The 72,089-nt window shown below is 34.2% G+C and overlaps 4 protein-coding genes across 10 annotated transcripts; all 4 read right to left on the reverse strand.

Annotated features, from left to right (window-relative positions):
* Positions 1 to 5,931: 5,931 nt before the first annotated feature.
* Positions 5,932 to 6,675, reverse strand: LOC126672695 (uncharacterized). The gene has a single exon (XM_050366652.1). The coding sequence runs from the start codon at positions 6,673 to 6,675 to the stop codon at positions 5,932 to 5,934; it is 744 nt and encodes a 247-aa protein (XP_050222609.1).
* Positions 6,676 to 10,590: 3,915 nt separating this feature from the next.
* Positions 10,591 to 11,307, reverse strand: LOC126672696 (uncharacterized). Its single transcript, XM_050366653.1, has one exon. The coding sequence runs from the start codon at positions 11,305 to 11,307 to the stop codon at positions 10,591 to 10,593; it is 717 nt and encodes a 238-aa protein (XP_050222610.1).
* Positions 11,308 to 16,555: 5,248 nt separating this feature from the next.
* On the reverse strand, positions 16,556 to 22,850 carry LOC126675341 (CSC1-like protein RXW8). 2 transcript variants are annotated; one of them, XM_050369971.2, is made up of 12 exons: positions 22,627 to 22,850; positions 21,729 to 22,110; positions 21,498 to 21,644; positions 21,073 to 21,136; positions 20,723 to 20,959; positions 20,108 to 20,278; positions 19,297 to 19,595; positions 18,821 to 19,097; positions 17,838 to 18,116; positions 17,187 to 17,420; positions 16,926 to 17,103; positions 16,556 to 16,827 (listed from the first exon to the last, which is right to left on the reverse strand). In XM_050369971.2, exons 2-12 carry the CDS (start codon positions 22,007 to 22,009, stop codon positions 16,766 to 16,768), a joined length of 2,229 nt encoding a protein of 742 aa, XP_050225928.1. In that variant the 5' UTR covers positions 22,010 to 22,110; positions 22,627 to 22,850; the 3' UTR covers positions 16,556 to 16,765. The 2 variants fall into 2 exon arrangements, with proteins under 2 accessions (XP_050225928.1, XP_050225929.1); XM_050369972.2 differs by having other exon boundaries at positions 20,750 to 20,959; positions 22,627 to 22,849.
* Positions 22,851 to 24,680: 1,830 nt separating this feature from the next.
* LOC126671089 (putative germin-like protein 2-1) lies at positions 24,681 to 37,955 on the reverse strand. 6 transcript variants are annotated; one of them, XM_050364797.2, is made up of 5 exons: positions 37,125 to 37,955; positions 36,804 to 36,857; positions 36,331 to 36,426; positions 35,318 to 35,498; positions 24,681 to 25,277 (listed from the first exon to the last, which is right to left on the reverse strand). In XM_050364797.2, exons 4-5 carry the CDS (start codon positions 35,373 to 35,375, stop codon positions 24,742 to 24,744), a joined length of 594 nt encoding a protein of 197 aa, XP_050220754.1. In that variant the 5' UTR covers positions 35,376 to 35,498; positions 36,331 to 36,426; positions 36,804 to 36,857; positions 37,125 to 37,955; the 3' UTR covers positions 24,681 to 24,741. The 6 variants fall into 6 exon arrangements, 5 of the variants coding, with proteins under 5 accessions (XP_050220754.1, XP_050220753.1, XP_050220755.1 ...); XM_050364796.2 differs by having other exon boundaries at positions 36,331 to 36,595; positions 37,125 to 37,951; XM_050364798.2 differs by lacking the exon at positions 36,804 to 36,857.
* Positions 37,956 to 72,089: the final 34,134 nt, after the last annotated feature.

Consider the following 72,089-nt stretch of genomic DNA (forward strand, 5'->3'; position numbering starts at 1 on the left):
AGCCTCGTTGGTTTCTTCTTCCAGATAGTTCACCCTGACGCTGGGTATGCCAATTTCTACTGGGATTACCGCTTCGGTGCCATAGGCGAGTCTGAAGGGTGTCTCGCCCGTTCCTTTCCTAGGAGTTGTCCTGTATGCCCACAGAACGCTGTAAAGTTCTTCAGCCCAATTCTCCTTATATTGAGAGAGCCTCTTTTTTATTCCTTGTGCTATGGTTCGGTTGGTGACTTCCGTCATTCCATTTGTTTGAGGGTGCGCCATCGAAGTAAATTTCAAGTTGATCATTAGCCCTTTGCAAAATTCCTTGAATCGCTTGCAGTCGAATTGTTTTCCGTTGTCTGCTATTACGGTGTGAGGTATGCCGAATCGGCATATCACTTCATTTTTGAAGAATTCTTCTACTCTGGCTGCAGTGATGGTTGCGACTGGCGCCACCTCAACCCATTTTGTGAAGTGTTCGATTGCGACGATTAGGAATTTCAATTGATGTTTTCCCATTTCGAACGGTCCGACTATATCGATCCCCCATGTGGCGAATGGCCAAGGGCTCTCTATTGATCCTTGAGGTACTGCTGGTTTGCGGCTGACATTGTCATGTCTTTGGCATTTGTCACATTTCTTCACTAACGTTTTTGCATCTTCTTTGATGGTTGGCCAGTAGTACCCTTGGAGCATTGTTTTTCTTGCTATGGTGATTGCTCCTTCATGTGCTCCGCATATTCCTTCGTGAATTTCTTTTAGGATGGAGCCTCCTGTTTGGGGCGAGACGCATCTTGACCACGGATGAGTTAAGGAGGTTCGGTAGAGAACTCTGTTGTGATATGAGTAGTTGGCGGATTTTCGGATGATTCGGATGGCTTCGGTATTGTCAGTTGGCAGCTCGCCGTGGTCTAAGTATTTGATTAATGGGGTCATTCAGGAATCAGCTTCCTCGAATGCCATGACTTCTATTTCTCTGGTGCTTGGCGATTCAAGGGTTTCTTTTAGTTGCATTTTTGTGAATAGGTCTCCGAGTTATGATGCAGATTTGGCGATGGCGTCGGCCTCGATGTTTTTCTCACTTGGAATTTGAATGATTTCCCACTGTCCTCCTTGCGTTTCCAGTTGTCGAAGTTGTGTCATGACTTTTTCCAGATATTCGATCATTCCTGTTTCCTTGGCTTGATATTCTCCCTTGACTTGATTTACTACCAGCTGGGAGTCGCCATAGATCTTTAGGATTTCCGTTTTTATTTCTAACGCTAGACCGAGGCCTGCGATCAGGGTTTTGTATTCAGCTACATTGTTGCTGGCGGCGAACTGGATGTTTACTCCATATTTGATTTTGACTTTCCCGGGTCCTTTGAGTATGGCTCCTGCTCCGGCTCCTTTTTCATTTGATGCTCCATCTACGTGGAGTTCCCATATTAAGTCTGGTTTAGGCTGACTGGTCTCGCCCGGAGTTATTTCTGCTACGAAGTCCGTAAAAGCTTGCGCTTTGAGAGTTGGGCGAGGTTCGTATCTTATGTCATGCTCGCTGAGCTGAATGGACCAATGGACCAATCTCCCGGATGTCTCTGGTCTTTGGATCGCCTTTCGCAATGGTTGATTCGTTCTTACTACTACGTTGTGGCTCTGGAAATAGTATTTCAGCTTTTTAGCCGTGGTTACTACTGCCAGTGCCATTTTTTCGATCTCGGGATATCTCGTTTCCGCGCCTTTCAGGACTCGGCTGATGTAGTAGATTGGCTTCATTTCACTATCTTCTTCCCTTACTAGCATTGTTCCGATAGTCTCTTTCGTAGTGCTGATGTATAAGTATAACGTCTCCCCCTTCAGCGGTCTGCTAAGCAATGGAGGGGTGACAAGGAACTTTTTTAATTCTTCAAACGCTTTTTCGCAGTCTTTGTTCCATTAAAACTTTTGCGTTCTTTTGAGGGCTTTGAAGAAAGGCAAGCATCTTTTTGCTGAGCAGGACATAAATCTACCGAGTGATGTGATTCGCTCGTTGAGTTTTTGAACTTCGTTTATGTTTCTTGGTGCTTTCATGTCCATGATCGCTTTGATCTTCTTTGGATTCGCCTCTATTCCTCTTTGGGATATCATGAATCCCACGAATTTTCCACCTTGGACGCCAAACGTGCATTTGTCCGGGTTCAGCTTCATTCCGAATTTGTTTAGTGTGTTGAATGTCTCTTCCAAATCCTTTGCATGGGTTTCTTCGTTCTCGCTTTTGATAATTAAATCGTCTACATACACCTAGACTCGCTTCCCTATTTCGTCTTTGAACATGAAGTTCATAAGCCTTAAATAAGTTGCTCCTGCGTTTTTCAACCCGAAGGGCATCGCCGAATAGCAGTAGGTTCCTCCCTCCGTGATAAATGATGTTTTTTCCTGGTCTTGTTCCTTCATTTGGATTTGATGATAGCCTTGAGCCGCATCTGCTAGGCTATACATTGCGTGTCCTGCAGTAGAGTCCACGAGTTGATCGATGTCAGGCAGTGGGTAGCTATCTTTGGGACATGCCTTGTTTAGATCGGTGTAATCTACGCACATTCTGTTTTTTCTGTTAGCTTTCTTCACGATAACTACGTTTGCTACCCACTCGGGGTAATGGACTTCTCGGATGAATCTGGCTTTCTCCAGTTTTTCTACTTCTTCTGCTATTATCTTCTGTTTTTCTTCAGAGAACTTCCTCTTCTTTTGTTTGACGGGATTCGCCGCTTCTGCTACATTTAGATCATGTGCGATGACTTGGGGGTCTATTCCGATAATCTTCGACGCCTTGGCAGCGAAGGTTCCGATGTTATTTTTTAATATCGCCGTAATGTCTTCTTCGATTTTAGGGTCCATGTTTGCCCCAAGGTTTACTCTTTTTTCCTTGCCGAGTTCTAATTTCTTTATTTCGCCTTCGGGTGCTGTTTTTTTCTCTTCAATGTCGTGGTTAAGGATTTCTTCGATCGCCATTGCTTCGCATGATTCTTCTATTGACCGATCATAGCACTTCTTTGCCTCGGCTCGGTTCCCTTGTATTGTGATAATTCCTTGCTTTGTTGGTATCTTCATAGTTAGCGCTTTTATACTGGTTACAGCTGCTGAATCATGGAGGAAAGGTCTCCCTAATATCGCGTTGTACGGCAAGTCGATTTCTACGACACTAAATCGTGTAGGTAATTCCTCGCTTTTCCTCGTCCTTCCTAGCTTGACATCAAGTGTGATTGTTCCGTTGGGCTTAATTGGTGAGCCGCCAAATCCTACCACTGGCGTGGCATTTCTTTTCAATTCTGCTAGCTCTCTTCCTAGGCTTTCGTAGGCCTTTCTTATTATTAGGTTTATTGCGCTTCCTTCATCGACCAGGATTCTTTCGACGTTCCAGTGTTCGATGACCATGGCCACCACCAGAGCTTCGTTATGCTCTTCAGCTATTCTCCCGAAATTTTCCCCGTCGAAGGTTATCGGCGGAGGAATGGAGGGTTCTATTGTTTTCTGTTTTCTTTGCGATGTTTGGTTTTTCAGGTTCACTCTTTCAGAAGTCATCTTCTTCAATGAAATTTGTTTTTGAGTTCAGAAGAGCTCCTTCGAATTGAAGTTTAGTTAAGCTTTTCCCACAGACGGCGCCAATTGATGGAGTCTGCCTTCTCAACCGATGAATGAGACCTGCAAAACAGGGTAGAAGCAAACCGGACGGTGGTTGTCCGATTAACTCTCCGATGCTAAAGTCAGTTTAGAGCTTTGAGCAGCGTTTAGAGTATATGAATATAATTGTGATTCTAGGCATACCTCATGCTCCTTTTATAGTAGCCGAATATACCTTGTAGAGTCGTAATAGGTAAGTGAATCCTACTTTATAGGGATCGAGCTACGTTGTAGGGATTCATCCTGATTTGTCGCGATCTACCTTATTCAGACATGAGTCCTATTTAGGAACGTCTTCCTAAATAGTCTCGTCTTCCTAAGATAGAGCTTATCTTTCCATGTTTGGAGTTTGTGTCCAAATGTGAATATACTTCCAGATATGGCGATCTATCCGAATCCCGGATTAACGCGCTTTGGGCGGATCCTATGGGATTCGGTCTCTGTCGGTATATTACCAAATCTCAAGGGATTCGGTGCCTTCTTCATATATTCAGGTCTTCGTGGGGAGTCCGGTATCACCCGAGAATGGATCTCATGTGACTCGGCTCCACTGTATTTATTGTAGGATTCGGTATCCATCATTAACCATTAATTACCCAACACCCAAATATATCACTTAATTCTCATAAGCATTTCTTCAATCACCTAGAGTGCAACATGCTGTGTAATACAAAAAAATCGAACCAGAAACATAAAATTCAGCACCGGTGTTTACTAACGATTTTATTAATGATATATCAAAAACAAAAATTACAGGTTACCTAACGGTTTACCCAATATTAACCATTGATTACCCAACACCCAAAAATATTACAAATTCTCACAAGCATTTGTTCAAACACCTAGAGTGCAACATGCTGTGCAATACAAAAAAATCGAATCACCATTACATCAACACCATCTTTCACAAAAAAAAAAAACAAGAAATGGATTAAAGAACACACAAAACATTAATTCGATTTTAGATCTGAAAAAGACTTGATTGAAACGATAGTGTGCAAGGGCTTGTGCACGACGGCAGCGGGCTTAGGACTACAGCATCTAGCGTAAATGGCATCAGCAGCAGTGAGATTTGACGAATGGCGGCAGTGAGATTTGACGAATGGCGGCGATATTGAGATCTGAAGAACGGCGAGATTGAATGGAGAAAAGGAAGACGAGATTCTCGCAACAATCACGTACAACGGCGGCAGCGGTAGGCTTGGAATTTTCTGTAAACGGCGGTCATCTCTTCTGAACGGCGGTGGCAAGTAACAATGATAGGGGTTTTGAATTGGAGTTGGAATTGATAAAGAAAAAAGGGAGATGGAGAGAATATCTCTAAGATCGTACTTTTCAAGTTTAGAAAGCATAATAATCAAAAAAGAAGAAGAGAAAAGTTAAATCTCTAAACTGAAACTTACACCCGTATTTGTCTAAACAATTTGGCTAAATCCCGTGTTTTGTCTAATTAATCCTTGATTTAATGTATATGTTTTACTTTCCGAAAAGTTAAAAGTTTAACTTTTCTTTAATTAAAAAAGTAACTTCCCTATCCAAATTCAAGTAAGTAGAATTTTCTTAGTTAACTTGATATAAAATATAATTATATCTCTTTTTATTTAGTTTAATTAGTTATGAACAATAATATTATTTTTAAATTCAAATTAATTTAAATTAAAATATAATTTTCCGGAAAATTAATAAATAAATCAAGGAAAAAAATATCTATTTTGCAAAACAAGTTAGACAATACATTAACTTAAAAATTTCAATTCTGGAACTCTTCAGGCAAAACTTTTTATTTCATGTTGACTTACGAGCAGTTATCTGCTACAAGAGAGAATTACACCACTAAAGCCACACTATACAATTCTAAAAAATTTGGCAAAAAAAATATACAATTCTAAAATTAAAATTAATTAAATTTAAGAATTACAAACACATATTTAACCTAATATTAATTTCCGGTACTTTTTTAGACATAAATTTCTTGTAACTTAGAAGAAGCTATATATTAAGTTGACATGAGAGTTCATTCCATAAAAAGTAACATTAATTTTGAAAATTTTGCTAAAAAAGAAGAAGATATATATTGAAATATCTCTCAAGTATATTTTTATTACAGTAAAAGATATTCTGTTATGATTATTGAATGATGAGATAATTATTGTAAATTTCTGGCTAAATTACCCATGGCCTTGGCTTTTTCTCCGAACACGAAATTCTCTAATCTATACTATATATAAAAGCACGGATGGGGGGACAGGCAAATTTACCAAATAATCCTTACTAATTGATTAGTTTTTTTTTGAGAGGAAACAAACTCTTTATTGATTAAGAAGGAATAACAATGAGTTCATTTACTGGAAACGGAACTTCACCGTCAAACAAACGATTTCTACCAATAAACATACCCCATTTTGCCATAGCATGGGCAACAATGTTATAAGATCGTCTGGCATGTTGAAAACGAACCGAGCAACTCAGCGGAATAGCAATGCAATCTTCGATTATGAGCTGAATATGATCAATGGCACCATCATGCTTGTGAAATCTTTGAATAACATTGAGTGAATCAGACTCCACAATCAGTTCCTCACACAGAATATATGCTGCCATCTTCACGCCAAACTCGACCGCCATAGCTTCAGCCAATTCTACGTCATAAATCCCCTGCATAACACAAACTCCACTCTTCAACACCACGCCTTCACTGTTCCTACAAACAGCACCTGCAACAGACATCTTCTTATCAATAGAGACTGCTGCATCAGTATTCAGTTTGACAGCATGGGGTGGAGGAGGATTCCACGTCTGGTTTTGCGATCTGACCTCCGAAATAACTACCTGATGACCTGAGCTACCACCAGAATGCATAGACAGAATGTTACTAAACAACATATCAGGGGCCAGCCTCCTGTTACCAAAAACAATATTATTTCTATCATTCCAAATTGACCACAAGGAGAGAACAAATAATTGCAATTCATCAGCCTTAAGCGTAGTAAGCATGGAATTCACCCAATCAACCAAACTTGTGCTTTGGAATCTGTCAACCCTTAAGCTTAAAGGCGACATCAACCAGAGGCCACGAACTTCCTCGCAAATTTTAGGGCATGGATATCAGATTCGTCCTGTAACCCACATCTGGGGCATAGATTAGACATCATGGGAAGCCTCTTAGATAAATTGGCGTTACACGCCAAAGAGTTGTGCCCAATACGCCATAAAAAATGCTTCACTTTCGGTTGGACTTGACATCGCCAAATTTGCCTCCAATAACACCTCATCGATGAACTCTCCGACGAGGAAGCCATATTTCTCTCCACCATATTACGGGCTTGGTAATATCCCGACTTAACTGAATAAATACCATTTTTATTTGGAACCCAGAAAAGCTTATCCGGCGGCAGCCTGTTACTAATTGGGATTTGAAGGATGCAGTCAACGTCACTTGGGAGAAAGGCCAACTGAAGTTTTGCAGTATCCCATTTAGCCAAGTTCTCGTCTATGAAGTAGCTAACTCGGCATCCATCTTGGACGTTCGAACAAGCCAACGGTTTCATATAGTTCGACGAGGTAATCCATTTATCATTTTTAACGTCAATGTTATGCCCATTCCCAACTCTCCATGCGATACCACAGTCCATAACTTTTCTCCCCTCAATAATGCTCCGCCATAAAAAGCTAGATCCTGGACGACAGCTTGCCTGCATAAAATTAGAATTGTTATAGTATTTAGCACGGAACACCTGGGCACACAGAGAATTAGGATGACGAATAAGCTTCCAAGCTTGTTTTCCTAGCATGGCTAGATTAAAAGCCCGCAAGTTTCAAAATCCGAGACCGCCATCCTTCTTAGCTTGACATATAGATCGCCAACTAACCCACGGTATTTTCCTTTTATCATCAGTACCACTCCACCAAAATTTGGATATAATGCTCTGCATTTCATCACAGAATGAAATAGGCAAAGCAAAACAGCTCATTATGTATGTAGGAATGGACTGGGCAATGGATTTTATCAACACTTCCCGCCCCGCCTTCGATAGAAAATTCTCCTTCCAACCCAGAACCCGTTTATGCAGCCTGTCTCGCAAGAAGCCAAATATTTGCTTCTTCGATCGACCTATCATAGTCGGCATACCCAAATACTTCTTAAAGTGACCCACTACTGTATAGCCCAATATATCCTGAACTGTTTGTCTATTAGAATCCGGGGTTGTTGAACTAAACAGCATCTCAGATTTGTCGCCGTTAACAACTTGGCCCGACGCATCCTCAAAAACAGCAATAATTCGCTTTAACGCACTGCATTCTTTCTCATTCGCCTTAGCAAACAACACGCTATCATCGGCAAAGAAGAGATGGCTAATTTTTGGATCACCCCTACATACTCTCCCTCCTGTGATATCTCTCATACTCTCCGCACGTCTCAACAAGGCTGAGAATGTCTCTGCACAGAATAAAAACAAATAAGGGGAAAGAGGATCACCCTGACGCAGCCCTCTCTGTGGACGAATAAAACCGCATGGCGAGCCATTAACTAAGACCGAGTAAGAAACCGTCGTGATGCATCCCATTATGAGCTTGGTAAAGTGCGATGGAAACTTCATTTTTGCAAGAATCATCTCAATAAAGTTCCATTCAACACGATCATACGCCTTGCTCATATCTAGTTTAAGCGCAATTGAACCACACTTCCCTTGTGATCTTTTTGCCATTGATTGAAACATCTCAAAAGAAATCATGGCGTTATCCGTAATCAACCTGCCGGGAACAAACGCACTCTGCGCTTCGTCAATGACCGTCGGTAACACTCTCTTAAGCCTATTAGCGAGGACTTTAGAAATCAACTTGTAAATAACATTACATAGGCTAATCGGTCGCAAATCCTTCATAGCTTCAGGGGAAGCAATCTTTGGGATAAGCGCAATGAACGTGTGGTTCATTTTATCGGGCATAATTCCTGTTTGCATAAACTTGAGGACGCACTCAACCACGTCACGACCAATGATATGCCAATAAAAGCTATAAAACAACGCATGCATTCCATCAGGACCTGGAGCTTTTGTTGCACCCATTTGCTTCAGAGCCCATCTGATTTCATCTTCGCTAAACGGCCTCTCTATATCAGCTCCCTGCTCTTCCGTCAATGCTGAAGTAATGCAATTGACAACCGACTCCTGATTAGTGGGGTTAGACGTTGTAAACAATTTGCTGAAATAAGCCACGGCCACCTTAGGGACATCATCCCCAAATTTCCATACCCAAAATCATCTTGAATTCGATAAATACTGTTATTTTTCTTACGGCTCGAGGCTTTATGGTGAAAAAACTTAGTATTGCGGTCCCCTTCACGGAGCCAATCCGCTCTAGACCGTTGGCGCCACATTATCTCTTCTCTATGTAATAGCTCATCCACTTCAGCAGCGAGCACAATGAGATCTTGAGCATAAACATGGTCCCCATCTCTTTCTTGTAGCTGTTTAAGTTTCTCCATTTTCTTCTTAAGTTGCTTCTTCAAGTTACCAAAACTGTCAACAGCCCACGACTTAAGTTGAAAACCACATTCAATTAATTTCCCCATAAAATCAGAATCAGCCCCACTGCCCATTAACCAAGCATTCTTAACAACATCATCAAATTGGTTATGGGTCATCCACATTTGTTCAAACCGAAACGGTTTCGGCGCTTTCAGCAACAACACCGAGCTCGTGCCCATCACGATAGGACAATGATCTGATCTATAACGAACCAAGTGAGACACTCGCCCATCCGGATACAAATCTCGCCATTGACCGTTTCCTGTAAATCTATCCAACCGGATTTGAATGTTATGATTAGCCTCCCTTCTATTGGACCACGTATAAGTGTTCCCAGAAAACCCCATATCATCGAGGCCACAATCCAGCAATGCCTCCCTAAAACACTCCATATCTCGCTGATCTCCTACTCTACCACCTCTCTTCTCATTGTGGTTTAAGAATAGATTAAAGTCACCAAACAGTAACAAAGGACCCCTCACGTTCAATCCCACCTGTTTAATCAAATCACAGGTAAGGCTTTTATTACCCGTCTCTGGCCAACCATACAATCCCACTCCTCGCCATCTACAATTAATACTAATATCCAGCAAATCAAACTCAACGTGGTTACTAGAAAAACCATCAATCTGGACATCAATATCATTCTTCCAAAAGAGGGCTAACCCTCCTTTTCTACCAGTAGGATCAACAATAAAAGACTTATACGAACGTAAACTCTTACAAATATTATTAAACTCACTTTTAAATAATTTTGTTTCCATTAAAAAGAAAACAACCGGGGAATGATTACGAATAAGGAAATTTAGAGCACGTACCGTCCAAGGATTCCCCAAACCTTGGAGGTTCCAACTTAGGAGTTTCATTGCGTCCGGCGAGACTGCTCAGCAGTCTCCGCCGATATCTCAAAATTGTTAAACTGATCCAGCAACCCATCCCTAACTCTCTTTGAGAAAAGGTTATCTGGAGAAAACTCTGTCTGCAAGTCGTTCACCCCTCTCTTCATACTTCCCATAGTAGTCACTTGCTTCTGCACTTTGCCTGTACTTCGCTGATTTTTACTTCTGGTCCAAGTACTTTTCTTTCCCTGTCGACCACTGGAAGTCTGTTTCTCCCTCCCTCCTGTACCATCAGAGGGAAGTTGAGTCGTGTCTTCTATCTGCACAACCTGAATCTCGACAAAATTGTTACAATCTCCCGCTTTTTGTTTTATCGCCCTAGTTGTAGCATCAGATGCTTCAATACCCTTCTTAATAACCTCAGCTGATTGTATCTCCCCCTCTTCACCTCCTTGTTCCTCCATAATCAGCTCACGTCGGGCTAAGGGCTCCCTAACAATGGATTCATTCGAGTTATTACCCGTCGTGCTTGCTCCACTTTTTCGTCCTCCCTCACCTTGCCCGCTGCTATGTCTCTCACCCATCAATATACGTTTTCGCGGTGTAGCTCATAGTACTGGACCATATGGCCACTCCTCCACCTCCATCTCTTCAGGCTTGGTTTCACAATCAGCAACTGTATGATCAAGATGACCACACCAGTAACAGAAATTTTGAATTTTTTCATACTTAATGGCAACCCAACAACTTTCTCCAAGAGGGTTTATAATCTTTGTGCCTCTAACTATGGGCTTTGTCACATCAACCATAACCCGTACTCTACTGAATCTTTCCCATGTACCCATCTCATCATCACTGCATTCAATGATTCTTCCCACTTTTCCAGCAATTTTCGTGACTGCAGCTTTACCTCTGCAGTTAAGGGGAAGATTATAGATACGCATCCAAAAAGGACTTACTTCCAAACCAACAACACCAGGCTGCAAATTACCTGACAAAGGTTCAAAGATAATAACTTGTTTATCAAAATGCCATGGAGCTTCGTTTAGGATGCGAATCCTATCTGATTTAGAATTGAATTCACATGCGAAGAGATTATCACCTATCTCCTTCATATTGAATCCCTTCGCTAACCTCCATGCACTTGTAAGTGCGTTCTTCATATGATTCAAATTATATGGTTTTTTCGTTAAAAGTTTGCCTACTAAACTCAGGCTAGCTTTTAGTTCAATGTCCTCATCCACCACATCCTCCAGATTAATAGCCTCACTTTCATTCTCTGTAAGGTTAAGTTTAGCGTATAATTCAGCGATATCACCATCCATATCGAACAGCAGCGGAAACCAATCAGACCAGATAACAAAGAAACCCTAGTCCTACAACAACTATAGGGCAGGGATACTGAAATTCCACAGAGGAAACAAGCCGCTACCGGTATACACCGACCAAATCTTCAAGGAGAAGAAAAAAAACCTAACCCTAGGAAACCCTAGCGTAGGAAAGAGCTCCACAAAAGTAGGGAGATTGTTTTTATACCTCTTTACATAATGAAATTGATTAATTAATTAAAGGTTTTATAGTAATTGATTAATTAATTTAAAAATTAAAATATCTATTTAAGTATTTGAGTTAGAATATAATTGTAAATTAATTTGAATAAGAAGCAACGAAAACCTGTTCATTAATAAGTGATGAAGAATACTAACTAAGGTAAAATTCTTGGAATGAATTATAATTTGATAAAAACTATAACATAAATATACAAGTAAACTCCTTTGTCACGAATGCTTGGCATAATAAAGTCAACAACTTTGTTTTATTCTTAATTTCGTAAGAAAAAAATAGTCCAGTTTCTAATATTTGTCAGTTTGTATAAATTGTTATATTCATTCATTAATAATCTATGTTATAAACTATCTTTATTTTGTTGTTGAAAATACAAACAAAAAATTAATCTTTTCTTTTTATTTTACTGAAATTTTATAGATACCAAATAAAAGTACAAATAATTCTTTTAAATTAAATATCAATTTCTTTTCAATTATATACCATGTAGGGTATTTTAAATATTATTTGAATTTTACACTTACGTAGTATAATTTTAATTATAAAAATAATTATTAATTAAATATAAATATAATTATGATGATTCGACGAGTCACACTACGAGCCACGTGTGAAACACGTAAAGCGACACTAGTATGTAAAAACGACACTAATCCTCTAATTTCTATGCCGGCGCTCGCTAAACCCCATAAGAATAAAAATATCCATAGCGCGTCTTTTTTGGTCAACTGACATTCTAAAAAAAATAAAAATAAAAATTGGCGGCGCCACTTCAACTGCCACGTCATCAAATTACCCTAAAAGTTTTACACACCCAAAATACCGCTAATCAAAAATAAAAGAATTCACCCAACCCTACCTAACCCAAACCACCCGGTCAACTCGCCCCCCGCCACCTTACTACCGCCGCCACCCAACTGTCGCTGGAATCTGGTCATCTTTTTCGAAGAACAAACCTTGTTCTTCATGAACAAATCCGCTACGTATATCAGGTTAGATTGGGTTGAGTTGGGTTAATTTTTTTTATTTTTTAAATTAAATATAGGAATACTTTAGGTGTTTGAATTTTTTAGGGCATTTTGTTGATGTGGCGCCGTTAATTTTTTATTTTTCTTTTAGAATGTCAGCTGTCACAAAAAGACGGCGACATGGAAATTTTCATCCTCAGGAATTTAGTGAGCGTCTCCATAAAAATTAAGGGATTTAGTGATCGTTTTTAAATATTAGGAAGTTTAGTGGTCGAAGACCTAAAAATCTGGAATCATGGGTGATTATTAGCCTAAATTTCTTGAAGTTGACTGTATTACACTAATTAATTCCTAAGATTTTAAAAATGAGTGATGTTATTTAGATAAAATCTATCTGGATAGAGAGCATTTTTTAAGAAAATTAATTATTTAATTACAATTTAATTACAATTTTAACCTTTGTAACTTTTTAACACAAATAATTTTTAGTTAAAATACAATTTTAATAATTTATATTTCTCTAACCAATTTTTATCTACCATCTAACTATTTTTATAGATAAAATTTTGATTATATTTGTATAAACTTATACTCTCTCCATCCCAATAGAGTTGTCCACTTTGAAAATTTTTTTTGTCCTAAAATTCTTATCCATTTGAAATAATTAACTTTTACACTCAATGTTCCCATATTATCCCTATTTAAAATCCACTAATGAGTATATTGAAAGTAAATTGCAAGTGGATCCCATATTAAATAGGGGTATAACAAAAAAAATAAGGAAAATTTTATAAAATCCATAAACAATAATTGATTTTCTTAAATTATGTGATAAATACAAAGTGGACAACTCTATTGGGACGGAGGGAGTATAACAATTTAATACTTATTAATTTATTACATAATCATGCATTTTTTATTTTAATCACGAGACACCATCTCTGCAACGCTTTGATAACATTAATTAGAGAAAAAAATTGCAAAATACCATTGATTTAGATAGAGGCTAGTAATATCATAAAAGCCTTAAAATCCTAAAATAATACAAGGAGAGATTATATAGGCTAGATTAAACTAGAAAAGAAAAAGACTATAATACCCTCTATCTTAACATCCCCTCTCAAACTCATCATGTGACAGCAATAAGCATTGAGAGTTTGTCGGTCAAAAGATAAAAGCATGAGGAGGACAATGACTTAGTAAACAAATCTACAAGCTGTAAGGAAGAAGAGACAAGGACAATATCAATGTGCTATTTTGAAGATGATGGCGGATAATGTGACAGTCAATCTCAATATTCTTGGTCCTTTCGTGAAAAACCGCAAGTTATGAGCAACATAAATAGCACTCTTACTATCACCGTGTAAAGGAGTTAATGGTCACAAAGAAACACCCATATCAGCAAGAACTATCGCAGCCAAACTATTTCACAGGTAGTAGAAGCCATAGCACGATATTCTGCCTCTGTTGAGAATCGAGATATAACATCTTGCTTCTTACTTTTCCAAGAGAAAAGGGAATCACCCAGAAAAATACAAAAGCCAGTAGTTAATTTGCGGTCAGTAGAATCACCAGCCTAATTAGCATCAGACTAAGCACATAACTATAAAGATAAAGTAGAGGAAAGCAAAAGAGTATGGAACTGAGTGTCATGGAGATACCTCAAAATACGAATAACAGCAGCCCAATAAACTGTAGTAGAAGAAGTAACAAACTGACTCACTATATGAACAACATATGCAATATCAGGCCGAGTAATAATGAGATAAACCAAACTTCCAACAACCGTTCTATAAAAGACTCAGATCTGGCAGAGGAGACCCGTCAAAATTAGAGTACCAAGCATTGAGCTTAATAGGAGTATCAACAGTCTTATTATCTGAGAGGCGAGCACACTCAAAAATATCAAAAATATACTTAGACTGAGAAAGAAGATATTCTTTTGGAGAATTTTTTTTTCTTTTTAAATTCATATAAAAAATGTTTTTATTTATTTCAAAAAATATACATATATTATTTTATAATTATTATTTATAATAAATTAAATATTTTTATTTTTATATTATGTAAAATTCAAATAAAAAAATATAATTTTAATATTTTAATATTTAAAAACTCTATCAAATAGTACTTGAATCGTAAAATAAGAGTTAATAAGTAAAAATTAAATTATTTATTGCTCGATTTTAAAAAAAAAATATTTGTTTAATAATATAAAAATTATCACAGGACATTTTTGTCTTTTAATTAAAAATTAATTTCGTACTTCCCGGAAAGTAAAAATCAAAATAAGCAATATTTATCTACTCGCTGAGAAGTTAACTTCCCAGGAACTATACTTCCCGGGAAGTTAAATTCACAGGAATTGCAATAAAACGAATCAAGCGAGGCTTTAATAGAGTTCAATCTCTACCTGTATCACAATGGTAGAGTTTAATCTTTGTCCGTTCCATAATTTTGTTAAATGTAGCATATTTATTATTTTTGAAGTTGCTTCGCTCCTAGTTTATTATCAGTATTCAAAATGAAAAAAAATTAAAATTCAGTCACTAAAATAAAATATGACAATAATTTGTATACATTCAGTCTATTACCTCGAGATCGATGGTCTATTTTCACACTGTTTGTTTTCCAAGTTCCGTTCCGGATATATTTTCTATTTCTAGAAATCAAGAGATGTTGTTCCAATTGGTCTTCTTGAAAGAGACATTGCTGGAACTTCTTTTAGCCCCGGAGCCAGAGGTAAATTGCATTCATGTATCTCTGCGTATTTGAGATATTTCATCTGATGTATTTATGTTACTCATCGGACGATTGGATTTGACATTTATGATCGTCACTTGGTTATTCGTTGTCACGTTTATATTTTTGTAGCACGGCCACAAGCGCTACTTTTGCACCTTGCTAATGGCGGGTTGCTGCAAGTTTCTCAATTTCTTGGGGTGTGGAGATGCATGTCCAGAACAACTGAATATTTTTTTTCTTGGTTGTTTTTAAACAGAAGCAAATATCTAATTAATAAGCAAATTGTTTGATTTATAATACAAATCAAGGTTTCTACTGTTCTATGATGTAGGGGTGAGCATGGTTCGGTTCGGTTCGATTTGATTTAGTAAATTCCAAAACCAAACCATATTTTAAGGGAAAATATAAAAACAAACCACGCCAAATATTTATGTAAAATTTCGGTTCGGTTAACCAAACTTTAGCATCGGTTTCGGTGGTTTGGTTTGGTTTGGTTAATATAGATTTAGATAAAAATTATATATAATTATACGTAATAATTAAAATTATGCATAATAATTTTTACTTATATGTGTGTATTAGTTTATATGTTTTATTTTCATATATGTATCTATAAACACACATTATATTTTTATATAAATATTTTAATAAATAAATTTTATATTTATTTAAACATATATAAATATTAATAAAAATAATATTATTGTAAACTTCGGTTTTTCGGTCGGTTCGGTTAACCACTAGTTGAAACCAAACCAAAACCAAAAACCATATTTTTTTATAATTTGAAATCAAACCAATCCATTTTAACCATTTTAACCAAACCAAAATTAATTTCGGGTTGGTTTGGATCAGATTAATGGTTTGATTCGGTTTTTGCTCACCCCAACTATGATGTGTAGAATCTCTGTTTCACTTCCTTCACGCCCTTACAGTCTCCATGCCCATTTTTCTCATTAGCTTCTTCAACGAACACAATCCAAAGTGAGTTAATTACTATGGATTCGATTAATAATCAAGTTCAAGGTTTTTTACCTTCAGTTCTAGCATTAATGCCAAAGCTCTCTACGTTATCGCTCGAAAATAAAAAATTTACTGGGATGATAGCGTCCCAGTTCGCCATCGAAGCTACTCTTGGATCATCGGGTTTAGTGCTACCGTTTGAAAGATTGTTGTTGGGTGGAAATCACTTAAAGCAGGTTCTGTTGATGTTAGATTGAATGATAATTACTTGTTTAGATGTCCAAGAAAGTAGAGTAGGATGAACTGAACAAAAACCGTAAAGTATAGGGACTTGAGAATGGATTTTGCCTTATAATTTCCCATCATGAAGGAAGAAAACAAATTCCTACAAATGACAACCTCAATCATATATACATACATATGTTACACTTAATTTTTCTATCATGCACTGCTACGAGTTCATCAGAACTACTATCGCTTGTAATAAACTGCTAAAACAGTGTTGAGTGTATTTTTCTATTTTATATACAGACAGAATGAGTCAACTTTCTTTTTCAAAATTGACAACAGCCCATGTTTCACTTCCTTCACTTCTTTCCCTTTCTGAAAAATGAGACGCATACGATACGATATAGAGAACCAATCAATTTGATGCCAAAAAGAGTAAATTATCTATGATCAATAGAATGCTCAAATCAAACCTGATGTAGCTTCCTCTGGATCCTTGGCGCTTTTAAGTTGATGTGTTTCAGAAGATAATACAGATTCACAAAAGTGATGAGCTGTTATAGGGAATTGACAATATGCGGAACGCAGTTTTGTGTAGATCTCCTCTATTCTGCCCGACTGTTCATCGTCTCTATCCATCTCTATGAGAATCTAATCACCTCAACCAAACTTCAGAACGGAAACAATATGCAAATAGACACAGAAAGAGAAAAAAAGTCCATATCCATGCTTACCTGTATAGGGTCCTTGACGAAAATTGGATAAAACCGCTGCCTGCAATACTCGTTAAATAGCAGAGTGAAAAAGACCAGCGGAAAGATGAAACCTGCTGCAATTGGTGATTCTTTAATCCCAAAGACGCCGAGAGCTATAATTTGTGTCAACACCAATGAAAAGATTGTCGTGTTGTGAAAAATAGGCCAAAAATGCCCACCACCTTCGTATTCTAAAATATAAACATTGAGTATCTGCAAAATCAAGAGGAAAAAACCAGCATAAAGGATCCCTCCAATGACGAAATAAGATTATTAAAAAAAGACATCCAGCAATAGGCTATAAGCACTTTTAAAGCATGCATTTCTTCTCGTATAGGCAGCTCTATCCTCGTCCTAGTGTACATTAGCAACCATAAGTAATAAAGCACACTTATGCAGCCTGAGGTATATTCTATATAAAGGAAATCTGACAGTAGCTAGAAGGCTATTAACTCGAATAAAATAAAAGCTTGCAGTTGAAGAAAAACATGCATATACAAATTGTCATACTGCAGGGAAGGATTAATTACTGCTTAAAACAGAATTTGCTATTTCAGATGTTGAACATTTGAATTTAAAATTCAATCCATCCATGAATGAGAACAGAAAGCAGAGACAGGAGATTTTTACCTGGTTACGGTATACAAGGTAAGCTAAGACAAAGTAAACCAGTAAAATAGGTATTATTAAGGGGGCCATGACTGAACATGTGAACCCAATAAGACCGAACAGTAGGACCCTTGGAACTTCTGTATGGTATGGGAAAGTCATAAGGTCATCAGATGAATCTTCATTATTTCTCAGAATAAATTTTTTAAACATGTTCCAGCACAGAGGAAAAAGTTGCATCACTTCACAGGCCAAACCAGCCCAACCAGATGTTAAAGCATAAGTCATGAAGAAGCCAGCCTGCAAATGCAAAAAGCAGTTATTTGCCACAATCATAAAGTGGAATTTCGACTAATCTTTTATTTGTTTAATTACCAAGCAAATTTTATGTTGATTAAAGAATTTTAATTTTATATATGTTTTAACTAGTTCATATAGGCAGTATGACATTGACTACTACGCAAAACAATAGATGTGACCAAGTTCAAATCTTACCAACTGTATGTAATTTATCGTTTTCATATTTTGTTACAGTTTGTCCAGATATATGCTTTACTATATGACACGAGGAACAATAAAAATTCCTTTCAGATTCTAGATGTAGACATAATTACAAGAGTTTTTTTTTTTCAACTATATCAACAACTATGAACCATAAGGTTACCCTTTGAGCGACAAAGCATGTAAATTATGTCTGAAGACAAGTTAGATTTTAACTAAAGAAAGTTGTTGTAAGAACAGTTCCACCAAAACAGAAAAATTGTCATAATATTCCATGTACAACACAGATTTATTCTTCTTTATAGCAGTAACACTACTTTTACAAACTTAAACTAGTAAATAAGACAAGAAGAGCAATGTAGTAACTAAACAAAATTGTTACTATTAAGCATACAGTTGCATAAAAGAAAGAAAGCAGCGGGACAAAGAGTAATAAACAGCTAGCATAATAGGAACTAAATGAATTATTGGATCAGTAAATTCAAGTTCACAAAAAACATTACCTGAGTAGGTATTGCTTTTGCAAGTTGCATAGGTATCTCTTTCACGCTAGTGAAGACAGCCAATTGATTAATAACCGAGCCTGAGAGAATATTAACAAAGAAAACATTCCATATTGTGAAATACAAGATTTTCACGGCTGCACTCTTTTTCCTTCCACTACGCGAGAAAGGCCCCTCCACTGATGAAAAAACCATCATCACAGGCGGAACAGAATATAGAAAAAGCATCAAAATGACACTAGGCAAGTACCCTGTGACCACACGGCTCATTAATTTCCTGCAAAAAAAAAAATTGTCATTTATCTGAAACTATGCCGACCAGTTGCTATTGACATTCCTGAGGATGTCCAAAAACAATGTCAAAACTTATCTCTTAACCATGTAAAGAATCAATAAAGAAGCGATATCTTGAGTATATGCCACAAACTAGTACAAGTAACTAAGAGTAGTATTCACCACAGAAACAGATTACTCACTTTTTTAAGATTCCTCTCAGAAATGGGAACATTTTTGACAGCTTATCTAATTGAGTCAAGCCTTGAACAAACGTCACAGGAATAAGGAACACAAACATGAATACTATGGAAGCCAACAGTGTTCCTATCTTCCGAAGCCAAAGCTGTTTATATGGAATAGAAATGTTTGACCATAAAACATCACGTGGTTCAGGGGCCAACTCTGTCACCCATAACATGGGATTTAATGATTGAAGCATCTGTGTGGCAACTACAGCAGAAAAACGAGTCTTAAAAAATACAAAAGCAGCAGCACACTCCTGTATTAAACCAATAAAACTTTAGCAAAAACACTACCATTTTATGCAGATTAACAGAGATTAAGAACAAGTAATGGCTGTCAAAGGCAGTGTAAAACGATAAACCGAAAAACATATAAGAGATTCAACTAAAGGTTAATAAGCATTAAATATCTAGATGTACTCCCTATCAATACACATGTGGATCGATTGTCAAGTACAATAAATTTACCTAACACCCCAATTAGTTCTGAATTTAAGTTTCAATTACATGCTACATTTATAAGTGCCTTTAAAAAGGTACAACTAGAATATATATTCTAGTCATGTAATTTCTTTACATCTTAGTTCAAAACTACAAAGGGACTCAGAGCTCTAACAAAATTTCGCTTAAATGGTAAAACCAGCAAGAGGTGCAGCAAGAAAATTACATATAGATTATAGGGGTCCAGACCAAATGAAAAACCACAAAAGAGTAAGAATCACAAATATCTCCTGTATCTTTATCGAATTAAATTGCTCAAGATTCTTACATTTTCTCTTGTGGCTACATCAAAATCAGCGAAGCTGATGCAATCCTTAACAGTCTCTGCTTCGCTTGCAAGAATCTTAAAAGAAGCAGTAGTTCTTCCACAAAGACAACATGGCCTTAGACTCGGTCGATCAACTGGAACAATCAAGCTGCACATCTTCTCTGCATCCAACTTCATATAAGGCAAGGCACAATAAATTGTACATAAGTAACAAGGAGAGAGATTAGCATAAACTGCGCATACTAATATACTTAAGTACCAAGGAGATATATTATAAAAGAAAAAAGTAACAAGGAGAGAGATGAAGAAAACACTGTTTGATGTTCAATCAAAACCGCTCATCAGCAGAAAGAAGGAAATGGACCAAATACCAAACTAAATAAATAAGTATATCACAGAAACTACTTAACACTTTTTGAAAGGTTACGCTTTTAACTTATTTCAAATCCTTAAGGAATTTTGTGAAGAGAAAAAAGTTCCCACCCAAGTGTTACCTTATCATCTCTTTTTAAGAGAATATAGAAATAAATCTCGATGATTACTATTTAAAAAAAATAATAACTTAAATGTAGAGGACATAAATTAACTAAAAATAGCATTGCATTGAAAGTAGACCTTGTTGATAAAAGGAAATAACCGCACCATCAATTTCTGAATAATGCTGCGTCTATACACCATTTGGTGTGACAAGTAGCTTGATGGATAATAATTTGTAAAGAATTTTTTCACTGTATCATTGAACGATTCTTCCGGACACCATGGAACTGAACGGACAAGAATGGTAAAAGGACCTAGATTCAGTGAGGATTTAGTTATATGTGCCAACCTCATTTCAGTGATGCTTTTATACTCCTAAAGAAAATGGCAGAAGGTTAAGCAACAATATAGCATACAAATGCGCATACAGTTAGAAAGCTAACAATGAAAAAAGAAACGAAAAGCTGAACATAGTTTTATATCCTTACAAAATAAAGGAGAAAACAGGCTGCAAAGGATATGATATACAAAGCAAGACAGTGCGCCCAAAGCCTGACAAGGATAAAACCAAAAGAAACCGGTTAACAATTAACCATAACTTGTAGTGCACCGCATCAGCAATATCAATCCCAAGAGAAAAGTTTGCTTTTCTTAAACCATTTACAAGTCCTTTAAATAATTTGCCCCTCTAAAACATATAAAAAATGTTGCACGCTTTTCACTTCCCCCACTAAATCTTAATAATGAAAATGAAAGTTCTCCTTAGAATCATATTAAGCCAACTAAGCAAGCAGAATCGGATAAATGCAACAAAGCTACAGGTCTAAATTTTCATCTTCGAGTCAAGGAAAATGATGACGGTTCAGTAAATGAGATGACCATTAAAGAATAAATAAATAAATAAAACTCATACCATCTAGAACCTTCTTTGACATTCCCTATAGTGAATACATGCAGCGACTCTGATGGAATCCACTTATGTTCCATGTCTTTGCCATAGTAATTCATGGGAAGCACTAGAAGAAGACAAATGATGGCAGCAATAGAAAACACACGGATACTGCAAATAACATTTACAGATATATGTATTAGTTAGACATAAAATTGTGTTTGTTTAACCATCAAGATAGAGTTGTATTGTAACCTGAAAATAAGCATGCGTTGGAAAACTAATCCATCAAGACCACCAATAGATAAAATTTCTTCTTCAGTTGCTTCCCAAGCCTTAACTATCCAACTAGGAGAAGGCACGAATCTCTCGATAGAGAAAAAATCAGAGCTTCGCTCGCGTACTGAAGCAAGTCTGCGGCCAAAATAAACAACCCGATTGCTGGGTTGTTTTCGCAATACTGAATACAAACACAAAAGCACAACACATATGCCTACATTGATCCCAGCTGATGTTAAAAATGCAGCAATGTCCATCCCACTCTTCCAATCAAAACCCTTTCATTCACCAAACAACACTCAAATAATTCAAGTCCGAGCCGTCCAAAATGTGATTGATTTCGAAACTTATGTGGAATCTGGATTTTATTTTTCAAAGAGAATATTGATCAATACATTGTTCAATAGTATATGATAAAATAATAACCAATACAAAACTAAGACATAGATAATAAACAGAATGAAAGTGCGGTGAATGTATTTATTAAATTGCAAAATTATATGAAGAGCTAGGTAGCACGGACACAAGTGTCCTATTTCGAAAACGTTTTATACACTTGACATTTCGGACACAAAACTTGATGAAACTTAAATAACACCATTTCGCCATATCCGTGTCTTAAGAGCTAGGTAGTACAGACACTTTATTCATTCAATCAATCAACATGTTCTGTTCAGGAAACTTTTCAGACACTTGATGTTTCCGACACGAAATTCATTTTTTTTACGCAGAAACCTTAAAATAATACTGTTTTTCCGTGCAAGTGTTCCTTTTTTCTGTGTCCGTGTTCGTGCATAAAAATGCCAAACAAACATAGAACAAACAGGAAAACAAAATCAATAATTGAAAATTTTGCAAAAATTAAAGGAAGTACCTTGATTGTGAAATTAAATTTTATTTGTAAACCAAAATAGAATTCTTTTAATTTCGTGAATATTCTTTTCTCCGATCTCCACCGCTCCGGCAGCGTCGACCACCTAAAGGAAACTTCACAGATATCTTTTTTTTTTCCGATTCAAAGTTACCAACAAAAATATGAATTTTATTTTCTTTCGACAACAAAACCTTGGGTTGGTTACTACACGCAATTTTTTTTTTAAATGAAAATAAAAAAAATAGTTTTTTAATCTTTTGGCGGTTGAATTAAGTTTGTGATATGTGTTAGGGTGTGGTGCGGTGCACGCTGAGTTGAGTGGAGTGAAGGTGTTGATGAGAGTGTAAGGCCGGATACAATGAGTGGACTAGTTGGGCCTAGACTGAATATGATGGGCCTCAAGTATTTTATTCAGATAATTTTTGGAAAAATTTCCATATTTAACCTAAAATTAAAAAACGGATACTTCCAGAACTACCCTAAAACATCACTTAATTAACAAAAATATGTACTTAATAGAAGAAATTCAACTATACCTAAAAATTAAAATAAGTTACATAATTTGCGTACTTTTTTTACTACTAGTTTCGCATTACGTGCTATGCACGTGGCTCGTAACGTAAGTCGTCAATGAACATATTAGTAAATTTATTATAATTATATCAATTTTTTTATTTATAATTAATATTAAATTAGTTTAGAATTTTTGTTAAAGTAAATATAATATATTCGGTTATTAATTTTTTTTTTCATGCTGAATTTATTCTCCTTTTGATTTTATAATATCCATAATCAAATAATTAACTTAATTTTATTAATAATATCTTTAAAAATAATAAGATAGAAATTTAAATAATATTATATTGACCAAATACAATATTTTAATTTTATAATTCAATCAAACTAAAAGATAGGTATTCCTACTAATTTGTAGACAATTTAGTTATTTTTTACATTAATAAAAACTAAATTGGAGATAATTTAGCTACCTATTCTAATTAGGACTTTAATTACAATAGTGATTAATTAAATAACTAATTAGTTAATGACTATAAAACCTTTATTTAGTAGTAAACTGAAAAGGATTATACAGTAAATTTGCTTGTCCCCCCCCCCCCCCCATCCGTGCTTTTATATATAGTATAGATAAGAAAATACATTTTTGATACATATTTAATATATTCTCAATACATCTCTAATACATCTTTGATACAGTGCGTAAAAAGTGAATATATTTCATATTTTTATAAATGTTTTAGATATAAAATGTAAAGTTTTTGGGAAGTATGTATTTTTGTAATTTTTTGTTTTTATTTTTTATTTTTTCCATTAAAAAATATTAGTAAATCTTATTTCAACTCATAAAATTTTAAAAAAAATACATCACCTTTTTTGAATATATATATTTTGACTTTCCATATTTTATAATTTGTAATTTTACTTTAACTATAAAAATAATGTATTTTTTTTAATGAGATCCTATTTGTTCTTTTTTCAATTATTTAGATTAATTAAAAACAATATTGAAAACAATACTCTCTATTTGTAGGTCAATTAAGGACTTTATAGTTTATATTAAAATGTTGATATCTGCTAAGAGCTCAAAATTTAACATTCTTAGGAATATAATTAAATTAAGAGAAAATTACCGAGGTCCCGTATATGCCATAATTCACAATTTGATACCTTTTTTCTAAAAAAAATCGAACGATTTGATACCTCATTTTCATTTCCGTTAACAGATAGAGGTTTCTGTTAATTACATTAACATTTTGGTATTCACTTCCAAACGATTTATTATCTCACTTTCAATTATGTTAACGATTTAATATTTTATTTTTAATTCTCTTAATGATTTGGTACCCAGATTTAATAGAAAGTTATAATTGTTTGCATAATTAAAAGTGAGATAAATCGTTTGATTTTCAAATAAAAGGTATAAAACTGTGAATTATGATATATGTAGAGGTCTCACACTAATTTTCTCTTAAACAAATCCATATGCAAATACATGAAGTTAAAGAAACAAACAATTACATCAAATTCAATCCCAAATAAAAACACAAAGTGAAACTACAGAATTAGACATCTCTAAGAAGTTATAGCCAAATAAAACTAGAACAAATTTTGAAGGTAATCAACAACTTTAGCATCCAACTGAAAAGCCTTAGCAAGAATGTCACCAGGAATTGCAGGATTAGATCCAAACACTGCATTGCCAACAGTAATAACACCCGGATTTTGACTGCTTAGAGCCGCAATAGCCACAGCTTTACTCTGCCCTACATTTCTTTGGAAATGAATCAGATTAACAGGGAACACAAACACATCTCCCTTGTTTAAAACCTTAGTGATGAGCTTGTTTTCAGGGTTAGATGTTACAAATCCAACTTCCAGGCTGCCTTCGACGACTGTCACGATTTCAGAGGCACGAGGGTGGGTGTGCGAGGGGTTGATACCCCATGGAGCATAGTCGACACGAGCTAGAGAGATGCCAAGAGTGTTGAGACCTGGAATTTGGACTACGTTTACCGGACTTACTTTAGACCCAGTCGGATTTGATGTATTGCCTGATAAGTGAAGTCCGCTGAAGAAGAAGTCATCGGCTTGAACCATCTTTGCATCCTTACACGCTACACCATTTACCACCACTGCTGTAACACAAAATACAATTAATAATCTTTTATTTTACTAATAGATTAATACGATCATTTTGACCCAAACAGCTATCAGCTACTACTAACAGTTAAAATATTGTGAATCAAATACCTGGGGCACTAGTATCGGCCACGCAAAAATCTTGGAGAGGCTTGGGATCGGAAGCAAGAGCAAACGAGAAAGAAAGAAGAAGAAATCCTAATAAGATAAGAATTCGAGCTGCCATTTTGATATCTTATTGTATATAAGAAGAATCTAAAAGTGAAGTTTAATCCTTGTAAGTTGTTGTAATAAGCTGTGGAGAAATCTCGCACATATTGCTTCCTATATAGGATATTCAACTCCCTGGGTTACTCAAGTCTCAGGAAATCTCAAAAAGGTCACTAAAGTCAAATTTTTTACAAAATGGTCACTGAACTATATATTTTATTATAAAAGGGTTCGCCCATATAAAATAACGTAAAAACCTAACATTTTTGCTTACGTGGCAAGCCAAAATTAAAAAAAGGAACATAGTTCAGTGACCTTTTTGTAATAAAAGGAATCAACTAATGATTTTTTTGTAGTTCACAAAAAGATTAGTGTTCTTTTCGTAACAATAGAAATATTTTTGTAATAAAATGCATAGTTTAGTGACCACTTTGTAAGAAAATTGACATTAGTGACCTTTTTGAAATTTCCTGAGACTTGAGTGACCCAGAGAGTTTAATATCCTTCCTATATATAATGCCTAATTCAGCAGTTTTGGCCGTCTTTCCATTTGAAATTATTATCACTTCCCATGTTATTTATAGGGTTAATTACACGAAAAATTATGATCTTACATCTTTTCACGAAAATAATATGACCTTTAAAACGTGGAAAACAAAAGTATCACCTTTCATTTTGTAGCAAATTTAACATAAGGGCGTTTTTATTGACGTGGCAGACCCATCAAGTGTCCAAGTCAGCGAAATTCCACCGAAAAATATGACAATATTGAATTTGAACATAAACGAAAGGTTGCGACTTTGTTTGCTACGTTTGAAAGGTCATTATTATTTATTAAAATCATTTCTGGACACTATAGTAGTACTACTGAAAATTAATGTTTTCCACGAAGGTTTCCTCCAAAATAACATTAGTCTGCAATATTTCTTTTATAATTCTATCATAAATTTGTGATAGATTACATCTGCCATAATTTGACTGTTTTTTTACTAATGAACAAATTGAATCGAGTAGAATAAAAATATTATCAAGTTTCGAAAAAAAAAAAAATTACCACACCAAGTACATAAACTATATGAATTTATTATTGTTTCCTATATTTAATTTGCTGTCCTATATGTGGCCGGCTGGGACTTGACATTGTCCTGGATTTAGCTAAGAAGATCTGTGGGAGGACGGATGCCAATCGTATCGAACACAATTGAGGTGGAGTATTACTTATACATATACTTACAAATTAATGGATTTAGAATTCTCTATTTAAATCCAATTAAAAAAACATGGTTAGTTTATTTTATCGTACTAGAACTATTATTTTGACTTAAATTTATTTGGTCTATATTTTTGAATAAAAATTCCTTACAAGTTGATCCAGTCTTAGTTGTATGAATAAAAGCTTTCTACAATACTATTGTTTTAGCATGTCAAAAAAAAAATACTATTGTTTTACAATTTAATTTACTCGAACCGACCGGTTTATTTGAAAAAAAAAATCAGTTCTTAAAAAAAAAAAATCAGTTTTATTTTGAAAACTTAAATGGTTTAGTTCGGTTTGATTTTATTTTTAAAAATGAAATTTTTTAGTACCGTTAAATTTTAATTATAAAAATGGTTCCCAATTCGTTTTGGGTTTCGATATAATTATTTTTAGTTAAGTTCTAATATAAACGAACCAAAATAAACGAACCAAATATCCAATAAAACCGACCAAACTGATTAGTCCATTTTTGGTTTAAATAAGTTCTTTAAAATTTCAGATTAATTTGATTTTAAATTCAGTTCGATTTGATATGATAAAAAAATTTGAATTTTCTTTTTGGTGTTCATCTTAAAAAATTTAGTTAAGTTTAACTATAAATCCAACCGAAATAACCAAACAAAAAACCGATGAAACTGATAGGTTTGGTTTGATTAGATAAATTAATTCTTTAAAATTTTAGTTTATTTCTATTTCATTTTGAAAAAAATAAAAAATTATGTTTTTTTGGTTTTAATTTTTTCAAAAATTATATTTTAAAATCAATTTTCAAAAAATAAAATCAAATTTCTTACTTAAAAAGTATATTTCGAATTAATATTTTTTACTATTCAAACAAGAGATTTAAAATATGTAAATTTGAAAAATAGAACTTGAAATATAAATTTTGAAATTTTAATTAATTGATTTAACTAACCTTTTATGTGTGAGATAACTAAAACTAGTAAAATCATATAAATAAATTAAAAAAAATGTAAAACAGAATTGACAGAGTCTACCTTCTGATTCGACGAGTAAATCTGAAAGACAGGGTAGAAGGTCAATTAGACGGTGGTTGTCCGATTAACTTTTTGATACTAAAGTCAGTATTTGGCTTTGAGCAACGTTTTAGCATATGTGAGTATAATTTTGTTTTTAAACTCTTTATATAGTAGTTGACAGAATACCTAGTTTACTTCGAACATGAAAGTGATTCCTACTTAGTAGTACTGTATTTGAATAGAAAAATGATTTCTTATTTAAAGGAAGTCTTATTCAGGAATATCTTTCTAAATAAGCTTATTTTTCTATATAGGAGTTTGTATCCGAATAGGAAAGTGATCCCACATATTCGGTCTTCTGATACGTATATTTTATATAGGGTTTTTCCAAGTATTTGATATAGTATTATTGCATATTTTTTAGGATATTATGCTTGGAAAGGTGTTTATTTTGTAGGTAGCGTATGGAGTGAAGCGTAGCAATTTGGAGCAAATTGGAGAAAAGCTGGAAAAAATGCCTAGTTCCTCAAAAGTGTCTAGTTCCTAGGAACCAGACACTATTGAGGAACTGGCCCGGATTACTTTCTGCGAATCCTTTGTGGCCAATTCCTCAAAAGTGTCGAGTTCCTAGGAACCAGACACTATTGAGGAACTGGTCCGGATTACCTACGAACCTAAAACGTGAAAATTCTTTTTCTACGCGGATTTGGACCCGATTTCAACCACAACTCTTGCAACACATCAAGGACTCTTCCACTATATAAAGACATCTCAAGATCATGTATTCTATCAAGTTTTTTATTATTTTCTATCTACAAACAATTTGTCTTAGGTTAATTTCACTTTAGTTCTTAATTTTATTTCAAAACTTAAATCTTCGAAGCTTTGATTCGAAGATTTGTGTTCCGAATTATTCCAGGTTTTTTATTCAAGTATTTTTATTTTCAATCTATTGTTTTAATTATGTTCATTATTATTAATTGCTTAGTTAATTCAATTATGTCTAGCTAAATTTCTTGACTTGGAATATTGTGAGTAGTATGGATGCTAGATTTAAATTCTGAAAACTAATTTTTATATCTTTCTTTGTTAATGCAGCTACTAGAATTTCTGTTTTTAGCGACGGATTTTAGTGACGGATTCAAAATCCGTCGCTAAAATTACATTTAGCGACGGATTCAAAATCCGTCGCTAAAATTACATTTAGCGACGGATTATCCGTCGCTAGCGACGGATTTTGAATCCGTCGCTAATCTCATCAAATTATTGGGGGGAGTTATCCCGCCAACTTTAGCGACGGATTTTCCGTCGTTAAAATTGGCGGGAATTTTCCCGCCAATTTTAGTGACGGATTTAGTGACGGATTCAAAATCCGTCATTAAATTTAGCGACAGATTTTGAATCCTCTAAATTCGTCACTAAAATTGGCAAAATAATTCTCGGTAATTTTAGAGACGAGTTTAGCGACGGATTTCGTAATCCGTCGCTAAAATTTAATTAATTAAAAAATATTATTAAAATTTTTTGAAAACATAATTATTTTTTTAAAAAAAATTATTTATTATTTATTCACTAAAAAAGTATTTATTTATTTAAAAAATAATTATTAAGTATTTTTATGTAAAAAAATAATTAAAAAATAAATTAATTATTATGTTGCAATAATTTTTATATAAAAATAATTATTATGAAAAATAATCAATTTAGAATGCGGAAATAAAATGTGGGAGTAGATATTTTTTCTTTTTAGTTGTATTTAAATATAAAACACATAGATATATAACAAAAATATGAGTTGGGTAAAATGGAGCTACGCGCAAGGGAACTATATGGTTAAAGAAATATGTGTGGAGTAATGGAAGGATGGGTGACCTACTGGGAAGTTCGGAAGTCTAACAAAATTGCGGGTCGGTGATAGTGTGTGGTCTATCGTGGGTGGGTTACTAACGGTGGGCGACCGTTTAAATGATATTTCTTTTCACGATTTTAATTAATTTTTTTTAAATTAGTGACGGATTTAAATCCGTCGCTAAATTTTTTTTTCACGTCGCAAAATTTGTTTACGACCAAATATGTAGCGACGGACGTTGTCCATCGCTAATCCGTCGCTAAACGTATTTAGCGACGGAATTTGGCCATTTAGCGACGGAAAACTTCGTCGCTAAATGGCTGTTCTCTAGTAGTATCCTTAGTTATTAAGAGTAATGCTTGTGATTAATTGGCCAATAATTGCATGAACTTAGAGTAACCAAGGCATAATTACAAAACATGAGTCCGACCACCATGTTTGCGTTATGTGGTCTATGTGGATAACTAATCGATAATGCGTTGTTTATAAATTGCCGTTTATCTTCTATCGTTCTGTAAGCCGTGACAGTAAGGGTGATTCAGGATAACGGGTTATAACCAATAGGCTAGCAATAATATAGGAATATTGAGCTAGTATCTTCGACCTATCCTCCATTGCATGTAACAATTAAAATTGATTGATATAAGTTAGATTTGCAAGGCATCGATAATCCATACGAAAGCAATATTCTGAGTTATTTGTCGTTATTGTTTATTCCTTAAATTATTATTTTCTGTTTTTAGTAGTTTTAATTAAAATTAAACAAATTCTATTTTTGTTAGTTCAAATAATTCTTAATTAACTATTTTGGTACTAAATTCAATTCCTCGTGGGTTCGACTTTTACTTATCATTATATTACTTGATTTATCGACATCGTACACTTGCGATTTTGTGTATTATCTTCTAGATATTATTCTTCGTATATCAGATCTCTGGCAATGCGCTCGGGCGACGCACTTTAACCGAGTCCACTGGGAGTCAGTCTTTCCGGAGATTCGGACGAATCTCTCTTTAATCATCAAGCTCGGCGAGTCTAGTGAACTCGAGCACCGACGTCATTAGGCTTTCTCGCCTTGTGGGGATAAGGGCTTGTAGGTAAATGAGATAATTTTTGGTTAAAACTTGACTTGAAAACATTTTTTACACACAAATGATCTAGCTTGGAAAATATTTCTCACATAAACATTTTTTGATTTTTCAATGCCTTTATTCACTCTATGATTCTTTTTTCTATTTTTCTCTTTTTTTCTTTTTCTATTTTTCTTTTTTTTAAGCTAAGATTAAATTTTTTTCCTTCATAAGTTCATCAAGTCAAGCTAGGGTGTTTTTAGAGATAAATTTTAAAAATGCCTAATTGTGTGAATTTTTTGGATAAAAACAAGAAATTGATTTTAAAAACAAGAAATTGATTTAGGCTCAAATTGTGTTATCTAAGGGTAAAAGGGTAGACTTTTAAAGTGGGTTTAAGAAAAGGTTAATCCTAATTCCAAACTTGATTGTTTAAAACTAAATAATGTAATCTCGAACAGACACAGGATCAAGTTCTAGGACTAAGCATGTGAACACAACAAAAATTTAGGCTCAAAGTATTCAACAACAAATATGTGTGTTTTGCCAATGCTAAAGTCTTAAACAACTATGCCAAGTATGCCCAAATTTTACCTAGAATTCAATAAATCTATACATCATGTATCTGCATCAAGCTATGTCGATCATGCAATAAGGGTCAAATTAGCTCACGAGTGACTTCACCCTAATCCTATTAAAATATGTCATCTCACTAAGCAAGCATCACATAAAAATTGTAGGCCCGAGAGACATTAGACGAAACATAATGCTAATAAAATTAAGCTAGGGTGATGGGGATATGCTCAAAGGTTTGACCAAAATTTATCATTTTAAAACATCAAACAATAAACACACAAACTAAAAATAACATAAAAACAAACAACAATCCTAATACAGTAAATTTCTAACCCTCCTCACATATTTTGATGCAATGTCCTCAATGCTAAGAAATTAGACATATAAAAATTAAATAGGAGTTGAAATTAGACATATCAAATCTTTTTGTGTTCAATCAAACACCGGTGACTTGGGTGATGGAGTTGGCGATGGATAGCGCGCTCCGCCTTGAGCATTGAAGTAGTCGCACACTTTTTTTTCTTAGCATCTTTGTCTAACTCGGAGCCTCTTTTTCTCATATTCCATCCGCTTCCACACTTGTCTTTGTTCTTCCATAAAGCAGCATGGTTCCGCCTCAAAGTCATTGCCTTCAAAGACATTTGGAGCAACCCCTTCTGGTACTCCTTCTGTAATAACCCCATAAGAAAATGATGCCATGAAGTTTCGTAATTTGGACCAACTAGGTCGAGAAATGGACTCCGACATGAGAATTATTAAAGATAGGTTGAGAAATAATAATAGTTCGAAATGAGAATTATTATTATTCATAGTAAATAATAATTTATCGGAAGAGGAATTCCGAAAGTTAGGCATGGCGGTTAATTAGAAATTTGAATTTAAATGTAAATTAACTGTTTTCCTATCATTATATAAGAAAAAAAAAGAGAAGCTCTCTCATTTCTCCATGACGCCCGAACCCTCTCCATAGCTTTAAGGGTTTCTCACCAAAACTCACCAAATTTGAAACAAATCTTCATTATTCTTCAAGGTAATAAGGGTAAGGCTTCAATCTATGGATTCATTAATTGATTAGTGATGATTTTATGATAAGAAAGTTAAGGTGTTATGAACCTAATTTGAGGTTTCTATGACTTGATTGTTCTAGTGTGTTCATATGCTTGGATTAAAGGATTTTTAGAGTGTGAATTGATGATTGGAACCTTCGTCATGGAGAATTCATACAAGGTAACCTCTTAAGTTTCTGAAGTTGGATGAGAAATAAAGCTTAGATTAAAGTCTTGGTGTTTGATGATTGTCTATAAGGTGTTTGATGAAATACTTAAATGAAGTTATAAAATTATATTATAAGGTTAGGCTATGTGATGAAGGATTCGGCCATAACCCTAAGATTTTGATAAATGTGTGTTGACATGTTCTAGGCATTGATTTGGCAATAAAATAACTGAATTAGAGTCCATTGGAGTTAAGTTGAATGTATGAGAAGTTTGGTGAATTGGCAGATTATAGCACTGCAGGACAACCTCTTGCTAAGGCAATATACTTAAGGACGAATTTCTGACGCCTTTGGGTGCTAGAATTAGTCCGAGACCTAATCAAAAGTTGTAGAGCACATTCTGAACTTTAAGAATGTCAGTTTTGTTTACAGGTCGGACTACTTTATGTTTAGCAAACATAGTCCGACTACGGGGTCGATAACGCGACAAGTTATGAACTTGTTTATTCTCGACTCTAAGTATCTATTGGGTTAAAATCTCACTCGAGATCCATTTGGTAAATATTTTAGGTCCAATAAGACACCTACTAGCGGACAAGGAACTCAGGGAGCTTACGCTAAAATAAATGGAAGTTTTGGATAAGCAAGTCGTGAATATATTTTACTTATTCGCATTATCATATTAAATTATGTTATGTACAATTTAATTTAAATGCATCACATTAATTGTTTAGACTGAATTGGTTTGGATTGTATTGTTTTGGATTGAATTGACTAGGTTGGTTGGTGTCGTTTGAGTACGACTTAATTATTTTGAAATAGTTTGGCTTGGACTGTATTGTTTATATTACTTTATATCATGAATGTGCATATGGTGCATTAGAAATGTGATCACTAAGTCGAGTCAAGTATAGACGGAATGTGTGATGTGATTGGAGTCTGACGTTGTATGGAGTGACCTAGCATGAGATAACCCAATTGAATTACCTCGGGACTCATGGCTAGAAAGGGTATGGTGTGTTTATGGAATGAATCTATGAATGGAGTGTGGTGTGAACTCGGTGAATACCTCCGTAAGACTAGGTGAATACCTATAATAAGTCTACGATGCAGTTGTATGGTCTATGACACTACAGACTTCTACCTTAGATCCATAAGTCCTTATGTACGATAAAACTCTGATATGTGTAATGTTTTGACTTCCGCTTTAAAACCGTTTGTTTTAAAAGGCTTGCTACGGGTTTTGGAACTACCATTCTCATTCCCTACCGCCGGTCGCGGCTCGAGAATTCGGGTCGTGACACCTTCACCCACGACACTCGTTCTGGACGCTTCCTTTCCTTTCCGCCTTACTCTCTTTCCTTTGGCCTTCTCGATTCCTCTCTTGGTGAATTATCACCTGCTATAGGACAAGAAGGTTCTTTCCCAATGTTCCCGCACATATTTTCCTAGAATCTTTCCTTTTTTTCAAATAAGCGCCTGTGGTCAAATGATCCACATCGATCATCTCGCCACCTTGGAATACTCGTGGCGCCCACAATACGAATGCCCATACATCTTAAGTACCACCATGGCTATTTCCCGCACCTTATTCACCTTTGAAATCTTAGCATCAAAACAAGTCTTTCCCAACACCTCATACACCTCCCAAGCCGTATGTAATAGAAGTGTTGTTGGGTAAAATCTTGAGCGTTGTGAAAAACTCATAGGTGAGAGCCTCATAATGGGCGGTGATGCCGCCATCTTCTCCAACTTAACCAACCTAGGAACGGCAATACCTCTATCTTTGAGTTTCCGCAACCGAGCAGATTTCGAATTGAGCCTTAAATCGTCGAGTGAGAGCGGTTGTCTTGCGAGAGGAATAGATGGCTCTTGGTGGTTGTTCTTCTTGTTGATGTTATTGAGCATAGGGTGGATCTTTTGCTCGGGTGTTGTCGGTTTTGAATTTGGCCAAAATTTGGTGGTGGTTAAGGGTGGTGGAAGTTTTTTGGTTATGGAGTTCTTGCTAATTTTGGTAAAGAATGGTGGAGAAGATAAAAAAAGTGTTGGGTGGCTTTTCATGGATAAAAAAAATAAAGATTCAAACTTGAAGCTATCGGATGATGCTAACTCATCAATCCATGTGAAGTTATAGGTTTATTCTGGTCAACGCCGCCATCGACTTAGCTGATTTGCACGCGAGTTCCGACGGAGGAGGGTCCAACACAAGTTCAGCGAAAGCGTCGACAGGATTGGGAGCATTTTATGTGATTAATTTTATATAAAATAGTTTATTATTTTTACTATTATTGTTTTATTTGAGGAAGAATGTCTTTCTGAATTATATAACATCAAATAATATTTAAAATATTTTATAATATGAACGATGTTTTTTGAATATTATTCAAATGAAAAGAGTCTAATTTGATGCTTAAGATTTCTATTGAAAGGTAAAAATACAAAATAGGGTGATTGACGGTTTTATAGATGCTATGAAAAAAATAAAAGTAAAAGTAGGTGGTTTTTAAGCCTATAGAGAAAAAACTAAGTTAAAATATGAAGAGAAATCACGATAGCTTTTGAGTGGTAAGAATGATAGGTTGAGAACTAAGTGGTATAGAGTGTGATTAATTGAGCGAAAGACAAGAAAGTAATCAAAAGCCATTTTAACGTATGATTCATGTGGAAAACTAATCTAAAGGTCTATGTCAAAAAAAATTAAATAGTTGCAGAGCTACTATAACTGGTTTGGATAGCAGCAGATTTCTTCATTCTGCTGAGGGGTTCCACACGAAGAGGACCGGTGGTGCAAAAAATAAGTGTCCGGAAGCCTGAAGAGAAGCTCCAGATTTATAAGTTGTTCACCAATTGTATGATAATCATTGCTAATTTAACCTTTGGTGAAGAGCAAAGAGGGGAATTTGATGAGGTCCAGTCCTGATGATTGATTCATAAATTAATACTGATGGTTAGCTTGAAGCAGTATGATTGCTTCATTAATAACACTAATGGTTAACAATTTTCCAGCTAAAAATTCCTCATGTAGAATGATTGGATAGACACACCTCTATTAGTCCTACAACACAGGAAAAAGAATTTATAAATCTACCTTTAATTGGCAAATCTGATCACTCAAATCATTAACCGATTCCTCTGATATTTTATTTATCACACGGTTCATTCACATTCCTTAATTACTTAACTCTGTACAAATATGAGTGTCCTAAACGTCACGGTCAGAAGCTTACATCCACTCACATTCTCAGTATAATGGAAAATAATTCATCTTCAAACAAGGTTAAAAGAGTAAATTGATCGGGCCATCTATATTATGAAGCAATGATAAAATCAAGTGCACCCACAAACTCTTAAATAGCAAGTGATTCTTGCTGAAACTTCCAAAATGCAGGGATGAGCAATTTACTGGCATCGGTGAATGGAACTCTCAATATGGTAGAGTTCTATCAAATTATTTACAGCAGAAATGAACTAGTGAGTGTTATCACTACCTAAGGCTAATTTTGCTAATTTTTGAACTACTGAAGCTTTGCTAATTTTTGAACTACTGAAGCATTTTGATGAAGTGTTCCGTCACATGAGTTCATACGCAGGTCTTAGTACAGCCACCAAAAACACACATAATGACTAAAATTAATAAAGATGCAATACTATCTCAAAGTTAAGAGAAAACAAAACTAGCTCATCATCAAAGACTTGTGTGAAATCCAAAATTGCTCACCGAGATCCGACATCATATCATTACACATGGAGCCATTCAACATGCAAAGATCAAAAATATATGTGCAAAAAGATCAACAATCTATGTACTTGATCGGGGATAGCTCTAAGGACAGCGGCAACAAACAAAAACTTAAAATACGCATATGCTCAACAACATATAATGATACCTTTCACCAGGACTCAATGATGAAAGCACACATAACATGGGACCTTGAGCTCTTGGGATTTATGCTTGTTGCTCCAACTTTTCCACTTGACAGGCCCTGAAATTTAGATGCACAAATTTATCAAAATAAGTTAAAGTCTCCCAAACATTGGAACCCTGAAGTATATAAGAATGGTTAAAATGTGTGAAGATTGTTTGCTTCCCATCTTGATTAATATTTGAGTCAAATTCTGAGCATGCAGTCCATTTTTAGAGTCCTCCTTTATCTACAAAAAGAAAATAAATTAATCACAAACAAAGCTAATGAAGATATATCTCTATAATTACTTCAAGATTTCTCTACACGGGTTCGAGCAAATCTCCAATTTAATCATTATGTAAACTGTAACTTCTCATCACTACACATTGACATGCTTTTCAAGAACAAGGGCCTATCGGCTATTAAAAATTCCCAAAGAAAATGAAGTACAAAACCTCTAGAACTGAACATCTGCGCTGATAGTTTTTATCTCAATTGCCACTTCCAATCTAAAGACAAATTCAAAAAATGACATAAACATAAACTAAATCGTAATTTATTAAATTAAAACAAAGAACAAGAATTAAACATTGTTATGAGAAGCTAGGAGAAACAATTCCGAATTATATACTACTGTGACAAAACTATAAATTAGACCTGTAATGAATTTGAATTATAACAAAAACAAATGATATGATATCAGAAAACAAACCTCCTTTAAAAACGAATTCGTCACTAATTACAACAAAATCATAAGGAAATTAATAAATAACTACCTTTTGCTTGGAAGAAATGGATCGCCTTCCAGAGAAGAGATTAGAGAAGAGCGTTTCAAACGACGAGGCTTGAATATGACCGTTGATGATGGAAGAAGCACAGTGTTTTAATTGAGGATATGATATGACCGTTGGAGATGTTTTACGTTTGAATTTGAGGAAGAGAGAATGAGAGAGAGAGAAGAGAAGAGCGATGAGGCTTGAATATGACCGTTGGGGATTAGGAAGAAGAACAATGTTTTGTTTAGGCTTGAGGTGACCGTTGGAGAAATATTACCTTTGAATTCGAGGAAGAGAGAATTAGAAACAGAGAAGAGCGATGAGGCTTGAATATGACCGTTGGGGATGAAGAAATGTTCCGTTGCGTTGAGGTGAAAAATATGACCGTTGGGATTTCTTTTCAACGAAGAAAAGCTTTGGTTTGGTAAATGACATTGATGCCACTAATCAAACCGCTGACCACCAGTTAAGTTACTAGGTCAAGTAAAATAAAAAATTATAGTGAAGTAAAATAGATTTGTATATGATGAGGCTACTCGATAAATTTACTGCTTTTGAGTTATAATCTAAAACTGAATTAATCTGATATCTCCAGTTTGTTATACATAAAGTTTTCCGAAAAGAAGCTACAACAAGCACCCACCTATTTATTGTGAGAAGGGAACTCTTTTATCTTGGTTTTTTGAGACCAAATCTGTTGTATATTTTCTAGCCTGCTTAGTTGTTATTGCTTCCTTTTTCTTCTAAACTTGTAAAGTGGGATGTGTGCAAATTTTTTATAGGGGGAACAATTTAAACCTATTACCTACTTGAATTTTGTGTATAAGGCGATTGCAAAGACGTTTGTTCATAGATTGGAATAGTAGTCAAATGAATGGATATCTATATAACTAGTATAAAGATGAACCCAAAACACTGTTCATTTTGGGTTTATTTTACTGAAAAACCAAAGCCTTTGAAGTAATATCAAGATAACCACTATAGATAAAATAATTCATGTGTCTAATTTAGTCTATTCCTTATATTTTTCTATTAAATGACCATTATTTTCTTATCTTATTACAAGAATACCAAACATTGCTAAATATAAAAAGCCAACTTTGCTAAATTAATTACAATAAAACCATCCGAGTGGCGGATTTATGTACACAGATGGGGTCCACGGTCCCACTCTTTTATAATCTATTTTTCGAATAATGGTTTTACCTACATATGTGAAATATAACAAAAGCAAAATCCTTCAAATCCTAATTCATTACTATAGTTAACCACAATAAAAAAATTTAAGTTTAATATTAATTTTAAATGATAAGAGTAGTATATTTTAAACTTCAAATACAATCATTTTTAAAGTAAAAAATAAAAAAAATTCACTAAGATATATTATATATATTTTTATTGGTTAATTACTATTAAATTTTAAAATGTTTGTTTATTCTATTTTTAATAATTTTAAGATTTAAATTATTTAATTTAGATACAGAAAATTGATGTTTCTCGAGATTTTTTTTAATCTTGATTCATTTTTATTAACTTAAATCTATGAAATCTCTATATTTCACAGTTCAATTATATATAACACTGCAAATTATTACTAATTGAATTATTTAACCAATAATATTTAGTTATAATTTTTTTTATAAAAAGCCACCCAAAATTCTATAATTTTTTATTTTATATTTATATTAGCATTATATTTATTACAAAAGTTCTTATCTTCTCAATCAGCGGGGCGTCCAAAGACGTACCAAATAGTTTGTACTATATCCCCCCCTTCGGCTTCGGGAAAGCCTCCTCCCCTCAGGGTGGAGTCAGTCTCACTTACATTTACATAAAAAAAGCTATTTGAATTAATATATTTTCACATACTGTAAATCACAAAACTTAAAATCTTTTAGTTTACAAAAAATTGAAAATATTGGAAGGAATTACAAACTTGTTATCCAAGTTTAATTATAAACTTGGAGATCAAGTTTATCAATATCCAAATCTATCAAATAAAATTGGAAATCAAGTTTATCATTGAACGTGATAAATTTGGACAACAAGTTTTTTTATTCGTATATAGATAGCGTTTTAAAGATTTCTTTCTTAGTTTCTAATTTGCTTTCATATAACTAAGTCTATTTAAGACTTGGTTTTTAATTTTCTTACATTTTTTAATTAAGCATAATCATCGACATATTCGATTAACGAATATATACATGGAATGAACTATATACTTGATATTGATGTGTATTAAAGTATTATTTTGATTGTATTTTTCAGATCTTATTTTGTATGGTTCATTATTGATTTTATTTTTAAAAAATATTTTTTAATTTGTTTATGATAAATTTGAACTTCTTTGATACATATTATACAAAGATTCATGAGGATTGGCTATATTTTGAGGTAATCATCTACAGTTTTTATGAAAATATTTTTATTTTTCATGTTCTTTTGATTATAGGTGTTTTTTTTGTTTTTCATTTGATCACTTTGTATTTCTTTTAATTTATTTGCTTCCAATTTCAAATCTCACTTTAGCATATGTTTAATAAATGAAGATGCACCGAAAATATGAATTTTTGAACAAAATATATGGTAAGTTTATTATTAGTTAAGATCTGAATTTTTCAAAAAATATAAAAATTTAAAGACAAATTTTGTTGCTAATGCATGTATAATTATGTTTTTTTGAATTTTTTTAACTGACTTGAAAACTTTAATTTCGACCACAAAAACAATGTTTTGATGTTATTAAACTAGAAAATGATATTAAATTGATTTAAGTGTCATTTTCATAAAAAGTAATACATATTTAACTAAAAGTATTCTTAATTTTTAGAAAATTAATTGATTTCATTTGATTTTATTTATATTTATCTAATATACTATTATATAATACTTAATTAATATAGTACAGTATCTATTTTTTATTTAATTTTTTAACATCATACCAGTTTAAAATTAAATATAAATCATGTATGTATACCAGTTTTAATATTAAAATAACTTTTTTCTAATTATAAACATTTAGATAAAATAAATTATTAAATTCAAATTTATATTTTAATTGTAACCTGGTCAATTCCGAAGCGAAGCGAGGGTTTTACACTAGTTACTATTTAAAAGGAGAGTGAGATTTCCTAATTAAAAAATTTAATCCTAATAAATTGTAATTTAATACTAATTAAATTTAATTAACCATGGTTTACTCAAATTAATTTTAATTCTAAATAAATATAGAACTCTTAATTAAATTTAATTAATTAAAGTAAAAAAATATCTTCTATTTCATAATTTATACTCTCTCTATCTCAAAATAATAGTCTTTTTTTGTCCCAAATAGTTATCCATGTTTCTAATAAATCACAATTTGGAGTGTTGATTTTTTCATATTTTTCTTATTTAAAATTTACCATTTAATGCTATTAGCTTGAAAAGTAAATTAGCCATAATATTTAATAAGGGTGTGTAAGAAAAACAAAGATAAAATTATAAAAAGTTAAAATATTAACTGTTTTTTAAACTATCTAAAAAAAAAATAGATTATTATTTTGAAAAGGAGAAAGAAAATATTATTTAAAAGTCAATGCTGATCCAATTAAATAGTATAACAATATTTATTTTTCAAAATTTTATAAAAGCTTAGTTAGCTAAATTTAATTTTAAAAAAGTACATATTATTGCTACAAAAAATGCAATTTGAATATTATTGCAACAAAATAATGCAATTTGGATATTATTGTAAAAATTAAAAAGTTTGGATATAATTGCAACAAGTCGTAAAGGTTTGGGTTTTTTTTGCCATTAAACCTTTTTTTAATGTCCCACTTAACAAGTTTCGTTGTATCTTTTTAACATAATTTCTCATTTTTACCCTTTAGTTTATATTAATAGCAAAGCTCATTTACAAGACCATTAATAACATGCATAATTACAAAGCACAATAAATGAGGGCAAAATAAAAAAAATATACCTTTTTTTATCGTCTTAATATGTGTAAAAAAACAACAATAAGACTTCCTAAATGAGATAGAGTGACTATAATTCTGAACTCCAAAAATACTTATCACACAGTTTTGACATGTGGATTCTGATATTTTGTAAACATATAAAAAGTATATTAATTGGTTCATTTTCACCATTTATTACATTATAACTTTTCATTTTCCCTAAAACCATCAAATCATCTCCTTTTATATACAGTATACTCTTGTCAATCAGCTGGTAAATTTCAGTTCAAAAAATACACAAATGTTTGCCATTTGGAGTCAGCCGATGCCAGTTTGCATTCTAAAATATTTTGACGCATCACGTGCAACTGTTATCTTCGGCTCTTTCGTAGGTCAGTGGGTTTATTTGAATGATTAGAACAACTGAAAGATCCTTCAGAGATGGAAGAATATTGGATTGATAAAATGGACAAACTTTTAATGATCAAAACTTTTTCTATAGTTATGCAAATCCTTCATATTGCATTCTTTTTCATTGCACATAGTTCATTAACATTTACTTAAGACATGCAATTACTTGCTTAATATTTACTTAATACATGCATGGAGTATTATGTTTATTTTATTTTTATCAGTTATTATTAGTTAATTATAGCTTTTCTTTTTCAGGTCTCATGTCATGAGGACACAATTCATAATAGATTGACACTTAACATTATTGATCATGAATATATAAAGAAAGCCAATGTTGTATCTTTTTCTTTTAAAAGTCCCTTTGATGGTTGAATTTGTGGATGAGGTAAATTTTTGACTCCGACCAAAAATCATATTTTTTCCACAATCCGTATATTTAAGATGTTTTTATTTTTGGTTTTCTTAAATAATTATGTCTTTTGGTTCGTTTAATGTTGACGAGTGTGTGTTTGTAGTTCAAGTTTTAATATTTTTGATGATTGAAGTATATTTTAGTTATATGGAATTAGGGTTTACAGAGATTTGGGGGTTTTCATAATTGATCAAGGTATGTTTAGAATTGAGTGGTTCAAGAGCTGTTGTTGGCTTTTCAAGTTTCTTGCTTTAGAATAACACAAGGGTTTTATGAATTTACTGAGATGTGGTAAGTAATTTTCTGTTTGGTGCTCCTTTTCAGTTCATGGTTTTTCTGGATTGGAATTAGAATTTGGTGATGATAATTTTTGCTCTATTCATGCTGCATCGGTGTTGTGTGTTATTTATTATTGATTTTGGTGATGACACTTGCTGCTGAATATGCTTTGCCTGGTCTTGTTGCTAATATTTTTTCCAAGACTCTGCTTTCTGTTCTTAACACTGCTCCTTTGATATCTACTGCAATTTTCAATAGAGGATGAAAGTGATATTTTGGAATTGTTAGGGTCTTGGGACAACATTAACACGAAAACAGTTGGTTTGGCTCGTCAAGTCCCATAATCCGAATGTGTTTTGTCTATCAGAAACTAAGTCTCATTCTGAAGCTACTATTAAGTATGTTGCTAAACTTGGGATTCCTAATCTGTTTAGAGTGGAACCTGTGGGTACTGTAGGAGGATTTTTGTTATTTTGGCATGACCGTATACAGCTACATATTCAGTACTACTCCTTCTTTATGGTTGTCTGTACAGTAACTGATTCTACTACTATCAAGTTTGATGTAATTTTTTTCCACGTGCATAGTTCCCCTAGGATTTAAGGCTCCCAACTTGAAACTTTGTTATCTATTAAAAAGCTGTTAATGCCTTCTTTTGTCATCATGGGGAATTTTAATGCAATTCTCCATCCTTCTGAAAAGAAGGGTGTAGTTCCTTACTTGTCTCGATCTTTTACTTTATTTTCTCAGTTTTTTCGCAAATGACATTACATGATCTGGGATATATTGGGTTTCCTTTCGCATGGAGTAATAAACGTGCCTTTCCAGTCTTAATTCGAGAAAGATTGGATAGAGTTCTAGTTACTTCAACATGGTCTGCTGATTACAATACGGCTTCTGTTCATCATTTACCATTAATTGGTTCAGATCATGCTCCCATTCTACTTAATACCACATCTACTTCAAATCCTACACATACTCAATTTTATTTTGACAAGCGATGGGGATCAGTGGATGAGGTTAGAGACATAATTACTGCACAATGGGATGGACAACTATCGGGTACATTGATGTTTCAGATTTTCAATAAACTAAAAGGTGTTCAACGAAGTTTAAAATCATGGAAATTGGGTTCTACTACAAATTCCCATAAACGTATCATTTATCTCCGTCGAGAATTAGAACTAGCTCAGCAACAAACCGCAGCGAATACTCAATGGCCTTACGTTAAAAGCTTAGAATCTGAATTAGTTAAGGCACAGATTCAAGAAGAAGCTTATTGGGCTAAAAAATCCCATATTTCATGGCTTACATGGGGTGATCAAAATACAACTTTTTTCCATGCAAAAACAAAGCAACGTCGTCGAAGGAATACTATTGCAGCTTTACAGGATTCAGCTGGGAATTGGCATACAAAGGAAGCGGAATTGGTCAAGCTTATGGCTTCTTATTTTAAGGAATTATATCAGACTTCCTTCCCTTCCAATATTGATCAGGTTCTTCATTCTTTTCCAGCTAAGGTTACTCCTAATATGAATAGTGTTTTAACTGCTACAGTTGATGCAATTGAAATTCGAAAAGCAATTTTTCCAATACATCCTTGTAAATCTCCTGATTCAGACGGCTTCACTACATTTTTTTACCAACAATACTGGGATATAGTAGGTCCATCAGTCATTCTAGCAGTTCAGGATTTTTTTCAATCGGGATGTATGCTAAGGGGTTTTAACCATACTTCTATTACTCTCATACCTAAAATACCAATACCCCTTCATGTTTCTGATCTACGACCTATTAGTCTGTGCTCGATTTTTTATAAAATAATACCTAAAGTTCTCACCAATAGATTACAACAATTTCTGCCTATTTTACTTCCACACTCGCAGAATGCTTTCATAAAAGGACGGTCAATAGCTGATAATATACTGGTGGTACACGAATTATTTCATTATATGCAGCATCAAACAGCGATGAGAAATCCTTTTATGGCACTTAAATCGAACATTAGTAAGGCATATGACAGATTAGAACGGCAGTATATTGAATCTATTCTTCAATGTTGGGGTTTTGATAAAACTTTCATTAAATAGATAATGACCTGTATCACAACTGTAACGTATTCTTTTCAACTAAATGGTTCATCGTATGGCTATATACACCCTTCAAGAGGACTTCGACAAGGTGATCCTCTTTCGCCGTTATTATTTGTTTTATGTGCACAAGGGTTATCATTTATGATTGAGAAGTCAGTTCAGTGTGGTGCAATAAAGGGGTTACAGTTAAACATGTATTGTCCTACCATATCTCATCTATTCTTTGCCGATGACGTAATTATTTTCAGTCGAGCATCTGCTTTTTTGGCTAGTAATATTTTACAACTACTCAACAATTATGCAGCTGCTAGTGGTCAAATGATAAATTACGGTAAATCATCAGTTTTCTTTGGTCGTAATGTGGGATTGGTTATACAAAATGAAATACTTTCAGTGTTACAGATGGGTCGAATGGATGTTGCAAAACCTTATTTAGGCTTATGTCCAGTTATTTTGCGATAAAAAACATCTACGTTTGCAGCTGTGCTTTCTAAAGTTAAATCTAGACTGTTAGGATGGCAAGAAAGATTTCTTTCAATGAGTGGAAAGGAAATACTATTAAAAGCTGTTATCTATGCTATTCCTATTTATTCAATGTCGTGCTTCAAGTTGCCAGTCTCGCTTTGTAAACAGATTAATAGATTAATTGCTAATTTCTGGTGGGGTTTGAATAAGGAAGGTCAGAAACATCACTGGTTATCTTTGGAGAGACTTTGTGTAAGCAAATGGCGTGATGGGTTGGGTTTCAAGGATCTATTACTATTTAATCAATCTCTTTTAGCAAAGCAAATGTGGAGGATTATTCAAGCACCAGAGTCTTTGCTATACAGATTACTTCAAGGTCGTTATTTTCCAAATAAACATATTATGGAGGCTACATTGCGACACAATCCATCATGGGGATGGAGAAGCTTACTATTTGGATTCAAATTGCTGAAACCAGGACTTCTTTGGCAAATTAATTCAGGTTTTCATCTTAATCCTCTTACGTCTCCTTGTTTAGCTGACCTTACAAATTCAGTCCCTATGTTAAATAATGGAATTGCTGAATATGAGGTACCTACTTCCATTTCTGAATTGATAAATCAGGTAACCTGTAATTGGAATGAAGTGCTTATTTGTTATTTGTTTCTCCATGATCATGCTAATGCTATTTTATCATTGCCAATACCGTATTGTGTTCAACCTGATTGACTGATTTGGAAGCATCATATTTCTGGAAATTATACATCCAAATCTGGATATTTTCAAGCTTCTTTTAATAAACTCCTGCTACATCTCCTGTTACAATTCATTATTCAAAAGTTGACTGGCAAAATCTTTGGCTATTAAAGATATATCCTCGAATCAAGGTTTTTCTTTGGCGAGCACTTCAGGAAGCTTTACCAACAGGGGAAGCGTTACTTATTCGATGCAATATTAACGTTACTTGTGTGCATTGTGGAGAAGCGGAATCAATGGCTCATCTTTTGTTCCTTTGTCCATTTGCTCAAAGAATTTGGTTTGCTTCTCCATTGGGTTTATTACCGAAAAATTTCCCACTATTACCATTTCATTTATCATGGCAATTTGCTATCTAATGTTCTTCTTACTCAGGACCCATCTAAAGAATCGTTACAGCTAGCGTGTTTTGTTTGTTGGTTTATATGGAAATGTCGTAACAAATTGCAATTTGGGAATGAAATACAAACTGAGTTGCAGGTAGTAAATGATGTTGTTGCTGCTTATCAAGAATTTGCAGGTATTTGTCAAAGTTCTAATTCCTCATATTCTATTCAGCAACCTTTATCACCTTACACAGCATGGATACCACCTCCTCGGGGGTTTGTAAAACTTAATTACGATGCTTCTACTTCTCGGTTACATCTTTGTGGGTTTGTAGCAACGGTGGCTAGAGATTCAAATGGCTTTGTTATTGGCCGTTTTCATGCTCATTTTAGACATATTTGGGATCCTGGAATTTTAGAGCTTTTAGCACTCAGAGAATCTATGAACTGGGTTGTTCTATGTTCTAGGAGTCATGTCATATTGGAGGGTGACGCTCTTCAAGTCTCACAGGTTATTACTTCACACAAGATACTGGATTATCGAACTTGGGGGATTTGTCAAGATATATGGCGTCTTCAGAGTCGTTTTCTATATTGTATTGTTCAGTATGTTAGTCGTAGGTTTAATGTTATGGCACATGAGTTAGCTTCTGCTGTTAAGAACTCATATATTCAGACTTTGTAACTTTGTTTATAACTTACATTTTATGATCTATCTACTATCTTCTTTCGGAAAAAAAAAAACAAAAAAACAAATCCATGAGGTAATAAACGTTAAATTATTAATTATATCTCTAAATTTTCTGTCTTCATGCATTGTAAACAATTCATTTAGTTTTTATTCTCTTTTTCATTTGCACCAACTTTCATAACCTATTGGTTTTAGATCAATTATTATTAATTAATAGAGTTATATAATCTTTCAATTTCCTATCTTCATGATTAAGTTATATATATATTACATTTTCACATTATTTTTCTTCAATGATAATGATTATAACCATCTGTCTTTCTTCTTAATAATTTTTTGTCAGTTACACCAACTTTTGATATACTATTTTATTTTAATTTTAGCTGTGATAATAATTGTTTGTTTTTGGATTTAGTTTATATTTTAGTAAGAACTAATAGGTTCTCAAAAGATAATGTCTTAAAATTGTTCTTATCGATTTTTTTTTTATAATATAAGTTGTAATTGTTTTTTGATAAATATAAATTGTACATTTTACCCTATAAATAATTAAAGTACCTTGTGTATCGCATGTTTTTTGACATTTTTACATTGTTTCTATTTTAATTTTTTTTTATGAATGAATTTTTTATAGAAGGTCACGAAAAGTGACAAAAATTCTTAACTCAAAAACTTACGTTCCAGAAGTGGCGCATGAAGAGCGGCACACTAAAAATTACGGTTCTGAGAAAAAAGAAACAATCGCTACAAAACACAATACGAATTCCTAAAAAATTCAGTCCTGAATAAGTAAAAGTTGGGAAAACACATTTATGATAATTGTGGGTTATTTTATTAAGTGGTTGTCATTTGTTGTGGTACATGATAATTATATGCTAGAAGTCTGAATGAGTATAGGATGGTCTGTTTGTTTTTTGTTGCATCTATTATGTTATATGATTGTAAAATTTGAGAAGTATGAATATGCTGGATCCATGTTTATCAGTAATTGGTGAGGTTTGATGAGACAGTTTGTAAATAAATTTTGATAATTAAGAAAGTTGACAGTTTGCTTTCCTAGAACTAATTATACCCAATAGTTTAGAGATGAGACCATTAAATTGAGGTGATGAGACAAATGATGTGATAAACATTTTGCTAGGCACTTCAGTGCCTGAATATTCTCGGAAACAAAGAATATCTTGTGCGTTTTGTTATACACTGGGGTGGTGTCGGGATACCAATGTGTTTGGTATCTTGTGCGATGTATATTATTAATGTGATTGTGGTGGCCGACAAACCATTAGATACGATTCAGTTAGATTAAGCAGGGTTCTAATTAAATAAACATAATGAATTTCTATTATTTGTCTTCTTTATTGTTGTCGTATATATATAAATATAATTAGCTATATTCTATTGAGTAGGCAGCTCACCCCTTGCCACCTATTTTTCAGGAGATAGACCATAGTGATCCATTTATTTAGCTTCGTGTTGTTAGCCAATTTGATTTAGTTAGGTGGGTCAGATGCTATCCGAATTAGATTCATTTTTTTTACAAGCATCTATTTTGGGAGTGTTCAAAACTGTGATTTATTACTTTGAATTAATCTACGTGTCTTGTGTTTTGATATATTTTTAGTTTGTGCATTTATTTTGAGAAGGTTAATAAACGTTTGAATAAGAAATTTTATGATATTAAATTTAAATTATGTTTTTAAGTTAATTTTAATATATTTTGAAAGAGGGGATTATAGTTCAAATAGGAGACTACTTTGCTAAGTTAGGAGGATACACTTGGCAAAAATATTGTAACAGCCATTTTAAATTTCAAAATTGTGTAATTGTATGATTATTAATCCATGTGTTGTTTTTAAGCCATTTTATTTAGGGTTAATTCCTAAAAAAATCACGAACTTTACACGAAGTTTCATTTTAATCATGACCTTTAAAAGTTGCCATTTAAAGGCACAAACTTTCATTTTGTTTCAAATCTATCATTTCAGTGTATTTTTGTTGACTAAATTCTTCAATAAACCATTAATAAAAGACCCAAATTATAAATCGACATTAAATCTTATTATCTTTTAGTTAGAGTATATAGGATTAGGAATTTTTGGTTCGATAAAATACACCGGATTTTACTTAGGCGATAGATTTGAAATAAAATGAAAGTTCGTGCCTTTAAATGACAACTTTTAAAGTTCATGATTAAAATGAAACTTTGTGTAAAGTTCGTGATTTTTTTAGGAATTAACCCTTTTATTTAACTATCATAGGGCTTAATTATTAAAAATTAATTATAATTCAATCTCATGATAGGAGAAGAAATACCAATGTATTTTTCCTAGTATTTTTATGCTCTTATTTGTGAATTTTAGTGTTGCATAACTCATATTTAAGCTTGAGCGATTTCAGGTATAACTGCAAATTTCAAGGTTCATAATTAAAATAGTTATCTTTGAATTTGAAGGAAATAATTAAAGAAGGACCTGAATAGGTCGATATTAAAATTTAAAGAAGAAATTTCAATATTTATAATGCCTAAAATAGTTAAACGGGACTAAAGAAAATCGTAAGAAAGTTAGAGTTTAAAATAAGTTAAAATCCTCGAAAAATTAGAAAATAGAATTTTATTGTCCGGAAAATATAATTTAAATACATTACTGACGGGAATTGGTGTTTAAGATAATAATATCGATTAATTGAATATCGATATTTTTCAAATCAAACTAAGGACGGAAAAAAGACGAAAATAGTCATTTTCGCTCAAATTGGAATATTGAGCGTTGCAACCGAAATTTAGTGAAATAAATTATCGGAACATAAAATAATGAGATAGCGGAAGAGTATTATTTATTTGGATATAAATAATACGATATATATTGAGTTCGAACGATTAAGCGATCGACGAACTAAATTGGACGAAAGAAAAGTTAGAAATCAAAGTTTGAGGAGGTGGCAAAATGAGAGGTGAATTGAGACTTTTGCCATAAATATATATACACTTTGGATTTGATTGTTTTGGTTCTGCAAACACATTTTTCTCAGCTCAAAATGCAGCTATCATCTTCAACCTCTCAAACCTCTTATGCATAGAAATTTCAAATCAACATAACTTCATCGTTTTCAGTCCGATTGATGCGATTTTTGTGGCCACGGAATGAGCGTGAGATTCCCGAATGATTGAGACAAAAAAATCAAGGTAAGGAGTTCTGTATTTAATTAGGGTTTTCTGTAAATATTATGTTTTGTTTGAGTTTATGGTTGATGATGAGTTTGAGCTTCAAAATGATGATTATGACATGAATTCATTAGTTTAAGCTGAAAATTGAGGGTTGATTGGTGAGGATATGAGAGTTGTGATATATATAGTGTTAGGTTTTTATGGAGGATAGAAGGGGGGCTGATGCCACCCTTCGTTAAGGTTTAATACGTTTAATTTGACGTAAATTGACAAGCTACGAAGTTAGAAATTGAATGTAACGTAAAACCATTTTGAAGCAAACTTTGAGTTAAGGTTTTGATGATTATAACATATTAGGGGGCTACTTTGATAGTTAAAATGCATAGGAATCATAGTTATAGATTGAGTGTTTCACGATTAAAACGTAAGCTAGAAAGTTGACGTAAAAAGATATGATCAATTGAATTGAAATGATTGAAAGTATTTTAGTTAGTAAGAGTATTAAAATATGATGGATAGAACTTGAGTGATTGAAATGTCAAGGTAATAGGGCTGTTTTATATGATTAAGTTAAGTGAACATATTGTGTCGGACGTAAGTTAGACGCGTTTAAAACGTTAAGTACGCATCGTGTTCGAACCAGGTTATAAAATATAATGTGTTTGGATCATAGTTACCAGATTCGCGGTACGCGCGATTCGCGGTACGGGAACGGGTTCTTAATTCGCTTGTAGTCGGGGAATCTGATACTCCGGGGGTAGGACTCTTCGGTTCGCTCTTTTGGGATGCGGTACTCCGAAACATTATTATGGGTTCGATAGTAAAATTATATTTCTAATTTTTTTATATATAGCCCTAAAATATCATATTACCTATTAAAAGTAAATAGCAGTTAAAGAAAATAAACAATAAGAATAGAAAAAGTCTAATTGAAATAAACTTCCTATTTGTCTTATGTATTATATTCTGAATAGAAAGCCCATTTTAGTAACATAATAGGCCCAAAACTTTAGTAAAAGTCCAAATAATCAATTTATTACGTGCAGAACGGCTTCTTCTTCTATTTCCTTCTTCTTCTCCAATTGAAAACCCTAAAACCTGCAACTTCCACCTCTGGCGAATCGGACCATTTCTCCGGCGAATCAATACGCGACCCGAGGCGAATCAGATCGCCGGAGAACCGCAAACTGGTGCGTATGAATCGATACGCGGTACCAGGGGGAGCGAATGTAATACCCCAAAATACTTAATTAGCTAATTGGACCACGTGTCCAGTTTTGATTCGCCAGAATGGTGATATTAGAAGAATTTCTGAAAAAGATAAAGTAAATAAGTTTCAAGTAGGTCGGTTTTGAGAAATTAACTATGAGAAAATTTAAGGTTATATTTCAATTCTAAATTTAGAATTGGAATTGAAAGGAAAAATGTCAAGAAAAGTCCAAAATAAAGTACAGGGACCAAAGTGGTAATTTAGCCACTTTGTGTCGGAAATGAAAATATTGGATTTTGACGGGAAAGTGTTAATATCGAGTTTCGTATTATTTATTGGATATAAATAATACGTATAAGTCATAATAAAAGGATTTATCGATTTAGTTATGGACTAAATCGTATAAAAGAAAAGTTTAAAGAATAAATGATAATAAACAAAAAGAACAAGGATTAAAGTGGCACTTTAGCCGGATTATATATGAAATGAAAGATGGAATTATAGAAGCAGAGAAGGATCGAGAGAAATGGGAAAACCTTCGACGATACCGTCGTTTCGCCGCCGTTTCGCCGTTCGACGTCCGATTCGAGCGATTTTCGCGGCGATTTCTTCAGAATCGAAGCCTCTATCAACCCTAAGCATCAAATCAAGGTAATAGGTCGGTTTTTAGCTTGATAATGATGAGTTTAAGGGCTGTTTTGAGTTAGGATTTTGTTTGGATTGAATTTGACGTTTTTGAAGTTATTATAGCGTTTTAATGAAAACCGAGATGCGGGTTTCGTATAGTTGGATGTATAGCACGTCGGGATAGCTGAAAAGCCCCGGAAAACGACTTTCCGGGGGGCTGTCATGAGTGTGCGTTCGCACACATTGAGTGTGCGTTCGCACACTCCCTAAGTTTTAGGGTGTGCGTTCGCACACTCACTGTGTGCGTTCGCACACTACCCTAAACTTGGCAGATTCAAAATCCCAACGGTCAGTTTATAGATTTGCCTCTTAGGAACGCGTCTGTCAAATTTCAGCTCGATCCGACGGTTCAATTAGGAGAGATCGTTGTTTTACTAAACAGTGTCAGTGTGCAGGCAGCACCTGCGCACTGTCCTGAAAACTCCTTAAAACTTCATCGAAATGAAACTAAACCTTAAAACTTAAAAGCATTATACGTATAGGAATACGAGATTCACGTCTAATCATTAAACATTAATTATTTATCAGACGTGTCAGAGCAGAGAGGTCAGTAGACGTGGGATAGCAAGGGCATATCATTTCATCGACCATATTTGTGATTGGATTGTGGTCACTGTGAGTTGCTCTTTACTTTCGTGTATTATACATATAAAGTTATTTTATATTGATATGTATACTGTTTTTACGCATCGCATGTTAGATGATTTGATTAAATATTATATGTTTCTATCAAATGTTTATACGAGAACTAGTATGCGATCCGAAGAAACTAGCTACCTATTGGGTGTCAATAGGCTGTGTGATCACCAGTATCGAGTCAGTCTAGTATGTTTGCATTGAGAAATGACTTGACACAGCTGGGAGCTGTTGATGAATATGATATTTACGATTGGGTTATGATTTTGATACGCAGAGTGAACTCGGCTACGGTGTAGCCTGGAAGTCCCCGTATCGAGTGGCTGGGCCACCAGCGAGTTGGACTCGCAATTGATATTTACGATTGGGTTGAATGATATATGATTATTCGAGAGATGTGTCGCATGCTAGGATATTAGTTTCACACGGATCGAATACATGTTTATATGTTTTATATTATTGTTTTCTTGAGATGCGATGCTATGTTTTTAAATTAATACCGTTAGTAAAATGCAACCTCACTCAGTATTTTCCCAAATACTGACCCCTCACCTTTGATGTTTTCAGGTACTTAGTATGTGGACCTAGCTAGAGGCTAATTTTGAAGTCCAGAAGTCAGTTGTATATGTTTAGTACCTGACTTCTGTGAACGCTGCAGTAGTGGTCCCGCGTTGACAGAGTCGTAGCCTAGACAGCAGTACACATTGAGTGTACATATTACTTGCTGTCCAGTTTAGATGTTTTGTAGGCTACGTGTTTTATATGTGGTACATGGCACTAGGTGCCAGTGATATGTTGGATACACTAACTGATGTATATAATACCGCGGGGCCAGTTCGTACGAGGTACGGTAACTAGAGCCCGCGAGGATAACAGAACAGTTAGTGTAAATGTTTGTGTATACATGTTATGTATACTTGCTTCTGTTGCTTTATGCTATTTGTTTATTATTTGCGAAAATTAATAGTGATTTAAGGCTTGCTACGGGTTCCGGAGCTACCACTCCCGTTCCCTAGCGCCGGTTGCGGCTTAATATTTTGGGTCGTGACAATTGTGGTATCAGAGCAGTTGGTCCAGTTACCACTGCTAGTTTGTTTTGGATGTCTGTCTGAATTGTGAAACTCTGTCAGTAAGTAAACCTAGGAACTACTGCAGCAAGAGAGTCAAACCTTAGTTGTTTGCATTTGATTGATGTGTGCATTATTAGTAAGTTCCATAAAGCGTGCGAACCGAGATGGTTAAATGGAGAAGTGATGAATATTTGTGTATATGAGCGGATAAGGCAACTAAGTGTTTATTACTTGTGTAAGGGATATTCAGTGATTACGTATTTGCGAATTACGTATAGATTGATTGGAATTTAATGTTTGAGATGCCTTACGAGATGATACTGAAGTTAAGCAAGGAAAAAGGGGGCTCAGATGGTCGCTGGCGTTTGTAACTGTTTCTTTTTAGCATGTCTGGGCAAAACGGAGCTTAGTCACATGCAGCAGAGGAACGGGAGGAAGCGCCTCCTATCTGTCAAAATGGATTTCACAACGAAATAGGCGGACCATCTGAAGTCCACCAGAATGGATTACACTCAGATGCTAGGAGATCACCTGAGATATATCAGAATGGTTTCATGTCAGTATCAGAAATTGATAGTTCTTTTAGGGTTAGAGGTAGAACTCACTTGCTTGAAATGGAGTACAATGAAGAAAGTGAGGAAGAATCAGAATAAGTTCATCAAGAAGAGGACTTTGAAGAAGAAGAGTTATCAGATAAGTCAGACGTCGAGGAGTACCGAAGTAAACATTTCTGGTCCAATGTGCGGAGGTACCGCAATTTGAGAGAAGATGGAGGGCTAGTAAATGGCCAGGCACAAGGGGTTTTGAATCAGGTTAGGAGACAAATGCGCTCCTTTTCTGGAGGAATACTACCAATGGGACTGTGTTCCACTGACTTTTTACGTATGGTCGAGGGAGTCCCAGATCTAGATAAAGATAATGAGACAATTAATCGTAGAAATGTCAGGAGATTAGGACCAGAGTTTGATGAGCTATACGAGTATGTTCACGAGCACTTTGGAACGCTCACTATGATGGCCCGTAAGGTCGAGGCTGACCACGAGTGGGATGGCAATCCTGTTCGACCCTACTTTTTCAGATGTACGTTCTATCCAGATTATACTTGTCGATCCTCTGGTATTAGGACTAACCCCCACTCCGTGCATAGAGGTGGAAGCAACTCTAGTAGAAGAGTTAAGGGTCGACACATTGGAATAATTATTAGGAAACCTAGCGTTCCACATCAGGCACCCTTAAGTATAAATGATTAACATGCTTTGAGTATTTGTGTTTATATGTTGCATTGTTGTGTATATGTTTACTGCATGCATGATAGAGCATAACGAGTAGAATGTACCTATAGGATAATACCTCAGATAGGTAGGGCCTATAGGAAGCGATATTGACAAACACGTGCTTAAAAAATGAATATATAAACATAATTTACAAAAACAATAATATAATAAACGATAAATAATACATTTATCGCGAACGTAATTCCTGTATTACGTTCTAGAAGTTGTGAAGAAAGAGATGGATTACCAACAGGGAATCGATATGAAACATCGGTACCTGCGTTTGTACAGGACATGACATGGTACAGAGTGTTAAAGAAGTGGTTGTGGTGATTACAGCAGTAGAAAATGTTGAATTAAATTAAGTTATCGGAGATATGGAGAAAGAATTGATGTGATAGGAGAATAGTCAGGAAAATGACAGAAGGTGACAGCAATACAAAAATTTGAAATGTACCCAATAATAATAAAGAAAGCCGTTAATAGTCGCAGAGTGTACAACCTGGAGTAAACTTATGTTTTACGAAAAGTATGAAGAATTCTTAAGATTTTTCAAAGTACGATTGTGCTCAGACATCGCATATGACATTGCATAATCACGATAGGAATACATAAGAAAATGATTTTCGAAATGTAGATCATGCATCATATCTTTACAATGATAAAGAAAAATGCGATTTTGAGCAACTCTTTGGTGATGAGAGGTGTCATCACTCTGAGCTACAATTGTACTAATGATTTCAAATGATTTATGAAAAGTGATTTAAAAGAGCTGGCCAGCCAAAAGATGTTTTGAAATCTTTTATTAGTAAGTGAACTCAGATGTGAAACTCTGCGACGGATAATAAAATGTTCTTAGTAAATAAGAATAAAATTTAAAAGCAAATCCCAATAACAGAATAAAGCCCTGTTAATGATAATTGCAATAATGTTAAGGGAGCTATAGTGAAATGTGAACGAGGAGTTATTGCCGGAGAGCGAACGCAGTCAAGATGCAATGCGCTGGCAATATTTAAGGATATAGTAATTATCCTTATGATAAAGTAAAGGATGAAATGACAGAGAGTCATATTAAACGAAAGAAATACAACGAAAATGCAAGAATGAAGAATATAATGAATATCATTATGTTGAGATAAGCAATACTGCGATCGTGAGTCATATCGGAGGAGAGAAATTAAAAGTATAAAAGACGATAATATGAATGATGAACATCAAGTGATGTTTTAAGGATATATAACCTTATCAATATCAGTGTTTGAAGATATAAAAGTAGAAGGAGAAGGAATACGAAACGACGAAGAAGATAATCTTGTAAGACGTGAAAGTTTGAAAGTAGATAGTTCAAAAGATAAGTGATGCTAATTGACTGATATTAGGTGAAGTCACTAATATCAGCATTAAGAGTTATAAGTTGTGTTAACAGAAAAGAGAAGAGTTAAGTTATGAAACTCTAGTATAAGGACAAAAGCACACGTATAGGTATACATGTCAGTAAATATAAGAATAATGGATAAGATGAAAGAAAGTATAATGAAGGGACTCATATACCCTTAAGATTTAGTAAGATGCATAGAGAAGTGGAAAGTTCTAGAGATACGTCAGAAAGATTATCAGAGTGGAACAGCATTAATTGAGCTATTATAAACGAAGGAAAGACGTAGCAAATACAGTAAGCAAAGGATGAGATGATACTTCATCGCTATTGGATAGATAGGAGTGAATTGTATCTAAGGAGCCACAATGTCATAAGAACGAGAAAGGGTATAACAAGTAAGAGACAAGACAAAAGTCGGTATTAGTATAAAGAGATCAAGTTGTTTAAAAGACAATTAGAAACGCGTTATAAGTGCTAAGGAAGCATAAGGAATGTAGGACAACAAGAATCGAAACTATTCCCTAATTTTGGGAGTTACAAAGTCAAGTGCAATCTAAAATGTTAAGAATAGTCGAAAAACACTTCAAGAAGGAGATGAAGGACAAAATAAGATAAGCTGAGGAACGATTATAATCAATATTAAGATAGAATCTTAACGAGCAAAAGTAAAGTCGTAGAGTTAATTGAAAGTAAGAAACTGAAGTGTAAGATAAAAGAGGAAATTGATTATACAGTAAGAAGGATTCTTAAGAAATTTAAATATTAAAGAAACGTGTGAGATTATTATGAGGTCATCATGGATAAGGAATTGTGACGTAAAGGAAAAACAGCTTTGACTGATAAGTCAATAAGAAATTTGAGTACAAAAGTATATAAAATATTAAAGGTCTGTTGAATCAGTCAGAGATTAAGGTGATTTAAAGGAAGAACATCGTAAGCGGAAAAGTCAATAAGAGATTCGAGGCGAACCTCAAAGAAGCAACTAGAGGGAAGTGAAGAAGATAAGAATACGAGTAGTACTAGTAAACAAGGACAACTGTATAAGCTATATAACCGAAAGTAATGTGAAAGGAAACGTTTAAGACAATGGTAAAGGACGAAGGATCACGACCAACGAAACGACGTGAAGTTCACGATAGTTTAAAAAGAGCAAGGGAAAAAGAGATTGAAGATAGTAAAAGATGTAGCAGGCTCAACTACGTTAAGAAACAAGTGAATGTGTTAGACTTGGAGCAAGATGAAAGAGATTGGTTGATTAGGAATGAAGTGCCAGATAATGATAGAAAGGAGTAAGAAATGACGAGGACCCGCTAGGAAAGGAAAGTGACAACTACAGACGATAGTAAAGATCATAATTGCAAATTATGATTACAAGAGAAAATACTCATAGGGAGTATGAATAAGGTAAGTACGTCATTAAGATGAAATTGGCACGTCGTGACCATTCACATATAAAGGAGACGAGTAGCAACCCTATGGCTACTAAGAATGAAATGATGAAACGAGAAAACATTAGATTATGATTAGTGACAACTAGGTGGCAATGATGTAAGGAATATGACATCAAGGATACGTCCAAGAACCATTCTATCTCGGAAAAGATAACAGATGAGACGAAGGTACCAGTAAGAGAATTCTCAACGATTTAACAGCAAGCAACTATCAAGAGTTGAATAGACAATCGATTCGCAACAAGTATGAAGTTATAGCTGTGCATGAAAAACTAAAGTTAAATAAAAGGAAAAGCTGTGATCAAAACGTATAAATGGACGTTAAGGAAACTGTAAGGATAAGTTAAGATCCCAACAAAATTTATGAAAATTCGAGGACGAATTTTTATAAGGGGGGAAGAATGTAATACCCCAAAATACTTAATTAGCTAATTGGACCACGTGTCCAGTTTTGATTCGCCAGAATGGTGATATCAGAAGAATTTCTGAAAAAGATAAAGTAAATAAGTTTCAAGTAGGTCGGTTTTGAGAAATTAACTATGAGAAAATTTAAGGTTATATTTCAATTCTAAATTTAGAATTGGAATTGAAAGGAAAAATGTCAAGAAAAGTCCAAAATAAAGTACAGGGACCAAAGTGGTAATTTAGCCACTTTGTGTCGGAAATGAAAATATTGGATTTTGACGGGAAAGTGTTAATATCGAGTTTCGTATTATTTATTGGATATAAATAATACGTATAAGTCATAATAAAAGGATTTATCGATTTAGTTATGGACTAAATCGTATAAAAGAAAAGTTTAAAGAATAAATGATAATAAACAAAAAGAACAAGGATTAAAGTGGCACTTTAGCCGGATTATATATGAAATGAAAGATGGAATTATAGAAGCAGAGAAGGATCGAGAGAAATGGGAAAACCTTCGACGATACCGTCGTTTCGCCGCCGTTTCGCCGTTCGACGTCCGATTCGAGCGATTTTCGCGGCGATTTCTTCAGAATCGAAGCCTCTATCAACCCTAAGCATCAAATCAAGGTAATAGGTCGGTTTTTAGCTTGATAATGATGAGTTTAAGGGCTGTTTTGAGTTAGGATTTTGTTTGGATTGAATTTGACGTTTTTGAAGTTATTATAGCGTTTTAATGAAAACCGAGATGCGGGTTTCGTATAGTTGGATGTATAGCACGTCGGGATAGCTGAAAAGCCCCGGAAAACGACTTTCCGGGGGGCTGTCATGAGTGTGCGTTCGCACACATTGAGTGTGCGTTCGCACACTCCCTAAGTTTTAGGGTGTGCGTTCGCACACTCACTGTGTGCGTTCGCACACTACCCTAAACTTGGCAGATTCAAAATCCCAACGGTCAGTTTATAGATTTGCCTCTTAGGAACGCGTCTGTCAAATTTCAGCTCGATCCGACGGTTCAATTGGGAGAGATCGTTGTTTTACTAAACAGTGTCAGTGTGCAGGCAGCACCTGCGCACTGTCCTGAAAACTCCTTAAAACTTCATCGAAATGAAACTAAACCTTAAAACTTAAAAGCATTATACGTATAGGAATACGAGATTCACGTCTAATCATTAAACATTAATTATTTATCAGACGTGTCAGAGCAGAGAGGTCAGTAGACGTGGGATAGCAAGGGCATATCATTTCATCGACCATATTTGTGATTGGATTGTGGTCACTGTGAGTTGCTCTTTACTTTCGTGTATTATACATATAAAGTTATTTTATATTGATATGTATACTGTTTTTACGCATCGCATGTTAGATGATTTGATTAAATATTATATGTTTCTATTAAATGTTTATACGAGAACTAGTATGCGATCCGAAGAAACTAGCTACCTATTGGGTGTCAATAGGCTGTGTGATCACCAGTATCGAGTCAGTCTAGTATGTTTGCATTGAGAAATGACTTGACACAGCTGGGAGCTGTTGATGAATATGATATTTACGATTGGGTTATGATTTCGATACGCAGAGTGAACTCGGCTACGGTGTAGCCTGGAAGTCCCCGTATCGAGTGGCTGGGCCACCAGCGAGTTGGACTCGCAATTGATATTTACGATTGGGTTGAATGATATATGATTATTCGAGAGATGTGTCGCATGCTAGGATATTAGTTTCACACGGATCGAATACATGTTTATATGTTTTATATTATTGTTTTCTTGAGATGCGATGCTATGTTTTTAAATTAATACCGTTAGTAAAATGCAACCTCACTCAGTATTTTCCCAAATACTGACCCCTCACCTTTGATGTTTTCAGGTACTTAGTATGTGGACCTAGCTAGAGGCTAATTTTGAAGTCCAGAAGTCAGTTGTATATGTTTAGTACCTGACTTCTGTGAACGCTGCAGTAGTGGTCCCGCGTTGACAGAGTCGTAGCCTAGACAGCAGTACACATTGAGTGTACATATTACTTGCTGTCCAGTTTAGATGTTTTGTAGGCTACGTGTTTTATATGTGGTACATGGCACTAGGTGCCAGTGATATGTTGGATACACTAACTGATGTATATAATACCGCGGGGCCAGTTCGTACGAGGTACGGTAACTAGAGCCCGCGAGGATAACAGAACAGTTAGTGTAAATGTTTGTGTATACATGTTATGTATACTTGCTTCTGTTGCTTTATGCTATTTGTTTATTATTTGCGAAAATTAATAGTGATTTAAGGCTTGCTACGGGTTCCGGAGCTACCACTCCCGTTCCCTAGCGCCGGTTGCGGCTTAATATTTTGGGTCGTGACAGCGAATCTGGTAACTATGGTTTGGATTAAGTCAAGGATAAAATAAATGGATGGACTTATTAGTGAGAAAGAGTTGTTTTAAACTCTAAATTGCCAAAGAAGTATGATTTAAGGATTAGGCATTTTGAGTTTAAAACGTGGGATCCGATATTAACGTAAAAGCATGACGAAACAAGTTTGATTGTTCGGGATGATTTTGGCAAATCGATTAAACTATATAAGGGGGATAAATCTAAATGCACTTGACCTAAGTTAGTAACTTAGGGTTTCTAAGTTTGTTTTGCCAATGTGAATTAAGCATATTTGAATTTCGTTGTGACAGACGCATTGACGGAGTACGTGATTGTCGGAGTTGGCTTAGTAAGGGTTCGGCCAAGGCAAAGAGATTGTGAATTGGTTTGGAAAGAAAGGAGTGAGTATATTCTACTCACGGGTATTATTACGCGATATTAAAATATGGAATATTTTAAATACCTAAAACACATCGCATGATTAGACTAAGATTATGATTTGAAGATGATAACGTGATTTTGATTGATGATTGCTTAATGCCAATTATTTTACTTTGATGTTGGATATGTTTGATTTACGATTGTACATGTGACTAGGATAGTCGACATAGAAAATATATACGATATAATATTTTCTATAATATATATTGATTTGATCATACTATATCGATTAATTGATGGATTGTTAACTTGTGGTTTGATTGTTGACTTTATTACGATTGGATTGTATATTGATGATTGTATCTATCGGACATTGTGTTGTGAATTGTTTTGTGTTGAAGCTTGATTTGCGATCCGAAAGAAACGAGCTAGCTATTGGGTGTCAATAGGCTGTGTGATCACCAGTGTCGGGTAAGTCTTAGAAAATAGAATTAGACTAACTTCTTTGTGTTATACACAAGGTTAAAACTCCGTTGACCTATCCCAGAACTTGTGTCTAGTGGGTTGGACTCAGTTGAACTATCCCGGCACTCACATATCAATCGATCGTTGGATTGAGTAATGGTACAAGTTAAACTCGGTTGAACTATCCCGGACTGTACCGCTTGGTATAGGTTGAACTCTGTTGAACTATCCGGAACCTTACCAACATAAATTGAGAATTTACTATGGCTTATGAATATTAGGAAATATCTAGTTTGAGATCGTTATAAGATTAGGGTTTCTATCGGATCAATTATTTGTTGTGACATGACAACATTATACTGTTTGTTTGCGTTGTATGAAAACAATATTTTTATATAGGATTATTTTAATTGAGGTGTTATTTTCTATGTAATACCGTAGGAAGTTTATATCCCACTCAGCTTAAGCTGACCCCGTGAATTTAAACATTTCAGGTACCTAGATTGGAGTAACTAGAAGTCCATCATTTTGCCGGGAGTCTGTTTTGCCATGTACAGTCCGACTTTCATGACCACTGTAGTAGTACATCGTATGACCTGTCATATCCTAGGATAGTGTTATAGTTTTGGGGAAATGTTTATAACTGCTAATGTGTATATTGTGAATATAATAACAGTGTGGATTTTACGTAATTAAAACGATGTTTTCATAATTAAATGCTTCCGTGTTATAACATAATTGCGAAAAAGTTTTAGTAAAATCGAGGCTCGCTATGGGTTTCGGAACTAAAATTCTCATTCCCTAGTCCCGGTTGCGGCTCAATAATTTAGGTGACAAGGGTATATAAACGCCTCTTTTTGAAGAGCCACATATGTCATCACATATCTATTTTAGCAAATACATAGTTTTAATTAGTTTTATGATTTTCTCAATAGATTAGTAAATTTGATCAATTGTAGTCTACATTTTATGGTTCAAACTTCCATTGAAGTTGTCAACTACAATGGGTATTTATTCTCTTTTTATGAATTGTTTTTCTATTTTGTTGATTTCTTTTTATTATAGCATGAATGATTAGACCCTTTGATTAGGGTTAACATGATTTATTCTTAATGATTTGTTGTAGACGATTGGATTGTTGGTTTGGATTTTCTTTGGATGTTGTGATTTAAAGTGATCTCTTAATCCTTGATTTTATTTCTTAGATATAAGGAGCTTATCTTTGAATTTTCTAACAACAAAGTAAAACCTAATTACATGAGAATAATTCAGGAATTAGTTGCTCTTAGGGTTTACATAATAAGTGTTAATTGGGTAGTTAATTAAATTAGTAATTATGTTAGGGTGAGTTACTAATGAGATTAGTTATCCCAGCTAATTGATGCTTTTGTTAGATTATTTAACTCGATAGAGCTTGATTTGACGTCCTAGGATAACCCGAGCTACAAACCTAACCTTCGACCTTTCATTATTGATGATATTCATTTAGCATATAGTTTTTTTACCTTCAATTGCTTTTAATTAATTGTTTACAACTTCATTTTTTTATTTTCATTTTTGGATTGCTTTATTTTAATTTGGTTTTAGAAGTAAGCACGAGTCATCATCTCGAGTTGACCCTGCACTTTGTACACACTGTCTGTCGCTCCTTCTGATTTTATGGTCTGATGGAGTGTTCAAATCGCAACGAGGTGGGCGGTTCTCTGTAGAGGACTTTGCGAGAAGTCGACTAAACCTAATCATTTAGAGGAAGGAGAAGTCGTAACAATATTTTTAAAAGGGCATGTTTTTATTTGAGGATGGGGACGTGTTTAAAAGAAAATTAGGAAATTTTTTGGGCTCTGTGCCCCTCATTCCCCTAATGCGGATTGAAAGAACTTCAGATGAATGCTTGTTTGTCTTATCGTCTACTCAACAACCAACCCTGATGCAGTACGCGCCGTGAAATAGAAAATGAAAAGGGCATGTTTTTATTTGAGAATGAGGACTAATGAAGAACACAGCAAAATGTGATACTTCTTGTGAATTGCAGAATCCCGTGAATTATTGATGGGTGAAGTCGCAAGTATACAAATTGGTATCAAGTAGTGAGTAGAATATCGATCTCACGAGGATTGATTATATATTATGTACCAACCAAAATTAACCTAAGTTGTTATTTAAACAATAAAATAAATGAAGATAATTAAAATTAATAGAACAACATTCAAAGTAAAAACAATACGTAAGTAAAAAAAATCTTGGCTATTGAATTCATATGAAATTTCAATGTAGTTTTCAATCTCTATTGATCAATTCTTTAATGCAATGAAGGATATATCTAATTTTACTCTTCCAAACTATTATTAGCCTTTTAATTATAGCCTGGCATCTCTAAAGCGAGACAATTACTTATTTATAATTAAAACTTTTAGATTATATATTCACATATGCCACACAACACAATTTTATCTTTTGGCTTAAATTATATAATTATATTTTTATTATCTCTTCCAAATAATTGACTGTATCCTTAGTTATCAATATATCAACGTTAAGCACAATTCCAATTAAATTAATCACTCATTGATAAAATGTATAAATTAGGAGAATACTATTCTATATATTTTACATTAAAGTTAAAGAAGAATTTTCTATGAATATTGTCAATTATTGGTTGAATGATTGAATAGTCGGCTTGCGTCCTATCTATATTGAATTATTTGAGAGGTGGCCAATTATGCTTTGAGTGGGGACCAAGCTAATAGAAATTCATTCCATATAAACTTGAGTGATGGCCAAAAGAAAACCCTATAAACTTGAGTGATGTCCAAGTTAAATATATCTTTTTTTCTATTGATAGTTGCTGATAAAATTACGCAAGCGTATTATTTCCAATTCGTAATATAATGGACTTTAAGTCCGGATTGTCGAATCCACGAAAAATATAGAGTTATGATGGAAATGAGTTTAGTTGTCACTCAATCATTTAGCACACAAATAGCATGAGTTTCAGATCACAATTAAATAAAAGCAACTAAAAGTAAACAAAGACTAAAATTTAACAATTAACTAATCAAGTAAGCGATTAACTAAGAATGGATTAATAGCAAGAGTAAAATGTTCAAGGGCTGCTAACTAGGCCCGGTAGAATGCTAGAAATCAGGATTATTGAGCGGCGCCGGTTTTGGGTCAAACTATTCTAAAACCCTAAATTTCGCTCTATCGAGTTAAGAACTAGAAAAATTGCAATAGATTAATTAATCGACATTTAAATCGCCCTAGCGTAATTAAATGTCAACCTAGCCAATAAATTACAATTAAGAAAGAAAATTTCCAAATGAAAAACAAATTCTAGTCATTTATGCAGCTGTCAATGGATTCTGTGACTTAAAGGGCCACCTAATTCCTAAACCGCCCTCGCATAATTAGGTTCTAGATTCATGGTTAGTCAAATCCGTCTAATTAAATGACCCTCACCTAAGTAATTAGACCAAAATCTTAGGTTAATAGATCACACTAAACTAGGCATTAAGAGCACATAACCACAACAAACAATAAGTCAAAGCACAATCCTAATCCCTAATCAATTAACATGCCTTCATTAACAACCCCCAAACAAGGGGTTTAGCCAACTATGGATAAAAGTAAGAATACATACACCATAAGTAAGAAGGAGAGTAATATCATAAATAAGATAATGAAGATTCAATACTAAAACCTTCATTAATGGAGATAAAACTCAAATTACAAAATCTGGAAATATTGAAATGAAGAACACAAAACTATAAAGATCATTTTCTAAAGTAGAGGGCAACAAGAACACAAAACACATAGAAAATATTTGATTCTTACAATAATGAATGATAACCTAAAAATAAGATAAAGTTGTTAATATAGTACTTTTCAAAAAGGAAAGAAAAGACAAACCTATTACAAGAGTGTTTGGCCAAACAAAGAAGTGGGCCTAAGTCTTGAGCCTTTGAAATTTGAAATATGAGAATTGGTTTTGCACTAATTTAAATCGTGACCCTCACTTTCGTGACCCTCACCATAAATGAGAGTCACGATCGTGACCTCTCTTCTTGGGAAGGCTCGGTACATTCTCATACTAGGTCACAATCGTGACCTCCCTCTGGCTTAGGGTCACGATCGTGACCTGCTTTAAATAGGCAATCTCCGCCGCTTTCTTGCTTCAAGACTTTTCTGCAACGATTCTTTGTCGTTTTCTTAACTTTCTTAGGCCAAATACACTCCAATGTCCTGAAAAGATTAAGCATACAAACACCTTAAAATGCAAGATAAAACATTAAAACGTAGTGAAACGACTCGAGTAAATAAGAGTATTTTACTCCTATCAAACCTCCTCACACTAACCCCTTACTTGTCCTCCACCAAGAAATGAACCTTACTCGAGGACGCATGCTAACTAATGAACTCATACCCGCCCATGTATCAATCATAATGTTCCAACCAATGAATGCCTGAATGAATGGTTCATGAACTAACAACTAATGATGATGCAAACAAGTGATCAATGCAATGTCAATGACATAAGTTGATAATATGTCCAAGGATATATCAATAAGGAATGCCCAAGATTGTTGTCTAAGATTATACTCTTGAGTATGTCCAATATATCAATAAGGCTTCTAAAATCTGTTAGAACGGCCAAAACGCTTATGTAATACCCCGTAAAATTATTAGCGTTTATTTTTGCTAGTGTCCAATTTTAATAGATTAGGACCTCGAAAATAGTGAATAAATTCACGTGACGAATTTATACGTGCGAAAATGTGATTTGTTATGTGTTTGCCTTAAATGTGATTTTTGGCAATTTTACGTGTTAAAAGTGAAATTTGCGATTTTTCACTAAAAACCGTAAAAATAATTATTTTAAATATTTTTAAAGGCCCAAAAATATTTTAACTCAGCCCATATGATATGATTTAATGTTTTTGAATATTTGGTAAAGTTGAGATTATTTTTACCCCTAGAGTTTGATTTATTTACAAGAATGCCCCTAATGGCAAACTTGTAAATAATGAAACACCTAAACTAATATCTAGATATTTTGTGAGTCAAGATTGGTGCCCAAGTAATCCATCATCTTCTCCATTGTGTGGGTGCCAAATTCTTCACAAAACAAAACACAAAAATTTATGCTTTCATTTTCTCTCAAAACTTTCTTCACGAAAATCGTCGGGGATATTGCGTAGATTGTTAATCTATAATTGCATGTTGAATCAAGGTGAAATCTCAAGTTTAAAACCTTACTTTTAGTTGCTGATGTTGGTTAAGTGTTAGAAACATGCATAGGATGGTTTAAAATTGTTGTTTGATGGTTAGTTAATTAGTTTTAGTAATTGTTTTAATGGGTTTCGGTTTTAAATAATTTTTCCGTGAAAATTAAATTATTTATTTTAATTTCTGGGCTGATCTATATGTTGAGATTTATATATGCTTTAAAGTGAGATTTTTGTGGATTAAAAATGCTAATTAATTCGGGTGTTAATTTAATTAGTTGGGTTTCGATTTTTAATTGTTTTAAAGCTTAAAAATAGCTTAAAAAGAGTAAATAAATTGATTTTTAATTTCTGGAAATAAATTGGTTTATGTATGAGTTATATTTGTTGTCACGACCCAAATTATTGAGCCGCGACTGGCGCTAGGGAATGGGAGTGGTAGCTCCGAAACCCGTAGCAAGCCTAAAATCGTTATTAATTTTTCGCAATTAAAAACATATTATTATATATAAAACGTTTTCAGAAAGCTCGTTTAAACATTTTATTAATAAATATCAAAATCTCATATTACTTTTTGAAAACCATTAAAACACGATTCGTCATAGCTAGGGTCTTACAGCGCGATATCCCATATCCAGCCCTGCCCTGCTTCTAGTCACAGTCACTACCAATCCCACATATGGTAATTGGTTGACGAAATCAAACGGTTAAACATTACTGTTACGCACAGCTTCTTATTTCAGAATTCATATTTCAAATACCGTTTGAAAATAAGCGTAAATCTCATATAGACACCTACGGACTACTGCAGCTCTAAAGGACAACGTGCTTTGTGCAAGTCAAACGACTTCCAACACAAAGGAGATGGTCTATCTGATCCGACTCCGATCACCTGAAAACAACAATGGTGAGGGGTCAGTATTTGGGGAAATACTGAGTGAGTCTGCATTTTACTAATGGTATTATCATAAGAATATAGCATCGCATCTCAAGAAAACAATAATATAAAACATATAAACATGTATTTGATCCGTACGAAACTAATATCCTAGCATGCGACACATTTCTCGAATAATCATTATCATTCAACCCAATCGTGAATATCAATCGCGAGTCCAACTCGCTGGTGGCCCAGCCACTGGATACGGGGACTCCAGACTACACCGTAGCCGAGTACTCACTCGTATCAAAAACCCAATCGTAAATATCAATTGCGAGCTCAACTCGCTGGTGGCTCAGCCACATAAATTTTATAATCATCATCAGCTCCCAGCTGTATCAAGTCATTTCTCAAATGCAAACATACTAGACTGACTCAATACTGGTGATCACACAGCCTATTGACACCCAATAGGTAGCTAGTTTCTTCGGATCGCATACTAGTCTTTCATATATAAACTTGATAAAACATATAACATCTCAATCAATCATATGTAATGCGATGCGTATAAACAATATACGTATATATATGAAAATAACTTTTATACTAATAATACGCGAAAGTAAATTTGCCACTCACTGTGACCGCTATCCCAAATTGCATTATCGTCCGATCATGTAGGTTCCATGCGTCATTCGATTACGTAGCTATTCCCGCTCGTCGGTCTAGTAGCTTGACGGTTCGTCAATCACCTATTCAAGTTACTGTACGTTTAATTCATAAACGTCATCTGAATACTAAAACCCTAATCGTAAGCGATGTGTTTTATGTCCAAAAATCACGTTTTCGGAGTCCAAAAGTTACTATCGGGTTAGGGTACTTCATGTCGGGCCTCAGAATGGCATTTCCATGAAGAAACACGCTTGGCACATCGTGCCAAGCCTCCCTCACGTCGTGAGAATGGTTTCTCACGTCGCGAGGACCCTTCCTCACGTCGTGAGGATCATGCTTCACGTCGTGAGGCATCCCTCACGTCGTGAGGATCATTCCTCACGTCGTGAGGAACCCTAAACAGACCAATAGTCTGCCTCGAGGTGGTTCTAACCTCTTAAAGACCCTTAAATCTATTCCTTCATACTCTCATATTACTTTAACACAAAACCCATATCGAAATCCATCAACAACGTCAAAACAATATGGTTACGATTAGTTCGACACGTTCATGACATAACAGCCCTAAACTATTGATTTCCAGAGAATCAAACATTAAAATTACCTTGATTTTTAGGGCTGAGAAGATAGGGAATCCTTTCCTCTTTCCAACGCAATGAGAATCGATCAATTCCGAGTCCGAACGAAGAAGTTATGCCGATTGGAAGTTCGCTTGCTACACGAGATCATGTCTCACGTCGTGAGACACCCTTAAACAGTCCCAAAACTTTCCTCGACATGCTTCCGACACCCCTAACTCATTCCGACATGATTCTACATCAATAATACACAAATCTCAACTCAATAACCATCAAAAACGTCAGAAACGACGTGATAACGTTTGATACAAATCGAACGAAACATAACAGCCATGGATTCTTCAATTACAGCACCCAAAACAACAAAATTACCTTCATTTGAACCTTAGAAAAGATAGAGGATCGAATTCTTGATCCAACGGCGCGAGAATCGCTCGATTCGGACGAGAAACGGCGAAGCGGCGGCGGATCGACGATGATCGCCATTTTCCTTCATCTGCTCCCTTTCTTCTTCTCTCGATTCTTCTTTTCACTTCCTGATTCATATATATACTTTGGCCAAAAGATCATTTTGATCCCTCACTTCTTTAACTTAAACCATTTTTCTTTTAAACTTTCTAATTTAACCAAATGGTTAAATTATCCTTTTAACTCAATTACATACGTATTATTTATATCCATATAAATAATACTAACCCAAAATTATTATTTTCCGTCAATAATCTTTTAATTACTATTCTCGAGATTTAGTTGGCTAATTTGCACTTTGGTCCTTGAACTTTTCAAAAGTTGTAATTTAGTCCAAAACGCATCCGCGTCCAAATTTTAAAAGGTCTCCGATTGACCTGAAACTTTTACCACTTATTCTATATAACATTTTGCGGACCTTGGCGAAATAATTTCCATTTTAAGTCGTAGTGGCTAAATTACCACTTTAGTCCCTGTACCTTATTTCGAGCTTTTCTTGACATTTTTCCTTCTAATTCCAATTCTAACTTTAGAATTGAAATATAATATTAAGTTTCTCGAAAATTATTTCCAATATCAGCACCCTGGCGAAACAGGACTGGACACGTAGTCCAATTAAATGCTTAAATATTTTGGGGTATTACATTTGTGGTTGATGTTAATTAAATGCTTAATGGTTAATTTTTAGCGGTTTAATAATCGGGTTTAATTTTTATTAACTCTATTCGGCTAAAATTTGATGAAAAAGGGTAAAACTGTCATTTTAAATTCTGGGCAGAAACTATTTATGAAAAATTTCTGGAAATACATATGATAATTATTTATGGAATTTAAGTGATTTAATCGAAGTGTTTTGACGGATTAATAATCGGTTTTGATTATTAATTGATATTTCGGTTTTAATGGCTAAAATAATGAAAAAAATATTATTTTAAAATTTTGGGCTGCTGTTTTTACAAGATGAAAATTAAAAATGTATTTGAAATTATTTTTGGTGAATTTCGGTATAAAAATGGCTTAAAATGGATTTTTAAGCGTTTTTAGCGTTTTTGAGTTTTCCGGCCAAAACCACCGGAATACGGTGACCGGAGTTTGAGTGAAGGGGATAGAGCATGTTGGCTCAGTCCTAAACTCAGTTGGCAGCAGTTAGTGCCGATATATTTTTAGCAGAAAATAAGGGAGGGGCCGAGCCCCGGGTCAAAAATATTTTACGGAAAAATATTTTTGGATATTTTTGAATTGTGGTATGTTTGTTGAGATTTTCTAAAAGTGTATTTTTAGAAAATTATGTGAATTGAATGTGTGTTAGAATTATATGGAATTATAATTCTATGTTTATTTATTGAAATAAATAAACTATGTGGTGTATCGTATAGAAATACGATGACGCGGAAAGAGATAGTCGGAATCAAATTTGGTTTGTGATTATATGGTTATATGGTTGAGTCGGTCTAGAGTATATCCTAGCATTTAGAGTTATTACATTTATTAATGTTTTAATCTCTAAATTAGATCCAGCAAGTTTTGTCGCGGAAACCGGCGAGCAAAGGTTTTGAATATTCGACGGGTGGTATTTTTATATATTTGGAATAAGCGAGTACTGTGAGTGTGTTTACAACTTATACTGCTACATATTAGTATTAAAAATATTGCGAACTGCTTTACATGATTTGCAAATGCTTTATTTTATTTTGAATTTAAATCGCATGAACTATTATACATAGTTTTGAAACCGATTTAGATTCATTGAAACATGCTTACTATGGGGCGGCAATAGTGCTGTGTGATCACCGGTATTGCATTTAGAATGGGTTGCATGTGAATATACTGTGTGAATCCTGGCGACGGCCTAGACTCTATGTGAACAGATCTTCAGAGGCAACGGAATATAGACGACCAAAGGCAGTCAGCAAACTGCCGAGATCTTAGAGGTTGAACCTTTTATTAAAAAAAGTGAAATTGGCGACAGTATTTATGTACTGCCGAAATCCGTTGTATTGTAAGAAGAGTCTGGGACTTTCAAATACGTAAAATAAGAATAATCGGATTTGACTGGCTAAAAGTATAAAAAGAGAAAATAAATGCGGCCAAAGAAAAATAAAAGGTTAACCCGAATGGAATGAAAAAAAAAAATGGAATATTTATGTTTCCTGTGTTGAAAGCATATAGGAACATGAATCATGGTTTAAGGTTTCATATGAATCGGTAATCTTGTAATACCCCAAAATATTTAAGTATTTAATTGGACAATGTGTTCAGTTCTGATTAGCCAGGGTGGCGATATTGGAAATAATTTTCAAGAAATTAAAGTGAATAAGCTTTTAGTAGGGTGGTTTTGGGAAAGTAATTATGCGGAATTTAATATTATATTTCAATTCTAAAGTTAGAATTGGAATTAGAAGGAAAAATGTTAAGAAAAGCTCGAAATAAGGTACAGGGACTAAAGTGGTAATTTAGCCACTGCGACTTAAAATGGAAATTATTTCGCCAAGGTCCGCGAAATATTTTTTAGTATATGTGGTAAAAGTTTCGGATCAATCAGAGACCTTTTAAAATTTGGACGCGGATGTGTTTTGGGCTAAATTGTAACTTTTGAAAAGTTTCAAGGGCTAAAGTGTAAATTAGCCAATTAAGCCAGAAAATAGCGATTAAAAGATTATTAATGGAAAATAATAATTTTGGAGTCGTATTATTTATTTGGGTATAAATAATACGTACGTAATTGAGTTAAAGTAAATAATTAATCGATAAGTTAAAATAGAAAGTTTAATAGAGAATTGGTTTAAGTTGAAGAAATGAAGGATTAAAGGAATAATTTAACCAAACATTTATAAGAAAGGAAAAGAAGAGAAGAATGCTCCAGAGACTTCATTCCTTCATCAGTAACGCTTTCTTCTCTCTCGCTCATTTCATACGATCCGTCGCTCGATCTCCGTTTCTCGTCCGTTTCCGACGTTTAATAGCTTGAATTGATCGTATTCCAGAGGCGAATCACGGTAAGCTTGTCGTTTTACCGTTTAAACGAATATATTTTAAGTTATATCGATTCAAAGTTTTAGGCCACGGAACGATTATATCGTTTTAATCGATTTTAGAATTGGATTATAGTGTTTTGAGCTTAGATTAAGCGTTTCGGATGTATTTGGAGCGTTTTTACGCTAGTATCACGTCGGAATGGCCGAGGACGAATCCTACGCGGGCGCGTAAATAAGTTACGCGGGCGCGTAACTAAGTTACGCGGGCGCGTAACAATGTTACGCGGGCGCGTAACTATGTTACG

Source organism: Mercurialis annua, linkage group LG3 (genome assembly GCF_937616625.2).
Source record: "Mercurialis annua linkage group LG3, ddMerAnnu1.2, whole genome shotgun sequence".
Lineage (NCBI taxonomy): Eukaryota > Viridiplantae > Streptophyta > Magnoliopsida > Malpighiales > Euphorbiaceae > Mercurialis > Mercurialis annua.

Bases quoted from the DNA above. Each gene is read 5' to 3' on its own strand.
- LOC126672695 (XM_050366652.1), bottom strand. From the start codon at position 6,675: ATGTCGCCTTTAAGCTTAAGGGTTGACAGATTCCAAAGCACAAGTTTG.
- LOC126672696 (XM_050366653.1), bottom strand. From the start codon at position 11,307: ATGGATGGTGATATCGCTGAATTATACGCTAAACTTAACCTTACAGAG.
- LOC126675341 (XM_050369971.2), bottom strand. From the start codon at position 22,009: ATGGACATTGCTGCATTTTTAACATCAGCTGGGATCAATGTAGGCATA. The intron at 21,645-21,728 runs GTTACAATACAA...TGTTATTTGCAG, and splicing joins CAACGCATGCTTATTTTCAG to TATCCGTGTGTTTTCTATTG. The intron at 18,117-18,820 runs GTAATGTTTTTT...TTGCATTTGCAG, and splicing joins CAAAAGCAATACCTACTCAG to GCTGGCTTCTTCATGACTTA.
- LOC126671089 (XM_050364794.2), bottom strand. From the start codon at position 25,510: ATGGCAGCTCGAATTCTTATCTTATTAGGATTTCTTCTTCTTTCTTTC. The intron at 25,278-25,395 runs GTATTTGATTCA...GTGTTACAGCAG, and splicing joins GGCCGATACTAGTGCCCCAG to TGGTGGTAAATGGTGTAGCG.